This window comes from Lineus longissimus, chromosome 6 (genome assembly GCF_910592395.1).
Source record: "Lineus longissimus chromosome 6, tnLinLong1.2, whole genome shotgun sequence".
Taxonomy (NCBI): Eukaryota; Metazoa; Nemertea; class Pilidiophora; order Heteronemertea; family Lineidae; genus Lineus; species Lineus longissimus.
The window spans coordinates 14,720,337-14,792,186 of record NC_088313.1 but is presented as its reverse complement, the minus strand read 5'-3'; the positions used below and the strand labels follow the sequence as shown (position 1 = coordinate 14,792,186).

The 71,850-nt window shown below is 41.5% G+C and overlaps 5 protein-coding genes across 6 annotated transcripts in view; 2 read left to right on the top strand and 3 right to left on the bottom strand.

The window, feature by feature from the left end:
* LOC135489306 (T-cell leukemia homeobox protein 3-like) overlaps positions 1–10,685 on the bottom strand; it is an 11,308-nt gene extending 623 nt beyond the window's left edge. Inside the window, exons 1-3 of the mRNA XM_064774603.1 lie at positions 10,117–10,685; positions 2,050–2,266; positions 1–1,622 (exon numbers count right to left, since the gene is read on the bottom strand). The exon at positions 1–1,622 is cut by the window's left edge and continues 623 nt beyond it. Coding sequence (XP_064630673.1) covers positions 1,388–1,622; positions 2,050–2,266; positions 10,117–10,537 — 873 coding nt within the window. The 5' untranslated portion in view covers positions 10,538–10,685 and the 3' untranslated portion in view covers positions 1–1,387. The remainder of the gene's footprint in view (positions 1,623–2,049; positions 2,267–10,116) is intronic.
* A 10,754-nt stretch (positions 10,686–21,439) lies between these two features.
* LOC135489747 (uncharacterized protein F36G3.2-like) lies at positions 21,440–25,393 on the top strand. The gene is made up of 4 exons (XM_064775243.1): positions 21,440–21,593; positions 22,241–22,411; positions 22,815–22,901; positions 23,930–25,393. The coding sequence occupies exons 1-4, from the start codon at positions 21,578–21,580 to the stop codon at positions 24,550–24,552; spliced, it is 897 nt and encodes a 298-aa protein (XP_064631313.1). The 5' UTR covers positions 21,440–21,577; the 3' UTR covers positions 24,553–25,393.
* Positions 25,394–27,739: 2,346 nt separating this feature from the next.
* LOC135489173 (tetraspanin-33-like) lies at positions 27,740–38,298 on the top strand. 2 transcript variants are annotated; one of them, XM_064774391.1, is made up of 8 exons: positions 27,740–27,929; positions 28,263–28,472; positions 29,466–29,639; positions 30,419–30,556; positions 31,014–31,067; positions 32,864–32,980; positions 34,011–34,120; positions 35,388–38,298. In XM_064774391.1, exons 1-7 carry the CDS (start codon positions 27,825–27,827, stop codon positions 34,083–34,085), a joined length of 873 nt encoding a protein of 290 aa, XP_064630461.1. In that variant the 5' UTR covers positions 27,740–27,824; the 3' UTR covers positions 34,086–34,120; positions 35,388–38,298. The 2 variants fall into 2 exon arrangements, with proteins under 2 accessions (XP_064630461.1, XP_064630462.1); XM_064774392.1 differs by lacking the exon at positions 34,011–34,120.
* Positions 38,299–45,444: 7,146 nt separating this feature from the next.
* Positions 45,445–61,734, bottom strand: LOC135489349 (zwei Ig domain protein zig-4-like). The gene is made up of 9 exons (XM_064774662.1): positions 61,697–61,734; positions 52,716–52,803; positions 51,592–51,655; positions 50,669–50,823; positions 50,165–50,366; positions 48,805–48,858; positions 48,022–48,179; positions 47,623–47,742; positions 45,445–47,313 (listed from the first exon to the last, which is right to left on the bottom strand). Exons 2-9 carry the CDS (start codon positions 52,785–52,787, stop codon positions 47,299–47,301), a joined length of 840 nt encoding a protein of 279 aa, XP_064630732.1. The 5' UTR covers positions 52,788–52,803; positions 61,697–61,734; the 3' UTR covers positions 45,445–47,298.
* Positions 61,735–67,878: 6,144 nt separating this feature from the next.
* LOC135489770 (sodium-dependent glucose transporter 1-like) lies at positions 67,879–70,897 on the bottom strand. Its single transcript, XM_064775289.1, has 3 exons — positions 70,782–70,897; positions 69,396–69,684; positions 67,879–69,144 (listed from the first exon to the last, which is right to left on the bottom strand). The coding sequence occupies exons 1-3, from the start codon at positions 70,851–70,853 to the stop codon at positions 68,159–68,161; spliced, it is 1,347 nt and encodes a 448-aa protein (XP_064631359.1). The 5' UTR covers positions 70,854–70,897; the 3' UTR covers positions 67,879–68,158.
* Positions 70,898–71,850: the final 953 nt, after the last annotated feature.

The window sequence follows — 71,850 nt, the reverse complement described above, 5'->3', positions numbered from 1 at the left end:
TCAAAGTAGTACAAAAAGATACTATATTTGGCAGACAAACTACTGTAAAAAATGCAAATTTTTTATGATATTATTATTGTTCAAGATTTACAAGCAAATAACATTTTCATATTTCTATTGTTGGACAACGAAGTTCAAATTTCTTGTCTTTTCCGATGAAATAAATAAATTTTCACGATTTTAATTTATGTGAATTGATATTTCTCGCCAAAACCACAAAGACTAACCTCCCGCGAAAAATTTGCAGTTGCAGTATAATGATTCCTGCATAATGCGACCACATGCGAAAAGCCAGCGTTCATTTTAAGAGATGTTAATTGATGTTTATGGTTAGCAGTTTGTTAATGTTGCTTTCAACTACCCACCAGATGAAAGATGAAACTAGCAAAAAAACATAGGTGAAATGATACAAGGTTAAAACCATGTAAATGTTATACTTCACTTGAGTTGGTTTGTAGTTCGAGAAAATGAACGGACCGTTTAATCAAGTAGGCCCATCAATCTCCGAAAGATGCGGAAGCTGAAAAAAGCCATTTCTGCCTCTCGAGGTTTGTCTGTTTAACGGAAATACGTGTGTCTCTAAGGATTGGTTTACATAGAGCAACACGGTGTACGGATACACCGGAGAACAATGCTTCACTCAGGGTTCATGACCATGACACCTCTTGTTCGCCGGCGTGTTCGTCTACCGTGTAGCTTTATGTAAACCCGGCCGTACACGCCATGATACCCTAAGCGTTGAACCTCGTATGGGCTGCAAGAGATACATCACCCAATCGCCCCATCTTGAGATCCACTTCGCCGACCCGGACGCCGTTGTATGAGGGGTCGTAATGGACCGAGTAACTATGATGGTTCAGAATGAATTGACCAGAATATAGATAGCACACTGTGTAAAATATCAAATCATAACCATTGGCGTACTTCGTTTTACTACCTCTGGTTCAAATCTAGTAATGGCTCTATTGATAGGCGGTTCTGGGTCTGAGACGATAAAGAAAACAGAACCGGATATAGCAGAATACAAAATACGCCTTAATGCTCTGAACTTGGTCTTTATACATGTATAGCGCAGAATGCACAGGACTGCATACTATAATCCATACGTTGACTATTGGACAAACCACTGATGAGAACATATTTGAGGCTGTGGATAAGAATAGTTTTCAGAGTCCTCTCGGCGGAATCTCGGTCACCCAGGTTTGCCTCGAAGGCAACTGTAAACAACAGGATACTCTTCAGATCCGAACACCACCGCAAAAGCCAGACCCATTCATGCACTCGGCCCGCCCTCGAAGCGACTGCACCGAGACAGTCTTCCCGAGCAGGACCGTACCGTACCCCCGCCGCCCCCAAGTCCCCTAGCTAGACCATGGTCCCGGCCGAGCTAGACCATGGTGGGCGAATTAAGGTAAGCGTTCTTCTCGGCATTCTCCGCCGCCTGTCTTGCCTCCTCCTCCGAGGCCCAGGGCTGCAGGTTCTGCAGGGCGTGTAGGGAAGCATTGCTCATGACTAGGGGGTCCCTGGCGTCGTAGATAGACTTGCTCGCCTCCGCTTGTAAGCTCATCATGAAACGGTTCGCCGCCTGGCGCTCCGCCTCCCTCTCCTCTGCTGTTTGACGCCTGGAAATCAAATATTAAGGTGAGGTTAAGGCTGATGTTGGCGCAATTTTGATAAAAAGCACTATGCACTTAGTGGACCGTTTCATTCTACGAGGACAGTGGAGGCAGAAGTTATGACGTGAAAATAAGGCATTAAAAGTATATCATAGCAAAAAGTAAAATTCCTGACAAGAGGTCAACTTGAACGATTAATTAATGGTCCTGGAGGATGTATTTTTACCCCTTTAGACGACTGCAAAAATAAAACTAATTCAAAATATCATAACTGAGTCAAAATAACGTTAAAAAACACGAAACATATACATGTATCCAGACTAAATTCAAACTCTAACACTCACTGCAGCTAATTTGAAAACAAGGAACACCGATTATGACCTCGACCTTTACACTGGAATCGGAAGTAGCCTGAGTAGGGATATTTACCAACCTCCACTTTGTCCGTCTGTTCTGGAACCACGTCTTGACCTGTGCGTCCGTCATTTTCAGGGCCTTGGCGAGGGCAGACCTCTCGGCGGAGGCCAAGTACTTCTGGCGGTGGAAGCGCTTCTCCAGTTCAACGATCTGCAGCCGCGAGAAAGAGGTCCGCGGCTTTTTCCGTTTTGGGGGCGTCCGGTTTTGGTACGGGTGTCCAATGCGTCTTGTGACTGAAATAGACAAATGAGGTTTATTTTGAGTATGACATAAACTTTAGATAAGACAGTAGAAAATGGGAATTTAGGCCGAGTTACGAGCGGGCTTTGTTTAAAGACAATAGACCATGTATTGGGCTAGGCCGGAACTATTTTACCTGCGCGGTATTAGGGTAAAATAACGTAGTAGGTGTATTTGGCTCTCATTTTCAAAGTATTCTGAGCTGTAATAGTTACTCAGACACAAAAGGGGATATGAATCACACGTATATAGTGCGGATTGTACATAGAAAATTGTTTCCTTCGCAGTTACAACCAATAGCATTAAAACTGATTCATTCCCATCTTAATACCTCGTTATATGTCAATTGAACTGGCCAAATTAATTAAACTGATGAGACAAATCAAGTTAAGTGGTGTAAAAGGTTGATAGAAATTACTTCGTTATCATGAACGTGTTAATCGAGTGAGTTAAACTGGAAATACGATGTCAAAACTGTCGGGTTGTTGCAAATGATATGTGATCGTTTTTCAACATGAGTTTGGTTAAATTGTTTATCATTTTGTACAGCAATGCATTACTGTATTATGGTAAAATTGAGGTGAAATAATTAAAATTTCGTTCCACGTCAAGTTTGTTAGATTTCATCTGTATTTAACCGTACAAAAATGTGTATTTATTACCAAAATATACATTGAAGTCATTTTCGTATGGTTGCTAATGGTTGCAATCCTGAGAGAAAATGACTGTGAGGCCACTTAAAGTGAATAAAAAAGTCCAAGCCTTCTTCTCAAAATCAGGACGGACGGGCGGTTTTATCACATTTTATTGATGACTTCACACACAGTTCAATGACATGTATTGTTCTTCAACACCAACTTGAATGCATTGGATGAACCTGACTATACTTTAACTTAGCGTTAATTATAATTGGCCTAACTGAGTGAAATGACGCCAAGTTAAAGTCAAATTTAAGTAAGCGACACAACTTGCTTTGAGCAACTGGGCTCCTTGGAAAACTGCGAATGAATTAGCGAAACGAAATGATATAAAAAACATTTTCGAGCGACGACGATAAACAAGTTTTATTTGTACCTGGCCTTAATTAAAGAGTGTTGTTGCACTGAGAGGAAGTCTATTAAAGTAGCCGTCGATTCTGGCGTCAGGACCCCAATCAAGTTGTTACTGGACAATGATTTAATTAGCCTCGGATCACATTTCACATCAACTACGGCCGAGTTAACGAGGCCTTCACGGTAATCGATGCTTCCAAAAATGGCCACTGTAATTTCGGTGATGCTATAACTCTAATTTGAGTTGCGAGGCGGCGAAATAAGTTACTGTACCAACCCTTCAGCTATTGTTAACACATCTCATAGCTGTAATATATTCAGGGACTTCAGAAAGCAGAATTACAGCGGCGTTTACAACACAACCTAAAAACCACATTCCGATTCGATCGGATTGGATCCACGCTCATCATTCTGCTCTCTGTCCGGATGTGTGACACCCCAGGATTACCTCGGCGCGAGCGGTGAAAAAATGATCGTTGCTTTTATTATTCAGTCCTCAATCCCATGTCGGTTTAGGCCTTTCGTGGGGGTCGATGTTATCAAGATTAACCCTGATAATACCTTTGATGAGACAGAAGAACAACGGTAATTTAGGCCGACGTGCGAGCGGGCTTTGTCTAGGGACAATAGACCGTGTATTGGGCGAGGCCCGAATAATTTTAACCGCCAGGTAAGGCGGGGCAAAGTAACTAAATGAAGAGTCTGCTGTAGGTGGTCTGGGCAAATTATGCTACATATTATTTATGCAAGTATCCAATATGTCACTCAGAGCGATAGATGCAATTACCTAATCATAACCTTTCAATGATTGCATCAAATTATATGGTTGGTGAGGTTATTAGACTAGCATTTGGCACTGTGGCGAAACGATTTATGCCATTTGAAATGTGATCTACAAAATTATCGGAGAAAATTGAAAATACATTCGTAACCAATTGCAACGAGTGCTGTGCAACACCCAGGGTGTTAAAAAAACTACTCGACATATTTGACAAGTGTTGCATATGCGCAGCATTCTGCTGGTGAGATGATACTTACACGCCTGGAACACTGACACCCGAATATAGTTGCAACAAACTTTTAATAAATGGTGTTGCCGTGTTGATCCGAATGAAGATTGGTTGGAAAAGAAAAAGACACGACGGTAGTGTCGCAATCCCGACTCAATAAAATCAAAGTTGATCGACTCTTTCAAGCTAACAAACTTTTAACTGATTTAAAAGTGACTTTTACTTAATCTGATACAGCAGGCCAATCAAAACCCTTCAAATAAAAACAAACTGCTCGTCTCCAAGCAGAAAACATTACGAAATGTTCCCCCGGTCAAGTATTTGCAGATACATTATAATCATGTTGACGCTAATTGGTAACGAGGCTATCCAGCAATTCTGGTGTTTTTCCCGTTTGTCCCGAGAGACCCGGATGATGGTTGTACTACGTGACAGAAAGCATATCATATACATCTGATGTTGAAACACTACCATAGGAGCAATTGAAAGGTTGCACAATTTTGGCCACATAAAGCGGATGTCAATACGTTTGTCTCCACCCAAACAGTTTGACCTCATTAACTGCATTATTGCGCAATATGCAAATCAAAAGTACATAATATTTTTCGTGCCACCTAGTAGTTCCAGGATGTAACACCGCGAATGGTCAGAAAACAGACGTGATAACGAGATGATGAAATATCGTCCAAATGCCTGCTGTATAAATAAGTGGCAATTTAAACCACATCATTTATTTTCATGATTTTCTGTCATCAGAGTATCACACTCGGGACGAGAGATAATTGAACACAGTTGGGGGTCGTTCATTTAGCTTGTACACACAATGATGTTCCAGCATTCAGAATTACCTCCCTCTTGTTTGCGTGCGTACGCTATAGCCCGGACCACCAACTGCGTACGTACGCATAAATATCGTCAGTCGATGTTGGTGTATGCAATCAATGGCACAGTTGAGTTCATCATACTGCCTAACACTGAACGAAATAAAACTTGCTCTTTGATAACGTTCAGAATCAGTAACTGTTATAATTCTAACCAAAACGCGTAATCTTTTTTCGTACTATGTGACACATTACGTCGAATTAAAATGCTCAATTCATGCATTCAATATACATGTAGTTGATCAGGTGACTTCCCCTTCCGCTGTACGCATGCGTACGTATAATGGAGCTCAAATTTACAAATGTCCTTCCCCCTTCGTTGTGTACATACTAAATGAAAGGTGGGAGGAAAGCAAGAATTTAAAATTATTATTTTACTTCTCGCATTACGACATAAAGCATAAATAGTCGCAGTGGTCTACTGCAATGCTATTAAAACAGGCTACTGATATGGTCTGCGCCTGGACTCGATGACGCACTGCGAAGATACCCGAGAGCCATTCCGAAGCTACATTCCTCACATTTGGCCACAATTCCTTGTAACCACTAGACCATGTTTGAAGAGCTATTAATCTTTTTTGATACCATCTCGTAGAATGCGTCGCTTCCTTTATAATTATCATGCTCGATTGATATTCATTTTGACACAGTGTATATGTAGGAATGAATGCATGATGCGGGATGATTGGCAGTGAAAAGATTCAAAATATTTTCATACAATTCATGAAAAAGTCGACAAAGGAAAGTCAGCAGTTTGGGCCAAGGCGATGCGAATAATCGGTTTAAGGCATGGCATCGCATTTGCTTGTAGAGAATCTTCTATTATGAGAATTTGTCGGTCTATTTATCTATCTATAGTATGGCTTTCTTGCAATGTTGTGCACCCCGCGTAATTAACAATATGTAAAATCCCGATAACAATACGGACACATTCATCCGTAGTGCCTTCACCAGTAACAGAAATAGTTTTTAGGACAGCGTAGGCAGTATTGTCTAAGAAACGAATCATTTCTTCCCATTCTCCTACACGATTCGAGTCCACCAGGTGAAATGCCAAAGTCGTTAACGTAAAGACCGACAGGTATACAAAGATTTGACGAATATACTTTTTGATTCCACCATAACCCCAAAATCATTTATTCAACGGCTTTATTACGAGAAAAAGAGTTTTTGTTGTGGGTCGTTTTGAAACTCTCGGCAGCCACCTTCTCGTTTCAACGGGCAATGTCGCCTTCTTGATGTTAAATATGCTTTATAACCTTTACTGGTGCTTCATGCTTACTTATGACACACCATAATATTATCAAAAAAAGAGAAACTCATAATCACTTCACATGTATAGCTTAGAGCACATTTCCAAAGCCTCAGTTAGAAGAAATTCTGGCTGCTTTAGGATTTCAAGTTTTATCCAAAATGGTGGCACCTGTGGTCAACCCTTAACGATCGGGATAATCGGCTTGGGCACGGGCACATGAAGATCAGAACGCAATCCCTACTGCCAACACATCAATGATTTGATGAGTGATGTTTGATCTTCATGTGCCTGTGACAAGGGCACGTTATATGACTTAGACTGTAACAGATTATTCTGGTGGGCTGCAGTTCACGGAAACCAAAGTCAGACAGCGTTAATGGCAAAACTGACGCGATGAGAGCAACCTGAAACCTATATTGTGGATGCTGATGATAGCAGGAACATGCTGCTATCTACTCTTCATCTGCAGTTAAGATAAGTTAAAAGGGCAGGTATTAGCAAACAGTTTTACCAATAGCCAATAACTATAAAACTCAAGAAGCCATTTGAGATCATATCTTGGACCTCCCGTGGGGTGTGGTACATAGCGTATGCGTAAAGGGGCATTGTTTTTTACCTCAAAGTTGCCTCACGTTTGCGCCTCTTTTCTGTGAGGGGAAATCCCTAAACAGAAGGATCTCAAAAATACTTTGTCGGGACTTTCGGTAGGGCGGCGATAGAGCCAGCAGGTTAGCCGAAACGACTTCGGCAGCGGAACAACTTGGTTGTATACACACCTTTAGACATAACTTTTTTGAGCTTATGAAAATTTTTGATGGCTTTTAGGCCAACACAAATAAGCACCTTGTAGAGTTTTTACAGCTAAATGAAAAACCTTTTGATATTTTTTAGAATCACAGAAATGCTAAAATTATTTAACCGAACAACCTCTAGATGGTGCATATTTGTATAGACCGAAACAAGGATTTTCTAAAGCTAAAAAACCTTTGTTTCTAACAGTGTACCATTGATCTTTAAAACTAGGTTTTAGAGTATCATTCAGACGACAGTGTCCTTCAGTGCAAATGGAATAAGTTGATTGATTTTTAATCGGCCAACATTTGTTCGCCATATGCGCATGAGGACCCCTTAATGTTCATTTAATTAAGTACATTTTGATTTAATTAAAGGATTCGTGATGTAATTAGCATTGTTGAGTTGTAATGTTAGTGAGTGAAGACAGACGTGGGAGGAAGATGACTGCAAGCTGGTCACCGAATATTTTTAAATATTCAGTAAAATGTCATTGAAATAAAGCATATAACATTTCGTTTTTTTCCTTACCTCGCAGTGAAAGGAATTCAGGCCTAGGCCAATGCCCGCTCGCACCTAGGCCTAAATTCCAATTGTTCTGCTGTCTCATCAAAGGGTTTTCAGGGAAAATGTTCATAGCATCTACCCCCATGATAGAGCGTTCATTACGGTTGGTAGGCCTAAACAGTCAATGTCTTTGTCAGTGCATATCAATGTCATTGTTGCGGCCGTTTCTACTGCAAATGATCGTGCACAAAAACAGTTCGTTAGCCTGTATACATTTCGGAAATCTTCGGAATTTAGAGTGGGAGCGGCCAGGCTGCTCTTGACTATAGTTGATTTTCGAAACTTTTTGCCACGGTCTACTTCTTTTCAAATACATCACTTCCTAATACATTAATTAGGTTTTGATCAGAATCTGTCAGAATAGGATTCATATGAGTCAAACCATCACAATAATGTGTGGAAATCATACGTTTTTGAGTGTCTCTATAATGTTTGATAAGGTCATTCACTCCATATCCATTGTACATCATCAACACGATTTTTGAAAATTACTATGTCAAATTAGGGTTTTGTCAACACTTTCTCTTACCACCCATCCTACACAATATCACGAAAATGCCTAATTTTATTTCATAGTTTCCCTGCGCTTTTCCTCAAAATGTCAACTATATAACTAGTATTAATCTCCAGCGATAATTTCCAACATGGCACGTTCTTGATATCTTAATGAAAAGAATCTCCGCACTGCCTTTGAACATTTGTTGAAAACGTACACAAAACTGACGAAATATTTCAGACGTAGCATGTGGGAATTTTACAAAAAAGGTAACACAATTTAATTTTTTTTGTATTGCAGTTTCGACAAAGGCGCGCGTCTTGTCTGTTTAATCAGACAGATGGTCGGACATGTTGAAGCAACCACCAATACCTTTTCACCTGTGTTAAGAAATGGGCGCGATGCGTAAAAAAGTTTTTGACGGATGATTTGACTTTGGAAAGTCAACATTACTACAAAAAAAGATGCTCGTAAAATTCATTTATGAGAGATGATTACAAGAATATAAAAGGCTAGCGAAAAAAAGTAACATCTTTGGCATCACAAAATCATCAGAATTGAATTAACTTCTAGGGCATTATTATCACCCCCTGCAATATTAAAGCCATCCGACTGAATCATTAGATTAAGCTCTCATATGAAAGTTTTAAACTTTAACTTCACTATGGGACGGACAATACTCTAAGTTAACCTAGAGCTGATTCTCAAATGAATATTTAAATAAGACTGTTTTACCCTCGAACGAGGCTAAAACTTGTCACTTTCTTGTTTTTGTCGTGTTTGTCGTTTCACTATATTTGTTTTTTTGATAATGTTATAAGTTAAAGTTGGCGTTTATTCTTTTAACTGTGTTAGATGTAATCATTCAAATATCACACTTTACACGTGTGACTGAAGAAAGTGCATGATTGCATGAGATTTCTCTTTAAATTCACCATTATTCACGGAAACTGTAGAAAATCTACAAAGGTTATAGCCGAGCTTAAATTTGTGAAATAAAATGTGCCGCAAAATATAGTAAAAATGATAATAGTAAACGTGTGCCGGTACCTGCCCCCTCCCCCTCCCAAAGGGCAGGGAATGTATAGTTTATAATGTGTACTGCCCAATTTTATCGTTTTCTAATCTGTTACACCAGTATGCCGGAGCATAAAAGGGGAGTATTAGCTACCATACCATCAACTACCGACTTTAATCAAAATATATGCAAAACAACCCTCTTTTTGTCCCCCCTTCGTACCAAAGGTTAAACATGAACCTTTAATACATTCACATTGATGAAACTGAATGCATACACGTGCGTAATTCCGACGAGCTGCATGCAGTGCACTGAAGTGATTCGAGTTATGGCATGATATCATAACTTTCCCAGGGGACCTAAAATAGCCTTTAATGTTCGGGTCAGTCTGTTGTCTCGAATAATAATTGCCTATTTGCTGTGGGCAGTCTGTGTAAGTTACTAAAACAGAATAATAACAGGAACGTCGGGAGGCAAAATCTTCGAAAAGGTCATGATGTGGATAGGGACCCCATCCGTCTTTTCTCAAACCCAAAGTTGTTATCATTTCATAGACCTTTAAAGTTCAAGAATAATTAATTGAATGTGAATTTTAAATTCCCAATTGTATAATTACATATTCTTTATTTATATGAAAATGAACCAGTGTCACTCGGCAAACTTCTGACTATGGTAGCAAAAATTCCCAAAAAAGGAAATATATTTTAGCATATTTTTTAACTTGCAGCGCTTGTTACCGGGCGCTTGCGGGTCTACATGCTGTGATCCTTACCTGTGAGCCTATCCCTCCTTGCTTCCATCCACGGGAACATTAACGTGTGTCCATAAGGAACCGACATGCCCAGGGGCGGAGGCCTGTGGGCTGGCACCCTTAGCACACCATTCACAGTCAAGCTGTACGGCAGGGCGCTGAGGGACATCGGAGGGAATTTGGAAGAGACGGATGTTAAAGTTGGTGACACCGAAGGCGAGGACCCACTGGCACTGTCTATATAGCATAAGTTATGGCTGCCTAAACTTTGACTGGAGCTGTATTTGGGTCCTACGGAGTCTGATAATATTGCGTTGATTCCAAAAGAGAGTTTATCACTTTTCCCTATAGATTCCCCACGGGAGTCTTGTCTTCTGGGTGACTGGGGGCTGGGGGACCGACTCCTGTCCCCCGCCCGGGTATCGAAGCGGCTCTGCTCCATGCTCTTGAATCCCGCACGTCCCCGCACTGCGCACTGTAAAGATCTCCCCAGTCCGTTCAAGTGAATAAAAGTTATCCAAACTTTGTTAAGAATCGAAGAAACTGGCCTTAAATGATCCTTAAATACTTCGCAGCCTCAACCACGGATGACATCTAACATCCTAGCGTCTCACTTGCGGGTTAAAAACAAAAGTAGATTGCCCGTCGTCTGCTACTGTTATTATCTTGAATCGCGGTACCTGATTGGTCCGAATTTAACTCGAGGCTGATGACTGGTTCACGGTAGCGCAAGAAGACGCCTCCCTGATTTACTTACTCGCAACAACAACTGACGGATGAGCGAGATCCTGAAGGGATGATTTTATATGCAATTACGAGATTCTGGACTTTTGTGAAACGCCTGCGGTCTCGTGACAGGTGAATGGTTGGTTGTATAATGAGGACTCAGCAACCGGGCCGACGACGCCTCGAGCAACTATAGACCAAATGGCTTGTCGTTTGATATTTTGACTCTAACCCACAATTACAATGATCGGAACACCATGGCTCAAAGAAAAAAAGTTCTTCAATAAATTACAATTTTATTTTGTCGACAGTTAATGATTTTGCCTGCGGTTTTGTGGGCAGGCATATAAAGGGGAACGGCCCTGGGTGAGCTCATACAGGACATGTCGATTACAGTTTGCGTATCAACTTGGTTGGCACGAATATATCGAACTGGCAGTTTTTTTCCTTTTCCCCGCCTGAGTATCGAAAAGTTTTCGAGCGGACACAATTGTTTTTTCACGCTGTCATTTTTCAATGATTTCTTTTTAAAAATGTAGATTATTCAGCATTTCTAAAATCTACTGCATCTGAATGACTGACAAGGCAACGGATTATAGGGTCAATTTTCCGAAATTTTATCGGATGAGTGGTAACGTTATATTTAGCGACCACGTCTCGTAACAAGGACTTTGTCTTCATTTTTTCTGCAAGATTGGGCATTATAAAAAGAACGGTATAACGGTTGATTATCATATTTTACCAAATAAACAAAACGAAGAACCAAGCTTCAGCATGCGTCAACGCGGGAACGTAGTTAATATAGAATAGGGCCGTTTACACGGGACCAACCCGATCTAGATTGATCCGTGTAAACGGCCTTATGTAAGCATAAATCCAGCTCGCGGACGTGACGTATAGCTTTGGTATCCTCTTTGGGCTATGACTGCAATACTGACCTGGCCTGACCCCTGGCCAATATCAGACAGTAAAGTCTGAATACTCTGTCTGTCACTTTGTAAACGATATATTCGATTTTGTTAAAACATCGTGTTTAAACTTAATCGTCTACGCTTAGGTTGCTTCTATCAAAGAACCTAATAAAAGGCATGAATGATTAATCTGCCTCCGTCAGTTATGACAGGTGATGTATAATGTCATAAAATGCTGTCTTTAACTTGGTGAATGCCTTGGAAAATATTATGACGGAGTCGAAATGATAATAAGTCTGGTCTCTGGGTTAAAATATGAGATGTTTTGATCCATTGTGGTCAAGTTAAACACTTTGGGTGTTATAAATGTCGCCGTTTAATCGCAGACAATGCGTTTTGACAGAATTGTAACCACTATATCAATCAAACGTCTTGATTTTTATGCTCTGTAATCTGTCCCAGTTTAAAAAGGAATTATTTTGGACGCTTTTGATTGTGTTATTTATCAAATTATTATTCCATATAATCATGATAACAGCGTTCCCGCATTGACGCATGCTGAAGAATGATATTTCGTTGTGTTTATTATTTATCTGAGAATTAATGGTTACACGGTTCAATTCACAGTGCCCAGTCTTGCAGAAAAATTGCAGATTTAAAATTGTTGAAAGAGCGTTTCTGGCACCCATTTTTTCTTGTAAATATCAAACATGCCGGATTTTTACTCTCGCAGGCATTGTTTAATGACAACTACTATGTTTACCCTCGCAGGCATTGTTTAATGACAACTAGACCATTATTGGACTTGACTTGATTTTTTTTAACTGCGAGGTAAAAGGAGCAGATCAACGTAATGTTATTACTTGTCTACATTTAATAGACAATACAAACCTCTAACTCCGGGCATTTTTCTCTTTTTCTTAGAAAAGCTCAATATCAACAGCAGCGCAACAGTGGCAGAGATTGAAACAACACTAATGCGGCTCATTCAGGGAGAGCGCCTTCCACAGATAAATTATTAACTTCCCTTCTTCTGACGAACAACACTCGTCAATTTTTCACAATAACTTTCTCCATAATTTCGTGGAATAGATTATAACTTCTACATCATATTTACGACGAATGGCGCACTTTCGCCCTAATATCGCAAAATAAATAATTCATCTTCAACGGGCAATCCGAATCGCGCCTATTACGATTAATGTATTTATGGTTAACCTCTCTAAACGGATCTCCTTCAAGTAATGGACGTAGGCCAAGGCAAATAAGTTCTTCGGTCGCTGCCCACCTTAGTTTTTTTACGTTCTAATGTTTTCCTCACTTAAATATAGGCATACATTAAAGGGACAACTTTGGCGTGTGATCAACTAGATATGTTGGTTTTTCATACCGGAATGGCTTCCAGCAGGACCGCGACTTCTCCAAAAACGTGTAGGAGGATTCCGGCTAGCCCGGAGGAAATCTACGGTGTCGAAGAGTGATGCCCTCTCTATCGCTTTGCTACTTGTGACGCCACGAAAGATGAAACAAAAAATGTTCCTTTCATGGCCTTAATTGGCCCAAAAGAGCCCAACTATCTCAGAGTGAGAGATTGTAATGATGATCTATTCGCATTGTTTGCTATTCTATGATATGCTTTATGATAATGCCGGCCATCTTTTGATGGCTCTGCCAAAATCTCGCGTGACCTGACTTGGTTATGAGATGCGCCGTGGGCTTAGTAATGAATATTGCCGTTTTGACAGCTTTTGCTCCGTTGATGGTGCGATTCTCAAATAAGACAAATGATGGAGAATCTTGCTTCATCACCACATAATTATGAACTATGCTATATGGCCGTATTATAATCAATATATTATGGTGAAACTATTAACCCCTTCACGAGAGCCACGTGTATAGCAAGAGGTCAGCCAAGTATCGTTGGCCAGATCTATCTGCAAAAACACTTTATAACACTTACTTTAAAATTCATGAACTTGAAATTACGAATGTACTTCACTTTCATCTTGAACTGAAGCGGACAAGTCAGGAATGCTAGCCATGTTGATTTTGATACAAGAGCCGCTCCATTGCGAGCAATAAACAGGCTGTTCATGGGACTCGGAACAAGACGTAGAGGTTATCTTCAGCCATCTCGTTGGTACTAACTGGCCGTGTACACGCCGAAGGAATGATGTTATGGGGCCAATTACTGGAACTGACCGTCAGTTGCTGGGTGGCGAAACAGATAGATATTTTATCGTTCAGGTTAAAGAACCTGCTTTTGTTTTGCTATCAGTGAGTCCGGTGCAATATCTAAGAGCGTTTCCGTTTCCGACTGTTCCATTTATTGTTTGAGAAATGCTGGAAAGCAAGAATGAAATGTAGCATTTTCTTTGTTCCCCTGTTGAAAAGTCACGGTCAATATGGTATATTGTATGGGGAAAAAACACTAATTGGTGGAAGCTACAAAACCGTAAACAAAACACGTAACACAGGTGTAGCGTTTTCAGTGTTCCCGTTTGTGAGTGTTTCCCTTATTGTTTGGGAACGCTGAAAGATAGATTGAGACTTCTGTGCTTCTCTTATTGAAATTATGGTCTCTCCAGTTGTCTATTGTATTGAAACACCGAGAAGGGGAACAACAAAAGCCAAGAAAACCGGCCCCGAGACCAACAGTCTATTGTATGGAAACACCGAGAAGGGGAACAACAAAAGCCAAGAAAACCGGCCCCGAGACCAACAGTCTATTGTATGGAAACACCGAGAAGGGGAACAACAACAGCCAAGAAAACCGGCCCCGAGACCAACTTAGAATGGATACAAAAGCGAGCGCACCAGATACGATAAAGAGAAACAATCCATTAACGGGCTGTCAGAGGTGTTACTGACGACTGTAACTGTACCGGTGTGACGAGGTTTACCTTTCTCAATCCTCCGACAGGTGCCGCGCCCTCATGATGAACAAATTAGAACCTCGTTAAGGTGACATGACAGGTAACTGACTCCACGTGGTCGTGGTCGTACAAGTGCTCTGTCTGAGAGAGGTAACGTAGCACAGAATTAGGAAGTTTTCGAAAAGCACCCGAAACGTCCACGTAAAGCCTATCCAATTTCATTTCGGTATCACAGATAATAAAGGCCCAGTTTTGGCCAGCGCGAACATCTTTCCTTCAAGAAATTATAAACAAGAGAGGAAGGTGTCTTCTTCAATGTTTGAACACATTTAAACCAAATGAACTGAGTTAATCTACACCGGCCAATTCATAGGGTTTTTTGTCTTTAATAAGCGAAGTTTAGGAGCCTGACGTCTGGAGATAGTGTTGCGCGGGAAAGCGTGGTTGAATTGAGTGGACGAGCGATCAAGGTACATGTATATGATATTTCTTTGACATTCATGAGACTAATTGACTTTCAACATCCCATGTCAAATCGTCACTAATTACAAATCTGACCAGAACGATGCGGCTGACCCCATGACGCCCAGGTCATGGTGACTTTCATCTGGCACTTTCCCACCATTAATCTCCCTCCCAAGTCTCATCACCTCGCGAGATCTCTGACCTGACAAACTTGAATATCCCATCCAGTCATTAACACCCCGCTGTTAACAATCAGCTACAAACCGCTGGTAATTACGTAGTTTATGACATTACAATCGCTTCGTGAAGCAGATAATTAGTCCAATATAAACCATAAAAACAAGAAATATCTCCTAGAGCACGAGATGGTTATAAAACAGACTCTAATTTCTCGCGCATTCTCTTTAATGAGTTAATCACACTCGTCTTTAACCATAATCGTCCGCCATTTTCGTTACGATAGCGAAATACGCGCGAACATTAAGACAATCACGCGATGTGACACTTTGGCGATTAATCTTCATTCGGTAGCAGCGAGTTGTCATCTGATTTTCCTTGTTTGACTTTTAGTCAACTGTTCGGGAGATTTTATGGGGCGTTTGATTGTGATGATGCCAGTGGTTCAGCGTTCACTGCACGCAAAACCTGAGACTAGCGTTAAACCGCGACATGGTGTCCAACGAACCATCACGGTCATGTCGGTCTATATGGCGATGGATTCATCATGTTTACACCGATATCAGAAATCTATAGCTTAATTTCTCTTGCCATCTGTTGGTGTAAGTGTCATTTATCTATCATTGTATTATTTTTCTTATTCTTTCTTAGGTATTCTCAATATCTGATTTTTGTTCTGTGGCGAATGCTGACGATGCAGCTATGCGACTGGCATGCCCAGGAGTCTAATGTTTTCGTTTATGATAACAATGTACGCTTTTAATCTTTGAGATAATTACAGTCATGGCCTCACCATAACTCGTCAGAATACATAGGGCCGGAATTTTTTTCCATTTGGACATTTTCTCCCACACCCGCAACAAATGATTCTATCAAGAGCTCATCTCACTGGCATTGAAAGAAACGGGTCTCTATAAAACTGTTCCTTAACCGGTCACCATACAATAGGGAAGGACACTTTCTCCAAATCAAATGGAACATTTAAAACTGCTACCATGAGTAACCCGGTCTAAACTTTCCATCGGATATTATCATGGCACGTAATATGTAATGACGGTATAATTCAAATCACTTTATCGAATCACAGATTTCTTCAAAAACCGCGAGAAAAATGAATGTGATTAGAAATACTAATCACTCTGATTTGTAATTAGTAATCAGTTATTAGTAATTTGTGACGCGATGAGATAGATATTTTGATGAGTTCGTGACAAAGCGCGGAAATGGTGGATGATGATTTGCAAAATCGGCATCTTTACAAAATGCCAATTGGACAATTATCTTCATTGTCGCAAAACATGAGTCGATTTTCATCATTTTCACTCGTGATTGGACTCGTTATTTATCGTGACGTATCATGTGATTAACAATTCCATAGCTTTCACTTTCCATCAGGAACCATCAGTCTGTCACTCTGCCTTAATTTTCAATGTATCGTCATGAGTTGGGCAATAGCACATCTTACATTTCTCATGAAAATAGACTCAATTGTATCATCCCCCTTTTAAGATCATTTGCCAATTCATTTTCTTGTTTTAACATCAGAGAAGCAATTGCTCCGGCAAGTAGGCACTGTCTCCCCTCAAACATTTCCAGCAGCGTGCGCAGTCGGCCGCTTTATGGATAAGGCACCCATCCGGAGCTGGGTCGCTATCCGTCGCATCTTGCTCCCGCAGAAGAACACGTCCGCCATCGCCCCTTACTGGTGCCCTTCTCGTAGTCTTTCCATGGATCATGTCTCATTTTCACAGGTTTTGCAAAAGGGAAGACCTCCAAGGGGTCCATATTTGGGCTGGCCGAAAAACCATTATTAAAGGTCTTTCAAACGCTCAAACACTTTTATTTCTAAAGGTGTTAGAGAAATTCCCCAACAATGACACTTTTGGGAAAAGGGACAGGGCGAAATTGCCTGGCACTGTATACTCTTAATTTCACATAGCCAATGATAAAATATAAAATTCTAAATTAGCTGTAAACCAAATATGAGCAAAATGTCATTAAACAAAAAGTAATGGATCGGAACTTTGCATAGATAAGATGGTATATTTTACAAACATAATGATCACATCATAATGCAATGTTTACAGCAGTGATGGTTTCGCGCTAATTTCGAGTTTTGCGCACGTGTCAGATAAGAAATTAACTTGAAAAATTACTCCAATTAAAGACAACAATAATATCAAAGTTATCACATAATGTTCGGAGTATTTCACCAGAACGCGAACTGAATTCTGTCCCGCTTGGATGTAAGCTGACAGTTTTATTGCAAACACCCTTTTAATGTGGACATTAATAATACAAAACAGACCGATTAAATGGTGTAGTAAGCATATACCAGATTAGAAATAATTTACGTTGATGATTCGCAGGAGGGATGTGAAATTTAGAAAGATGGTTTCATCTCATGGCAATTTTACTTTCTAATATTGTTATCTTGAATAAGTGATGGTTGAGTGAGAGTGCTGCGAGAGCGTAAATGGCCTGTGAGGAATGAGATTTGAGCTATCTGTTTTAATTGTACTGCTTGGCAATTAAATTTCAAAGTAATGACTTTTTTCATAACTTCGTTTTTCAAGTCTTTACAATTTATACTTTTACAGATCAATCGGTGATGAACAAGGTTTATTTTCAAAAGAGGAATTGACAGTATCTTAACTGGTAATAATGATTATTATCACCAGTGAGTTACCTCTTTGAAAAAAAAGTTTTTGAGGTTCTAAAAAAATCTTATCCATTGAAGGATTTTTGACCGACACAAAATGCACAACGTATTTAATTTTGGTAAATTGAAAAATTCAAATGTTTTTGAGATTATGAGAGGTTTTTCACTTCGCTAAAAAACCTATACGGGGTGCATAATTCCGTTGGCCGAAAAACGATTATAGGTATTTAAAAAGCAGAAATAACTTTATTTCGAAGAGTGTACCTGAATCGAAGAATACCGTTAAAGTGATCTCCTGCCGTAATTTTCAAACCCGACGACCACTTTCAGTTCGGCCACCCATGCGCTGGTGCCCAATCATTTCGGCAGCCGGGAGGGACGATGAGGTAGGAAAAACGGTTCTAGGATGAAAATATCCGGGGACAAATTAATTTCATTATGCATTTCATTTCTGAAGGATGGAACGTCTTGGGTCTCTATAGAACCATACCTAAAGCCTCACAACAATACCATCGTGACAACAGGGAAGAGCACTTTTTCCAGGGGATATCAAAAGTGTAATATCGTTTCGTGTCCGACTAGTTTGCGGGGTGCATGCACGGACAAATAACAGCTAATTTTTATTGGCTTACAAAATGTCACCCTTAGGACAAATAGACATCTCGCAAAACCGCCACTATTTTGGTAAAACCATTGTGGTGTGCCACTTCCGGTAGCGGCAGAAGTTTATCACCTACCGGCTTCATCGAAAATTCTATCCACTTCCGGTCTATCAGTTGACACGGAATTGCGTGCTGCGGGGTGCTGGAAAGTTAGTACTGAAATATTTTAAAGTTCACTTCGATATTATGCGCGAAATGCAGTCACGAAAGAGGGGTCCAGCCCTGGTTTGTTCAAATCTTTGTTAGCTTGAACAGAGATTCGTTTGGTTCTGACGTGAAGAATTCTAATAGGAATAACTGAAAAAGATAGCATACATGTATTTAGGGTTATTGAATACGGCGTTTTTCTAAGTTTACGTTCAGAAATTAACTAAAAGCTCTTTTACAACTGCTACAAGAAGTAAGCGCACGGCATTCTGTATTGTCGTGGTTCTCTACTAACATAACATAATTTTTTTTCTAAAGGATTCTGTAAAGGTTTTGCCTGTGTATATCAGAATCGCTGTAACAGTATATCGTCTTTGCCTATAATCAACTCTCGGCCGACCAGTTCCACCCCTCTCATAGAATGGCCACCAATCATGGTATCATTATGTCAACCTGGCGCCAGTAGCCTCATTATCCTCTCAGCCTAATGAATGCGGCAGCAGAGACTTTACCCAAAACACCTCCGCTAAACGCCGCGTTAATGAGATGGGAAATAGTGTGGTCATGAGACGTCGTTTACGCCATCATTTCGAAGCGGTTTTTATCACAAAGCCAAAGCGAAAGAATTATTAAAGTTAATGAGCATAATCGAAATATACGCTTCATGATATAGAATTGGGGACAAACGCGAGCGATTGTTGAATACTTTTATATCGTTTGGGGGCAGTGTCAGAATAGGGGAAAAATATTTGTTTGCGGGTTCGATTTCTTTCACTGCGAGGACGCCACACGAGGAAACGCCGTTTTTGCATAGCGATTCCGCACGAGATGTGCGATTCAGCCATAATCGCATTCAGTGCCTTGGAATTAGAGTGGTAATCGCAGCTTCCTGCAACAAGAATCGCAGCGTCTTGCAATAAACATGGACCACAGCAATTCCAGGTTTTACTCGCAGACGAGCGATCTAGCTATTTATTGCTCATAGATAAACATTGCTCGTTTGCGGGTGTTATGAAAAAAGTTCGTAATTCCAATCGATTTAAAATCAGGAATCGACGTCATGTGTTGGATGCACGCGTGACTCAGTGATGCTGTCCCAAATTCTTTGACGGTTTTTGTAGCGGACCTTGTAAATTCTTCGCCAATAATGATATAGTATACCTAACATGAGACACTCCCTCGCTAAGGGTGCGAACGAGTGAACTGTGTACTACTTGGCAGTGAGACTAGCCGGGGTATTGGTGTCCGCTAATTCGCCATAAACGTCTCGATAAATAATCACATCATATTAAAATAAGTGTTTGCTAATTTTAGAGCATGGCCTTTCACAACTCAAATGACACAGCCTTTTACCAGTCTCAGAGCTCTTTGAATTCTCTTGCCAGTGTCGACTATTTCACAGGGTCAATCAAAAAAGATCCTTTTCATCGAGTTACAGCCGGAAAGCGCTTACGATATGACACACCACAAATCGATCGTTTTCTCATCCGTCTTGACGACTTGGAACGGGGAGACTCCACTGAAACCGATGACGTCTCCTACAAGGGGAATCCTCTCGTTTATTTTGGAATCGGGGCTGATTTTAATCTCACTATTGAACAACGTGAACAAAACGGTCGGACTAACTCTCAAGGGACTAGATTTCCTTTCACACTCTTCAGGGGCGCTGTTTTATATCATGCCAGTAATTATAAATCAAGCAGAACGTTTAGATTAAGATAGAAACCATTTGGCAACTCCGTAAACACAATAATCCCTGTGTAAATATTTAAAATTTATCACTGCTCAAAAATGCCAAGATTTAACTAAAGCAAAACGACCATTCGGGGAATAAAACGGTATAAAATGATTTAGTAGTGCGAATGATTGTAATGCATTAGGGGTATTTACCCGTATGATTCAATTACGTGAATAATTATAACGGGAAATGCGTTACAATTAAAGTTTCAATGAAATTTTGATGATGCTGCTATCTTAGTACAAATTTATGATTTTTGACGGAGCACTCTCCTATCACAAAGGTTGGGATATGGGAAGTTTCGGTCGTTAATGGCACTGAACAAAATTTGATGAGTAGCAAGGTCTATCTTTAAGGGGTATGCTGTTTGTAAGTACTGGTGGTCCAATAAAATAGAAATGCAGTTATACACATTACCGTAGTGCAGTTATTATGCGTACGAACTAAATTTTGCATACCAGTTCTTCCTGTCTCCACAACGGCGTCGGTCTTTAAAGGGCACTTTTAACAATTAAAAATGCTCTCAAAAGACAATAAGGAATGATTATTTATTAACATTTCCTGAACTATACACCTTCTAATTATCCCTTTACATAAATATAGGTTGCGCGATCGGTCGCGTGCTTTTCTTTCCTCGTGACAATATACAGCAAAATAGTTACAACCCCATAATCGCGCTATAAGTCCATAATGAGATCATGGTGACCCGGTGTAGAAGTTTAAAATGTCCTAGGATAAAATGTCCGGGAACAAAGGATTCTATTATGCGCTGAGCTAGTGACGGTCATTGCCTCTATAGAACCATATGCCATAATCTGTCAGAATACAATAGGCCCGGACACTTTTTACTTTTACACCGGCATAAATGTTTCGCCAGCTTTGCTATTTTGCCGCTACGCGGCGCGTTGGGTCTTTGCGTCAATTACGGATCTGACCAGTAAGTTGAGTAACCTATATTTACAGCATATATGAATAGCGATGATATGAATAGCGATGAACATCAATACACAAAAGCAAAATCCGTTGAATCGGCTGTCGAGGCACGTCTCTTGTATGGCATATAGATTTTGTATATGACTATTCAGTGTAGGTAACACAAGGCTTGAAAATACTGGAGAATGGCGGGCAAAGAAGGTAAGTCGAGTCCTTCATATCTGATTATCTCGGCTTTTTCTTCGTCCGAGCTTGGAGGAGTGAATTCCTCCAAGCCCAAGGTCCGAGCGAAGCTGTAGCTGTGATCTTGATTGAACCAACCCGGGCAAGGGACCATTCGCAAAAGTCTCTCTGGGTGGACGGGAAAAATGACACTTTTTCGGCCAAAATCATGGTCAAAAACACATTTTTTGGCTACGTTTAAGTGGCATTTTCCCGCTTCCCTGACCCCCACTAGCCACGCCCCTGGTAAAGCATAGGCATAATTTCCTCAGCAGCTCAGTGGTAGCTCATGTCTTAATTAAAGTGGCTCTACACATTCCCCAGTTCTGTCCGGTACTAAGTGACGAGGTGACCCGCCAAGATAAGACCTTGGTATACAGACGCGCAATCACTTGATTTCAGATTTGGGCAGTACGGTGGCCAAACTGTTTGGGTCACCTCCCCCCCTCACACACATCACACACGCACACTCCATCTGTAGCGATATCTGATAACTTATGGCGGGTCAAGATGTTCCCCTGTATAATACCATTCGAGGTATATACTTGTTATCAAAGAGGTGAAGTCCCTAACCCGACCGGCAGAGACCTTGATAAAACTCAATATGCGCCATCACTTGATTTCAGATTTGGGCAGTAAGGTGACGATCCGTCAGTGCACCCATGAAGATTTTGTAGCGATGGTCAAAGTCTCGAATGAGGTGGAGCATTGGAATGAGTCTCTGGTGGACCTTGAACTCTTAGGGAGATGCTTCCCTGGGGGGTCATTCGCGGCTCTCTTAGAGGGAAAGCCAGTTGGTGAGTGTTTCTCCATCAGTGCCATCACCACGTCTGTTGACAACGAGGCCAGAAAACCAGCTAGAAAAAAGAAAACATTTGGAAGGAAAAGATGGTTTATAATAAGCTTATACCATAACGAAGCCTCTTGATTACGCAGCTGTCGGGAGACATTATACATACATCAATTGTATACAAATTGCATGCATGTACCATGCATTGTGACCGACTAATAGAGTTGCGTGTGGCTTTAGAAATAGAAATTAGACTTAGTCGGACCAACAATTATGTGAACGAAAGGCGCAGCCTACCTGTCCCAGATGGCGCCAAAATTGTAAACAACTCTGATTCCTGATTCCTCATGTACATGTAATGTACATGCACATGATTGTATTTCAAAATGTTCTTATTCGATTTTCACTAGGTTTTACGATGGGCTTCAATTGGTCCGAGCGTGAAGCCTTCGGAGGGATGTCGGTTGTCTTGCCGGAGTACAGAGGAAGAGGAATCGGTAGGTTGTTCATGCCTCAGGAAACATTAGGCAGTTTCGCAACCCCCATACGACATCCTACAGAAATCTGTCGTGTCATTAAAAAGATCCAGTCGTGTCTCAAAAGCTTTATCTAGACTAGCTGATTGTAATTTGTGATTACCTCATATGCAGTACATTGACTGGAGTCAGTAATGCTATGCAATGTTATGCAATGTTACCCAGATGCCCAGCTCACATTATCAACTCCCTGAGAGGAACTCGAAACTGCTAAGATTTATCAATGGAAGCTTATTCCCGCCTTAGGTTTTAACCGGGCCGTTCAAAACACCCCAGTTTGTTGCGTTTCGTGATAGGTTTCCTTTAAGTCGTGTGCTAATTGATGTTAAGCGAGCATCTTCTATACTTTAGTTGTACGAAGAATAGGGGGTCATCGATAAAGAATATTTACCTACTTCGTACTTCGTAGTTTGTAGTTCTTCGTATGGTTGCGAAACTTGTTCGTTGGAATTGATGACACAGATACGAATGCAAAACAACTTGACTAAAACTGTGTAAACAAATGTTTTAGCAGTACTTGCATAGAAGTCTACGGTAGTGAACGGACTGATAGACCAACCTTCAAAAATCAGTCATATTTCATGGCATAGCCGAATATGGGAGTTTCGAGAGGGTTAGTGTGGGTTTAAATAAACAAATGCAACGACTCCAGTCTATTCATAAATTCAGTTTCGAGAGGGTTAATCACTCGAATTGGCGACAACTCGCAAAATGGGGATCCCTGACAGACTGAAAACACGCCAAGCGTTACACTGGTGATCTTCTGATTTGATTTGGAAACTTTAGTGCATTGATGTCCTCTGTAACCTACCATGCCGACTTGCCGGCAGTGAACGTCAATCCTAAAGTCTCCTCCTTTGGATATAGGCCTACGCACACCGACGGTGGATCAGCATGTAACCTACCGGCCATGGAGTCCTTCTTTGAGAGGCCAACGCAAATAAAATATTCAACTGACACTAATCTTGTACGTTGTCGTTACGTTTCAGGCACGGCGCTCTGGGCTGAACGACGCAAGTACGTTGGTGACAGAAATTTCGGCATTATGAGTGTACCAGAACGTATTGAACCAAATGGTCGCATCGGTTTCAACGTAAAATCTGCGGAAACTGGCATTTATGAGGGTAAACTCGACCTCAGTAAGCTGGAGGCTCCAAGCAAACAATACGGCATACAAGTTCATGATGTGGGGGACTTATTCAACGAAGTCGTCGCTTATGATGCTGACATTTACCCAATCTGTTCAAGAGCGAGCTATCTCAAGGAGTGGTTTCAGAAGGAGAAAACGAAGACTTTGGTAGCGGTTAACGATGGCAACGTTGTTGGCTATGGGTGTGTTCAGCCTGCTGGTGAAGGCTACTATGTGACGCCACTGTATGCTGATACAAAAAACATAGCCGAGTTGCTACTTCATGGTATGTTGTCATCACTATCAGCAAACGTCAGGATAGCGATGCATCTCCCGTTTGACAACAAGGCAGCAGTGGCAATGGCGGAGCGATTTGGCCTCTGTATGGTCATTGGTTTAGTCACGATGCATACCAGATATGCTCATAAGGAGGGCTGGCAGAAGGTGTTTGGTTGTAGTAAGCCGGAGATGTGTCATGTGTAGGTGCTGCCTTCGAGAGAGAGAGATGACACTCTGCACGATACATGTATTTCTATTTGTTAGCACTGTTTTAGTGACATGTCGTATATTTTTGGGATCGATGACACTTTGAAACTAACTTTAAAAAGGAGTTGTGTTGGCAACATTTGTTGTTTTAGGGCAGAGACATGTATTCATCTACAGGCGGAAGTGTGGCACTGACACATAGTCCGTACTGAACTGTGAAGCTGTGGTAAATACATGACTGTGATGGGTGAAGGTGGATTTATTCTTCAATCTTTGGTGGATTCTTAATCTACAGAGCCAGGCCATAACAGGGATATACTTTTTGATAAATAATTTAAGGAAATATTGTGTCAGTGGCCAGTGTAGAACTTGTATTCTAATAGGCCCATAACAGTCCGCGAGTGACCATTTGATGACAGTCATGTACACAAATCAATTTTTCTCAGGCAATCGGTATTGGAATGTTTTGAATTTTTACTGTTATTTTGATAATAGCTTCTTCATAGCACATATAAAATTTGGTGGGAATTAAAGCACCCTTGGTGTACTTTTTTCACCAACCTTTGTTCATTAAAATGTACACATAATGTACACGCTGGATAATAGAGGTCTCTGGCCTTTAGTCAAATTTGCAATGTATACGTTTACAGCATAGGCACGTTCGCATTTTTTTTCTGAACCTCTCTAATCCAACATAAAATTCATTGAGAGGTGCTTCATAACTCACACAACGTAGTGAGTGTAATGGTTACGTATACACTGTATGTAAAGTGTAAACAAAATGCATATATCCATCATGTCCATCGAATCTGAAAAAATTTGTGCAGACCCATGACAATTCTGGTTCCGGTACAGTTTGTCGCATTCCATATGGGCCGCGCGTTGGCCGATCCTGCATTCATGACGCGCCGCACCCACAGTTACGACGTCGGACGTGAATCCAATTGTTTCCTTCCTCGTGACGCAATTATTTCATGACGTCATGAGCCATTGACCATTCACACAAGTAGATTTATTCACACCGGCGCCACTGAAGTGCGTGTGTGGGACATCATGTATGGTGCTGCTCCCCAATTTCGAGTCATCCCCAATTTCGCGAAAACCCGTTTTTTCCCGTTTTCTCGCGCGTCACTTCGTTTCCAGAGAAGACATTTTCTGATTTTTGATTTTCATTTCGTTCCGCAAAGAAAGCGCCCAAAATGCGTCCTAAACAGGCAAGCAATTCTCTAATTACGTTCAAAACACTGGGTCAATACCTGGGATCATGCACTACACAGAAACACAACAATCAGTCGCGCATGCGCAATACCCGCGAAAATGGGGAGCCGCTTCGGATTTGTTTTGGTCTGCATCGATCTTTCAGTGAGCGATTTCAAGATTAATTCACGCTTAAAACATCCACGCAGCACCCCAGATATTTCGTTATTGATATCAAATTTCGTAATAAATAAGCTTTTGCGTGTATGGAATCGCTGGAAGCTAGTAAATCTGCACTTAGTGATAAGACCCGCGAAAACTGGCTCCTACATGATACATGTATTTAAAAATCATCTGCCAGTACATACAGTTGTGTGAGTTCACTAGAGCTTGCTCTTTACATATTACTTGTGGGCCTATAAGTTATCAAGTCTTACATAATGACCAAAGCCCGGAGTACCTCAAGGAGTTCCTCAGTCTTCGTGCCCCGGACCGCAGGCTTCGGTCTTCCGAGGACCAATGGTTCCTTTCCATACCACGGACAAGGGGCGTCTTCGGAGACCGTTGCCTGGGGAACTTGGCACCCAGGCTGTGGAACTCACTTCCGGCCTGGATGCGTGATCCCATTGGCACCAGCGCCTTCAAAAAACATATTAAAACTCACCTTTTTATTAAACACTTCGACACCAGCACCTAAATGTTTTAATCTCTATGAATGTTTTAATCTCTATGTACAATTTTCTCTTTTACTATTTGTTGTTTTTTAAATTGTACAGTGCTTTGCAAATGATTTTCATTCAAAAGCACTTATAATATAATAAATTATTATTATTATTATTATTATGTTTCTTGCCAAAGGTCGTGCCTCTCATGAGCAGCATTTGTGACTGAAGAGCAATGCACCATCGCCATCACTGGCATCAGGTTAATAAATTTGTTGTAAAAATGTATTTTTCATGTTGCTATTCATGATTATTGTCAAGTTTATTGTACACTCTTTACAATAAAGCATTTATGAAAAACTTTGTGGTGTTGGCCAAGTTTAGACTCCCCGGGAGGCGAGGGTTTTTTTACAGGTAGGTTCGTACCATTGTGTACATTGACAGCCAGAAATTTATTATTAAAATAATCAAGTAAATGAAAAAAAAAGCAATAAAAACAAAAAGTGCATAATTTTTTGGGTCCTTCCGAGATTCGAACTCGCACCATTTGTCAATGTACATCGCTGATCTTGTTTACTGATTAACAACACGTGCGTTTCTTACTTGAAGATGTCAGGCCAAGTTACTGAGCTCTGATTGGCTGTCAATGTACACAATGGTACGAACCTACCTGTAAAAAAAACCTCGCACCCGGGCAATCGATTTGGTCACGGGCTTCCTGGCTGAGATAATGCTAAGTTAATGTCACCGCCAAAGTGACTAAAAAAAATTTGGTTTGAACACAGGTCACTGAATCAAGGGTGCAGTAACAGGTTAAAATGTCCATGACCTCTTTGGATTTCTTGCACCCCCCCCCCTTTTACAATGTATTGACCTCTAACTGACACTTGATTCAGTGGCCTGTAACCCGACCTCCTTTGACACTGTTTTGTTGGAGGGGGGGGGGGGGCACATGTAGCCTTAGCACACTCGGCTCGAAGGTCCCCCAAACTTACCCCTACCCGGCCGATGCCCCAGCTGATGAGCCGTTCCGGCCTAAATATCAATAAACGAATGCATCTGACGGATCAGCGTGTTTCAACACAAATTACCTCCCTGATCTGATCCGTCAACGAGAAGCAACCTTCATACACTACACTGGGGGGGGGGGGAGTCAAACCTCAGTAACTCCTGTCTCAGGCCCTGGTCTCTTTTATCTAGTGATCACCTCGTATCAAGATATAGAGACACCGCCGAATCCCGGCAGACAAGGAACTCGCAGGGCTGAAATAGCATGAGGTTCTCGACAACAACAACTATACAAAATGTGATGACGTAGTTCTCAATAGTGAAGTAAACAACACCCAAAGTTATCTCAGTATCTCCCTTTTTCTCTTTTTTTGCCGTCAAAACGGCATTAAAGTTGTCGAAATGCCACAAGGTCGCGTAGATCCGAGACTCAAGTATAATAAGGATGACACGTACGTCAATCTGTGCGTGAAATACTCCGTGTTTGTCTTTAATCTGTTGTTTTGGGTGAGTACATTTTCGATTCGTTCGTTCTTCTTCATGTCTTGAATTCTTCAATCTTCAACTTCCACCTTGGACTAAGTCTTGTCTTCAAGTCCCAGTTCAAGAAGCAGACCCTGCCATGCCTACGGTTACCAACTGGGTTAAAATTTACAATCCTTAATCGAAAAATGACGTAGTTTGATCGCATTCAATTATCCATTGAACAGTCACACTCGTCACAGTGCCAGCCCAGTGGTATGGCGCTTATTTAGTCAACCGTTGACCTTTTTTGGGCAGTGAATGGGGATTTTAAACTCGTTCCATTGCGAGATCGATTTATTTTTGGTCTTTGTACAGATTGTTGGTGCTGCAATGATAGGCATTGGTGCATGGGCCTACATGGAGAAGAACAAATTCTTTGTGGACAATCAACCAGATATCAACAGCATCTACGATATCATATTTGATGTGTCCATCATCATCATTGTCGTTGGAGCCATCCTCTTTATCTGGTCATTCGCTGGCTGCATCGGAGCATTGAGGGAGAATAATTGTTTGTTGAAATTTGTAAGTATAAAATTCAAGGTGTTTTTTAGTCAGATAGTCAGAGGGTCCAAAAAAGCAATATAAGTGATGGATGGAATTCACTTTTTGAAAGTCACCCTAAAGTGTTTTTCAGCTAGATCTGGCTAAAGGTATTTGGTTGACCTCTTGACACTAAAACTCTGATAGTGTAATCACGAATAGTAATGTTACACAGCCCTGAGCAACCGGTGTCATAGTTGACCAGCTTCTAAGTCAAGTGAAAGAACATTGGTTATATAGGCGTACCCTGAGGATAAATTGTTGTTCAACACAAATCTCATGGTTAGTGGTGATGTGGTCACATTCAAGAGTTTATTTGAGAACATAGTGAAAAGCTGCTGCTGTGTCCAGTGGTAAGACCGTTGTGACTGACTTGGGCGTCAGATCGGAGAAAATATCGTTTGATTGTCCTTACGTCTTGACGTCTCCACCCTGTTGGTGAGTCGTCGTTGGATGGTTGGCCCTGTGGCGTCACTCTTGGTGGTTGTGACGTCCCGGTCTTGGCGGGTGTGGTTGTCAAGGGTCTTTCCAGGAGAAAGGGTGTGCACATGAATGACGTCATGTCGTCATTCTCGGGCGGGAGATGAGCAGCAGGGTTTAAGTGTGCTCTGAAAATGGTTTCGGTACAGTGGTGACCTCATCAGTTATGCTAGTGGACTAGAACGGAGTGTGGCAGGTAGTGTAGCCTGCTTGACCCTTTTGCCGTCCGGTTTGTGAGTCGGACCAGTTCCCTTATTGTATTATAGGGGAGCCGTACTCTATCATTGTGATATGAGGAGGGTCGGGGCTGGTGTGCTTACGACTGAAATGGTATGGTGTTGTATCTATTTCAGATTTAAAATGGCGTGAGAGTGTTTTGGGGACGAGGATTCTGGGTGATACATTCAAGAGTTTAACTGGGTACCTTTGGCCAGATGGATATGAAAAAGATTTCAATTGTCCGTCATTTGACTCCCTCCTTCCTTACTCTTTCAGTTCTACATATCGCTGGCCCTCCTCTTCTTACTCGAGGTTGTCGGTGGAATTCTTGCCTTTGTATTCTCGAACCAGGTGAAAGAACGCGTTACCAAGGTGCTGCAAGAGGAGGCTATTGTCCGTTATCGTGATGATCTCAATCTAATGAATATTATGGATTGGTTCCAGGAGAATGTGAGTCTGATAGCCTTTTGTTTAATAAGAAAAAAAATAAACAAACAAACTTTTTCCTCAGGACCCATGGTGGCCGAGTTGAAAGGCCAAGTAGACTGTTAGATGTCCTGCTTTTTCGCCTGAAAATTGCTTCCGACGGAACCGTTACTTCCTCAAATAATATCATCTAAAAAACAGCACTTAGAGCCAGAATATATATGCACAAAAGTTGTTGGTTTTTGAGTAAGAATGGCTCCCAACAGAATTGCAAGTGCCCAAGGATTTGACTGAACGAAATGGCCTTCAAAATATATTAACAAGATACATACTGTGACTGACAATCAGTCAGACTGTGTATGTTATATGACTAGAGTATCTGATCGGATCCGTGAAACGTATCATACAACCACTTGAAACTTCTTTTCAACAAGTACTCCGATTCTGCATTCCTGCACATAGCACTACGCACACAGCCCTTATTACAACTCGATACAGTCATGCTCATTCATCACACTTCGCAATGTACATGAGCATGTACGGTAGTCAACAGGTCCTTTGACTTTGTAGGGTTTGCTGAGATTCGGTTTCTCAGTATCTATCACTAGACGCTATTGAAGTCGCACACAAATAGCAGTCATGCAATGCTAAGACATACATTAAGCTGCCCGATAGCATTATGTATTGGGTCATGTGGGTTAGCACGTTTAATCCTGTTTACTCAGTTTTGCTCTAGACAGCCAGAGTCACCCGTACAAGAATTCTGCGGCATGATCAGTGATATTCTGATGTTATATTTTCAGTTCGGCTGCTGCGGTGTTGGTAATGATGGTTATAAAGACTGGGAGATGAACGTTTATTTCAACAGCTCTTCCGACAATCCAAGTGGTGAGCGGGGAGCGGTTCCATTCTCGTGCTGTAGGACACCAAACAATCTGGAAGTGAGTCGGCTGTGTTGTACTTTTTTAGCAGCTAAAATAACCCGTGTGGATTGGCATTTAATCTGCAACTCTTTCGCTGCTTTAGAGTTTTTGAAGTGCACCGTGCCCCTGGCCCACACGCTGTGTTAAAGACCGGGTGGCCTGGATCCCAACTTGGCTTTGGAAAAGTTACATTGTCAAATAGCTACTACTCAATCTGAGGGACGAGGTGTGCATTGCTTTGAGTGCCTTGCTGCAATCTCGTTTTTGATGTGAATAAATGATTAAAAGTGTTTTGAGAAGGCAAATTCTGAGCTTTTTTTTCAATTTGCGGATATTCGGGTGCCCTACACAATGTCACAATGCCACAATTCCACCAGTTCGCATAAGAACAGGGTATGGATGGATATGTAGCCCTCTTCACAATACTGAACTTATCTTTTTTTCAACAAATGAATTCTTCATTATTTCTCTTCAGGATGATGCAGTTCACATTAACAAGATGTGTGGGTATGAGATGCTGTCAAAAAACGTAAGTGCAATGTCAGAGCTTAAAGGGGTATGCCATTCGTAATAACTGGTGGTCCAGGAAAATAGAAATGCAGTTTTACACAATGCCATAGTGCAGTTACTATGGATACGAATCTGCCTGAATTCGGTATTTCAAGTGACCGACAATTTCGGCAAATTCCAACACATTTTGCCCTTTTGACCTGAAACACTCGTAGTTTTTTTTGTGAATCCAGCCTTCCTAAAAAACACCATCCCTTCGAACACCTGTAACAATGTCTTACCAGTCTACGATCCAGACCAGGAATATGTAATTGATATCAGTTCCCGCGTTATCTGATGGTCTCGGTTTGGTTTACGCTGAGTGGCATATCTGCTGCTAGCAGGCCAGACTCTAATTAGGACACGCTCAATATAGCCATTCCGTGATGGAGAGGCATCCATGATTGACTCGATTGCAATCCAAAAGAAACAACCCCAAGCATGTTGTCTGTTGGACAACTAACTAGCTACTAGCTCATGCTGACCACATGGGCTCCATCCACCCATGGGTGAAAGATAAAAAATTTCATAAATATTATAAACCAATGGGGCTATGCTAACTAATCTAAGTGGACATTTGGGATATATTATCAATAAGGTATATTTAGTATCTACCGGTACTTCAAACTCTACAATGAACTAACTTAACTAATGGTGAAAATGCCCTAGCCATAGCAACCACTACACCAACTCCTAACTGACACATGCATACTAGTGTAGGGTATACAGAATGTGCATCAAGGAAGTAGGGCCATGTCCTGGATTTTTAACTCTGATTTGCAAAATGAGCACTTTCAAAGTTTTAAGATGACTATATGTTGATACGTTAGGACATTATATACCCATGGATATCATACATCAACTGTCTTGAACGCTAAGCCTCACAGAACATGGCACCCAACATGTGTCTCTCAGCATGTTTGACCCCATCTATCAAGCCACTGTTCATTTGAAGATTTCTCAGAACTATTTTAATTTCAAGTCATCAGACCGCTTGCATCTGAAAGAAGGCATCATTATGTGCCAAAATGTGCATAGAGACTGTGCTGATTGGCTGAGACCACGCTAAGACGACAGCTTTTTTCTGTTGATTGGCATTTTAGAACCCTGCCCCTCATGACTATAACCAATAATATAGCAGAGACCAATTGAGATATGAAATCAACATTTTGCATTCCATTAGTCAAGATATCAAGAGAGAGGCCTGGTGGATATTTCACCCTCAATGCCCTTTAAGCCTCCCAGAACATGCCCAAAAAGGGCAGCCACACCCTTCAGGATTATTTAGGATTATTAATCTGTCTTCTGGAGCTAAGTAGGATAATATGTTTGAGGATAAATATTATAAACAGTCAGTGAGTAACCTATTCTTCAATATCAGCAAGATTGAAACAGATGTGGGTAACTGTATGGTCACAGGGGACACTTTTAATGGCACATAATCATTTGGTTACTCTCTATCAGACAGGTAGTACATTGCAGTACCAATGCACTATCATGCATTGGTACCAAAACGAGGCTGAATTTTAGCAACGAGGCTGAGTTTTAGCAGATAAGGATATAATATGGCCTAGATTGCAGACTGATGGTCACAGGGGACACTTTTACTGGCACATAATCATTTGGCTACTCTCTATCAGACAGGTAGTACATTGCAGTACCAATGCACTATCATGCATTGGTACCAAAATGAGGCTGAGTTTTAGCAACGAGGCTGAGTTTTAGCAGATAAGGGTATAATATGGCCTAGATTGCAGACTGTACTTTACCTTACAGCCGATTGAAGCCGCAAAAACTATTTACACCGGTGGTTGTGTGTCGGGTGTCATCAAAGTGGCTGAAGACAACATGCTCTTGGTTGGTGGAGTCTCAATAGGAGTCGCTGTTTTTCAGGTGAGAGACCGATAATATTAAAGGAAAAAAGATGACCTTGGCGATATTGGTGTTGTTACTCTTGGTGTGCATCTCTGTATTTTATCCCCAACACCATGTTTTCCAATGTCCATTTTGATTTTAATCAATTCTTATGCATGTCCTGTGCTGGGCAGGGCTTACATTTGGGCTCACAAGGTAGCACCACCACCAATGTATCTAGTCTTGATAGTTTTCCTTCTTTCAATGTTGTCTTTTCTGGAGAAATATGTAATTTTCAGTTTTCGTCGTGAGTTCTCTCTTTCTACAAGCTACTCAACACAGAGAAAGATTTGCATGACAGAACTTGCCTGACACTTAGATCACCCTGATGAATTGGCAGCAACTTTTCCCGAGGGATGTCCACCTCTCAGAGAGGTGGTTAGCCTTGACTCGGAGAGGTGGTTAGCCTTGACTCGGAGAGGTGGGAAGCCCTTTGAGAGGTTGATGCTGATTTCCAGGAGTGTACATTGTGAAGATTGCTCGCCACTTGTGTAGGATATTTTTGTCTTGTCTTTATCTTTGCTTCCAACAAAAAAATCGCGCGGAGCTTGATAAAAAATTTTCACCCCAATTTTCGCACAAGAACAGTGGGTTCTCCTTCATGCCCTGAATTAATGATGATTTTAATGCATGCCACTCTACGTAGTATCAGCTTAACCCTTTCTGTGCAGCTTAAACATGTAGAAATAATTTTTCGGCTGTCGTGTCAAACTGAAAAAACCCATAATCATTCCGTGTGGCTGGCCAGAAGTTCTCAACTAAATTGATGCTATTGTGTCTTACCTACGTGCGGCTGGAGAGAAAATCTCAAAAACGCTATAGATAAGCTATAAATGCAGTGCTGCCATTTGTTGATGAACATATCTGTTAGGCGAGATTTTTCTCCCCTACAGATGGCGCAGATAGCGTCTGGCGAGAATTTCTGGCCAGGCGAATGGGAAGGGTTAAAGGTACCTGAGCACTGTCGGTATATTAATAACACTTACGTATCTACTTTTGCAACTTTCAGGCCGTTGCAATAATACTTACGCGAGAGCTAGACAGAAGCATCGCAATGCAAAAAGAATTGTGGATAAAACAATGAATAATGTTCTTTGTGTTATACAATATCCATTCAGTGTGAGTCGGTAGTTTGTTGATTGAAAATCGTGTTGCACTTTAGAAGCATGTGACCAATTCGAATTTCTACTTCAGTCTGAAATTAAGAATGTTGAAATTCAAAACGCTTCCAGGAAAGGGCAGAATTTTTATCAGATTGACAAATGTTGCGCTAACAAGTCGGCTTTGATGTTGCTTAACTAACCTTCATGTAGCCGCTAACATGGCTAATGGGTGCTAGTATCGACGATGTGCAACCCTTTTTGATCTGCATGTTTTTGATTGTGCTAGTTATTGCGATTTCTGTTTTTTCTGTGTGAAAATATTATTGGAAGGCTTCAGGGTTCAGCAGTATTTGTATAGAACTAGAGGGCTTCTGAACATGCAGCAAAACAGGCAACATATCCATTGGCTGTTCCGTTGTGAACTCGTGGCCATGTTCCCATTACTCTCTAGCATATTTGCTGATACAATCAATGGGAATGAATGTCCAATAAGCCAAACAAAGGTTCATTTTGTGTGGGGCGCATCCCAAGGTCATGCGCAAACACGTAACAAGGAAACACGCCACAAGCGACAGTCAATGGATATGCAGCGTGTTGGCTACTGCAACTGCAAAGCACATATTATGCATGTGCATGACATTGTATTGTGGTCTTGTCTGCCTGTGCAATTGTTAGTTCACAGTTTTGAACTTACAGTAGAAACACCTATGGGTTTAAAAAGATAATGCAACCGATATGCTCGCTTTGAGTTTTGAAAATTGCTGCTCAACACTTTCAGTGCGAGGGATTTGTATAGTGATGTCCCGTTGACGCAAATCTATGTTAGATGATGCTGGCCTGTTATTGAGCTTCGACAGCATGTACCTCGTTCAATGCATTTATCCTCTCCTCTTCCTTCTCCCCTCTCAGCTTACCCTTCTTACTTTACTCATAGAGTGCCAATGTGATCTGTGTAAACTGCCATGTGTATATAGTCCCCGTTTGTGTTGAAAAAACACCAGATCCCCCACCCATGCACCTCCTCCTTGGTCATTTCCTGGTGTTCCTTAGATTGACAGACCAGAGTCACTATAGTTTAAACCTCAAGCCAATTTGGACCTTGCCGAGAGTTGAACCCATCGCCTCCTGACTATGAGCCGAGTGCTTATTATCCACTGACCTCCCTTATATGGTGTAAAAAATGGCTCCCTTAGTTATTGATAATAAATGAAATAAAGCGACGGTATGGAGATAAGATAAATTTCATGATTTGGTATCAGCTGACCTATATTTCGTCTTTTCAGATTATCGCAATTAGCCTGGCCAGAGTTCTTGACACCCAGATAGCTAGCCAGAAAGATCGATGGGTGTAGAGATAGACAACAGCTGCAAAGATAACTCTGATTGCGATCATTGGATCACAGACATGTACATGTACTCATGGCATGTATGCATATTCACATGTATTTGTGGCATGTACATAAACTTAAGCGGAATTATGGCATGTACATAAACTTAAGCGGAATTATGGCATGTACATGATTGTACTTTTGGCATCTACACATTCTAATATGACATGCACTTGTAGTCACATGTACTAATGGCATATTTACCCGTACATACATGTACTTGTACATGTACATAACAAGTGCAAGCATTAGCATGTTCCTCTGTCAGTTACATGTATACACATGTACTTATTACGTGTACATGTATTTGTGTATGTACTCGCATGTAATTATGACATGTGCTTACGGCATGTACACACATTCAAATGCACTTTATGGCATGTACACAAGTTTGGAAGCAGTGTGCCCTGGATTAATGATGATGATGATTCTCACAACGATGGTCCATTGTGAACTTCATCATCAGCATTAGTGTCAGGTCCAAATATATTTGTCTGTGATTTTTAACAGCATTAGCGTGCAGGGCCCGGTTGTTTTCAACTGCTTAGAAACTTGGCAAGGGTTCTGCTAAAGCTTCGCGACACCCATGGCGAACACTTTTGAGGTTCTGCTAACTTAGCGGTGGCATAGCAGCAGCTAAGACTAATGGAGCAAACTTAGTAGTACGCTAAGATAACAGTGGCTTTTGCGTCCACCAACCAGATAGCTGAGCTTTGAACAACCAGGTCCTGAAGTTAATGTAAAGTTCTATAGTTAAATGCTTTTCAATGGAAGAAATGGAAATGTACATGTTCTACTCGCTGATAATTCAAATTAAGGTATTGAGAGAATGATTTGTCCTGAATTGAATATCTCATTTGTTTTCAAACAGACGTGTCACACATTATTTCGAAGGCACTTTTGTGCAAAATCAGATCATGGAAATGCATGTACCGGTAGCTGAAAATCTGTCTAAAAAATGAGGCGCTTCCTTTCTATGGCAGTGCAGGTCTGTGTTATTTCCACTGGAAAGGCGGTCCCATTTTGATGGCAGATTCAGGGCGGGGTGCAAGAGGGGTGTGCCATCCACTTTCTTCGGAGACATTTCCCTGGTCACTTCTTCACAAGAAGCATTTTGAAAACCAAGGAAACTTATACTCCCAGTGGCAGATTCAGGGGGTGGTGCAGGAGGGGTGTGCCATCCACTATCATCGGAGACATTTCCCAGGTCACTTCTCCACAAGGAGCATTTGGTTCTAAATTTAGCCCTCTAGTGCCTGGAGAACTCATTTCTAACACTTTAGTCTTCTATATTTGTTTCTGAGGGAGGGCCAAGACCCTTCTCGTATCCAAGAGCACACCTTTGGTGCTCTCATTATGTGCTGCACTCCTTTCCAAATTTTGGGATCTGTCACTGTAGGCCTTCCCATGGGGAGTCCGTTTTCAAGTCTTCCAACAGTATTGCGGGCAGTATTGTTCCTTTTATCAACTGCTAGTCATTTATAAAGATTCTATACCACATTCTAATCAAGATGCTGATTACAAACTACCGCAGTACCATTCTATACATCAATAAAACCAAGAATAAGTTGTCCAATTCTTGATATAGTGGGACCTCCCTTAGCGGACACCTCCCTCTATTAAGGACACTAGTTTTGGTACCAAATTGGTAGTTTTCATTCAATTTGACCTCTCTAATCAGGACACCTCTCTGATAAGGACAGTACCTGACAGTCCCGATGGTGTCCTCAATAGAGTGGTTCTACTGTAAAACTACTCGAAATGTATTCTTGCCAATATTCTAGAATGCATGCCAAAGTAAAATCACTTGAGAGACACGTGGAAAACTAGTTTGATAAAAATACTATAGATGGCGACACTAAATAACATTTCTTTTGGGTCCGATAGGTGTCGCCAGTGCTAACCACTGGCTATTGACCTCCCGTCAGTGTACCGTAGGTCGCGCGCAATATACAGGCAACCTTTGCGGAACATAGAGCGAGAAGCGGTTACTGGCAAGGCGTGCCCGAGACTACCAACTGGTGCTTACGTTGCTAGTAACTGACTTGTTTGGCGACCGGGAATTGCTAAAATTGAGATTGACACGTTTTCACTGTTTTCCGGATTGAAAAATCATTGTCTTTCCAGCAATTTATTGTATGGAAACACTGTAATATGGGGAACAACCAAAATATAACACCCCTTGCAACACGGGATTCAGATCAATATTACCTTACATCAACGTGATAAGAGGGTACACTGGTCAGCTCATAGCTCCTGTTCTAGCCACTACTTCCAGCACTTCTTGCAATGACAGGGGAAAGTGGGCTGGCACTGATGTACGGATTAATTAAAGGGACAACTTGGGTATGAGATACATTGGTTTTTTCATACCAAGTTGCTTCCAGCAGAACCGTTGCGGCGCCTGGTAGCAGACAGACGTATATATCCTCCGGGCAAGGTATTAAAATCAAACGCCCAAGTTGTCCCTTTAGGAAACTGTTCATCGCCAAATGTCCGTTCCTCTTTATTTTCAGTATCGCTAAACATCTCAGATTTATTTTAGTGGATTATGAAAATTCTTTGGGATTTTTGAGTGAAAGGGTATATTTTTTCAAATGGAGCATAGTTGCAAAACCGCCGAAAAAACCGCGGGAAAAACCCGCGAATTTACATCGTGATAAACTCCTGTAAATATATGCGTATATTGTTAACCGAACACAATTTTTTTTTTATTATTGATTTGTGTGTAACATACATTCAATCGAGAGGTGTTTTCCACGGTTTATATAACTTTTATGAAATAAACTTTAATAATATTCTTAAATGCTGTCTTTGTGTCAATGAATCCTATTCATATTAAGGGTGGGTGCAGGGGTATATGAAGCGGGGGGGGGGGGGGGGGGGTTGCAGGACAGGATAGGAGGTATTTCCGGTGGTTCGGAAGGGGTGTTTGCAATCCCCTGCCTTATGGTCAGCGGGTTTTAGCTACCGATCGAGTGGCCAGTGTGTAGCCACAATTGGCTTATCAGTTTATTCCGATTCATATTTAAAATCGTTTGAAATTGAACACACCGACTGAGGCCAGTCGGCGCCACTAACCCGTGGGGCGTGATGGTATTTGGCCAGACGGTGTGAGATGTTCAACACTCGCTGACAGCTGATTGATAACTCCGACAGCGCGGGTGACAGCGCCGTGACTTCACAGCATTCGATTAGGTCATGATCGGATTAACTATTTGGTCATCAGACGATGATTAAATTGAAAGGCTAAACATCTGTGTTGGAATCGAATAAGACGTTATCAGGTTAGTACATTCTGGGTGCAAGTGTCGAATATCGTCTCCCCGCGGCTAACAACTCATGGAAAAAATGCCTGGTAGAAAATCAGGCGGCACCACCAGTACTAGGAGTCTGGGCTTTCGACCCAGCATGGAGTCATAACTGAACTCCCGAGGCCGACTGTACGAGACTGAATACACTGAACCAAACAGGCGCGCATTTATACGCCCGCGTTTCCGACCCTTTGATAGACTGTTGATAGTGACAGCCAAATTTTGTTGTGGTCGTCGGTGCAAACTTCCAGAAAGTTCACTACTAGTAATGGTTAGGGGAAGTGACGTTACGCGGCAGATCCGCTGCATCCGGAGTGTACTCGCCTTAACCGCAGTTCGACCAAGCTAATATGTAAAGTGAAGGACTTAGTGAGTCCCCCTTTAGGTCGGGGGAGCTCCCCCGAACCCCCCTACGAGCATATGTTAAGTGCAAGCTCTAACAACTACAGCTGTTACAATGGGGGACACCCCCCAAACCCCCCTCCGTCGACATAGGAAGCTCCCCCCAAACCCCCCCGGTGGACAGTCAACTAGCCCTTCTGTGTCATACTGCTGGAGGGGGGGGGGGGGTGCGATGGGACCATCCATAGTTCCTTCCGACACATTTTTGTTTTGGTAATGTAATACATTGTGATTGTCCTTATTCACGGGAATCGGGCGTTTCCAGTGATATACGACACTTAAATGGATTGTCCTCATGCATTCACTTTGGAAACGCATTTTAAAATAGATGTCACGTCCTGTTAATGGGGCACGTCATCATAGCGTACATTTGGGAAAAACTCCCTAACGAGACCGGAGCAGACGGCTGAAAGTAGTTTAATTATTGGCCGCTAGGGTTCAGAATGTCGCTCACCCGAATTTTTCACGCAACTTTTGCTAAATAGAGCTAGTTCTAGTTTGTGATTCATTTTGATACTTCAGATTTGGGCAGAAGACCAATATAACTTAGTCGTCAGTGTGGTTTTAAGCTGGAAAAACGTATTTGTTTTTCTTAAAGTGCCTTTTTTGGACGGGTGTGTGCGATTGGTTTGTTTTTATGTCACGTGACCTCGATCATGTCGACACAAAATTGAAATAAACCACCCTTTTCTGTCATTATTTAGGACGGATATTTCTCTAATAAAAATATTAATATAATTGGCCAATTTCTTAGGCATATGATGTAGCGAATTCCCATGAAGATTTAAATTAATTTAAATTAATTTCAATCAATGGGATAGCAACCACCACCGGAAGATCGCGGAGAAATCGGTAAACTCAACGGAGTTAATTCAGAAAAATACCAAAAAAAATTGTTTGTAGGATATACAATATTTACTCTCTTTATTTCTCATCAAATCAGTATATACTCCCACACACACGTGTATCTTAAGAGCCCCTCCTAAAGGGGGGCTTATTATGAACAAGGGTCATTTCAGTCCGTGGAGTCTACTTTTAGACGATATCTACAGTTACACTGACGCAGCTTGTTAGTCATTCATGTCATGCCTGACCACCGGATAACTCCCTCGAAGGTGCCGTCCTCATTACCGAAGAGCATCTAAAAAATAACATGTTTCGCTGCAAGAAGGCGGAGTAATTATAGACCATCGTCACCGTATTCTTTTCTTCCTCAGGTGATGCGTTTTTATACGATATTTACTGATAAAACCCGCAATGAAATCATCTATCACTATAGGCAGGAATCGGCCATCTTCGGGTGACTATAAAAATGCACAGTAAGGGCTTTGGGTCATGTTTTATTCACCACTAAATGTAATCCTTGTATACGCGTGAATAGTTTCGAATGCGTACTGCGAGATGGGAGAGACTCCTATTGGCGACTTTGTGTAACTTTATCTTGCCTACCAAGCTGCTGCGTAGCTGAGTCCCTTTAACATGCCAGTAACAGCCATGTACTCACTTCACCTTTAATTTAAATCATGGCTAGTTCTCTCATCGGAGGAGCGCCTGGTAATGCACCAGACCTTGGAGTCTAAGACCAGACTGAATCATCCGTTACAATTACTACTGAATACGATCTGCATATGTCATCAGTCATTGTAAGTCAGACAGACACTTTACTATCCTCGATCGACCGTTCTTACCCCGATCAGCCGATCAGCCTGTGTGCGCCTGTCTCTTGGTCATGTCGGGCGCCGCCTGATCAACCGTATCTCCTTGATCGACCGTGCGGAGGTCTTTATAAAATAGCTTTGCTCGAAAAGCGTGCATGAGGTGATTTCAATAAACAATCCCCAACTTGGTTTATCAACTGGTGTAAAACCGCGTAAATATCGGTGAGAGAGCATTTTAAAATACACTAAAGCCTAAAGCGACGACATCCTATCGTCTTGTGAAGTGGCTCGTCAGTTTTATCTTCCAAAATGTGTAATTTTCGAATATGAATTGCTTCGTTATAAATTATACTTGCATCAATGGTAACAGTATATTGTGTCTGCAGTTTGTGCTCCATACAAAGTCATGATGGCTTGATCGGCCTCCGTTCGTCGATCGAGGATCCTTGTCTGACTGGTTGTAGTCGCCATACAATCAGAAATGACCGCATTGGGTCGAATACAGAATATCTCTTTCTAATTTCCTTGTTAATGTGAAATGTGCATGTCTCGGTTTATCTACTGGTGTTTTAGTCTGGCTTTGATTCATCCCTACTGATTGTGATTGTTGCCTGTATGCATTTGAATTTAAAGTCCTGTTATAGAATAGTTGTGTGGCGTACTTACTTCTGACGAAGACACTTTTTATTTCATGAAACATTTCTAAGCAGTTTGCACTACCAGCTTCTCTCATGAGAAGTTAGAAGTCCCCAGAATGTTTTTTTCTTTCTTGAAAAGCAATCCGAACATGAGATTTATACGTCATCAGTTCTTGTGCAGTATAAGCGCTGTCTGCTACTGGAATCGGCCTCGACCAAATCAGGCAATATCATCAATATCACGATGGAAAAGAAAGAAGTCTGATCTTCATTATATGAACATAATTTATAATTCAGGGGCCCTATCTTGCCTATAGATGCCATTTAAAACCACTAGAAGCTCCGTTTCGGCAAATTTTAACTCCGTTCCGGCCCGATCCGGCCCGTTTTGGTTCGTTTCGGTCCGTTCCTGCTTTCTTATGAACCGTCCCATTGTTAGTATTACTAGTCAAAACATTGATATTTCATCAATGGATCAACGATTTACCGTGAGAACTAAAGCTTTAAAATGGAAAGTTAGATTGTTACATGTATGTATTGACGACCCCTAATTGACACAGGGGAAGTGGGCATGATGAGTGGGTAGATTTCTTACGAATCAACATGTTATCATTTTCTTCATGATTGGGTCATTTTAAGTTCACTTGCGACAGGCTCCCTGCCATGTTGATTTTCTGCTGACGTCATCAGTCGTTTTATCTAAATTAACACTGTCATATACTGTATTATCGTACATCGTAATAGAGTGGTTCCGTAATCCTAACGAAGACCCACAAACGAGAAAGTACGAAGAATGAAAACTACATGCACTTTATTGACGAAAACTATTTTTTAAGCGCCCCGACTTTTCTTGCAACTGAGTATAAGACGGACTCGACAGACCTTCGTAGACCGTAGATACCTAGGTTAGGCATCGTTATCTCCCCGCTTTCCGAAAAAGTGGCTTTTGCGACTATTACACTCTGGTGAGGCTATGACGTCTATGACGTGAGGCTATGACGTCTTGCGGAAATAGGCGCCGTAATGGTCGAACATCGGAAATCTCTTTCGTGTATTCCGTGATAATTGTTCGTCGGTCCTCATTTCCTTCTCCCACTGTCCATGTTTATGAGTAGGATGAGCATGCTAGCAGATGACATATAGATAAGCAAGGAGAGCTAAAGGATCGATTAGCCTAAACGCTGGAAGTATTGACATGGTCATGTTGAGGAAAACCCGTTCACTTTAAAGAGGTACGGCGTTCATAATTACTGGTTGTCTAGGAAATTAGAAATGCAGTGACATGTACATGTATACACAATGCCGTGGTGCAGTTATCATGCATACCAATTTGCTGAAACTTGGCATGCGTAGTATCTATATCTGTCTACACAATGCTGAAAATCATATTAAGGCCTGGTCGTTTTACACAGCATGAGTGATGATAGCGGGACTGTCGGAAATCTATAATGCCGGCCCACCCGCGCATTAGATCAATGGTTCCGGTCATATTACCATTATGTTAAATAACTAGCAGATCTTGGCCTGAGATTAGGTTCGTTGCGGTATATACAGATTAGGATTGTCTCGTTTTATTACAGAAATTGCGCATCAATTATCAGCTGACTCCCACGTGGACATCATCTTTGAGAGTGAATTACTACGGTCGTCTAAGGACAGCTCTGATCCAAATGATCCAAACTGACGATCGTTTTCACAATAGGGAGCTTTCGCAAAACCTCCGGAACGCCAATGCGAACGCCTGTCCCACTGTTCGAGCTCCTGAGCATGGTGTCGAGCAATGGGATAGGCTTTTGCATTGGAGTTTCGGAGAGTTGCGAAAACAGACTATTTATAGGGAGACCTCGCAAACCCCCGAAACGGCCACGTGAACGTCTATAGTGTTCGACAGTTCAAACAATGAGACACGTGTAGGCGTTCACGTTGCCGTTTCGGGGATTTGCGAATACTCCCTAAATAAACTACGTGTGCCTGAATACTTTAAATCACAGATCAGACCAGTGCATGAGGCGAAAATAACGAAATCGTATTTTAAGTCGTGGTGATGGTTCACGACTTGGAGAACGACTTGTTCATTATTTCTTTCTTAGGCACAGGAGTAATTTTGAAATTGAAATATCATTGTTAAGATGCAGGTTGAATATCACTATGAAAATGTTCGTTGATTCAATTTTTTATCAAATCTTTATGTTATTTTGCCCTTACCTCTCAGTTAAAAGGATCCGGGCCTGGTCTAATACGCGGTCTTTTGCCAGTGTTTTTAAACAAAGTCCGCTCGCATCTCGGCGTATAAAATTCCCAGTGTTCTACTGTTAATCAAAGGGGTTATCAGGGCAAATCTTTATGACATCGACCCCCATGAAACAGATGTTCACGGGTCGATAGGCCTTAACTAGCAAGGGTAAGTAAACATAATGATGGAGTACCAGTAGGATACTGGAGAGCTGTAACTCAACCCCGTAGATGATGAAGTCGGATTGGGAGTCGGAAGGGTACACAACCTCTATCGCCCAACACTCCCACGCCCGATGGGACGATCTGTTTTTTACCGGAACTAATTTCTGGAGAGTCAATACAGGCAAACTGTTTGAGTGGGTTACGTGGCTCGTTATCAAGCACGTATAATCAACCCTGTCGCTGATCTAATGGAGGAGCACGGCTGATATCAGTGACGTCCATTTTAAAGGCAAACGCCATTCATAAAAAGTTGAAATTTAATTGAATTAGAAATTTTCCAATTTCTTAAGTACGTACTAATACGTATACATGTACTAAATATAAATATCACCATTTCCGTTGTACAGACAGATATATTAATACCATTACTATCAAGTTTTAGCAAATTCGCATGCATAATAACTGCACTACGGAACTGGGCATGACATTGATTGCATTTCTATTTTTCTGGACCACCTGTATATACCAACGGCATACTCATTTTAGATCACACAGTGAAGGTTTCTTGATATTTGACCAAGAAGCGGAGGAACAGGGCGAGGCCATCAACAGTCATACGATGGTCGGAACCCGGCCATCCCTGAAGGCTACACTCTAACAATGTTTTTAAGCTTCTGAAAAACCTTCGATGGTTTTTCGACCAACGCAAATATGCACCTTGTGAAGATTTTTCAGCGAATTGAACAGCTCTTAGAGATTTTTCACGATCTCAAACCATTGGACATGTTTGGGGTTTGTCGATATGTGACCAAAAAATCTTCAAGGGGTGCATACTTGTCGACCTTGGATATTTGTAGGTTTTTCAGCAGCTCAGAAACTTTTACTTCTAAGAGTGTAGGGCGATGGCCGTTTCAGTCCGGCCCGCTAGGTCAATCTGATGGGGTCCTCGATCGCGCGGTCGCTTGGATAAGCTTGTTGTCGCCGCGCCAGTCGCTCGAGACGTCGGGCGCTTCTCTTCGAATGGGTAGTCGTTTTGGCAACATATCGTGGCCTATATGAGGCGCAATGACATACTCCTCAATGTTGCAAAGGCGCTCAGCAAACTAGCGATTTGAGTAGGTGTTACCTGCGATCTACCATCACAACACAACGATTGCGATAGGAGAGTGACGGTTGATTGGTTGTATTGAAATCAGTCTTTATGTTGTCATGGTTACGTTGCCAGTCTCCGCTACTGAAATCGCTCTTTTGCGGGCAAATAAGTCAAACACTGTGACAAAAGCGACGCTGATGTTAAAGCACCCACAAACGAGCGATTTTTATCGCTGCTACCTGCGCAGTCAGACTCTGCTCACAGGTTCCTGCGAGGATTCCCGCAAACGAGATGATATTTTTTTCACATGTGATCGTGATCGCTGGTCGCAGCGACTATAATCGCTCGTTTGCGGTGCGCTTAACACAATATTACCAGCAATCTAAAATCAAGAGGTACAACTTCCTAACAAACGCAAAACAACACCAACAAAATTTTGTATGACGAAAATATTTATTTGCTGTTCAGATATACTGTCCAATAAATTAACCTAATAAATAAATAAATAATAGATTAACGTGACGAGTATATATGATTTGATCAGACGCAATTCTTTCCGCTACCAGCGACTTTTCTCATCGTGGAGGGAGAGTTATCCCAACTGCCGAGGCAACTCGGCAAGTGAGGTGCCAAATTCAAGAAGAAAAAACTAATAACAGTCGTTTTATAGATTTTGTTAAAATGAAATCTGTTCCGTCTGGTGGTCACTTTCATCCTGTACACATTCAGTGACATTCTGAAATGAGGGATCTCTTTTTTTTCAGGAGCCCAAAATAGAATGTGAATACCACGTCGTCAAGGTGTAGTTCGTCTGTAGTCATGACGACAAGTTGAAGGTCACTTTGCCGCTCTGGAATTGAACTCAGTGCACAAGTGAACAATTACCAGATGGAACTACGGGTGTACTTTTCTTTCAACTAAATTCATCAAATGACTGTTAGTTTGGCACCGCATATGCCGAGTTTCCCCGACTCGATTATCGCCCCTTCCTCCCGGCTAATTATGTTCAAGATCAAATTATTGATTTGGGTTATTATCTGAGTGTGTTCATCAAATGACTTTGCTCATCAATTGTCTTTGAAGAGTTTAAAAACCTCATACATGTTTGTCTAATTATAGCAGCTAGTAGAATTACCCATTAGTTTGAATTCACACCTAGCCCAATGAACGGTCTGTTGTCCTTAAACAAAGCGCACGCGCCGAGGCCTATATTCCCATTGTTTCACTGTCTTATCAAAGGGTTATCAGGCCAAATCATAATAATGTCGACCCCAAGAAACAGCTATCGTGGGGGTCGACAGGCCTAAATATACGTAATGGGTAAGTAAATGATGTTACATTTGGTGATAAATTCTCGTCTCATGATATGATATAACTATCCCATCCTTTAGGATGTCGTTACCAGATGTAGTAAACCGAACGCCCCCCTCCCCTCATCCCCTCCACCCCAGCCGGTCTGATATGCGAACTCTGTTGATACAAGGTAAGCTAGCCCACAGCTGGCTTATGAATGTACACAAGGCTATAACTGTACCAGGGCTAGTGTACCACTTAACCTTACAGATCTAGAGCCACAAAAATATTTCTTGTATCAGTCATTGTAGGTCCAAATAGTCCAGTCATTTAGATCAGAATAGTCCAGTCAGAATAGGTATCTATTTACCTTGTGCGTTATCTTATGACTATGGAATTACGAAGTTAAAGAGCCACTTTTAACTCAGACAATCAGCTCTTTTGTAGGAGAAAACCGGAGCCCCAGAGGTGCGTGTTTTGAGGTAGTCTTAAAAGCCATTACAATAATCACATCAACATGTTAGACTTGGCAGTAACCATTACACATGAATAACATATGTTGAGCATTGGCTCAGATCTTAGTCTCTTTTAAACAAGTGTAATACAACAGAATATTCTATCTAAAGTCCTTTATATGAATCTAAACTAGCCTTTCACAATGCACATCACTGGGTTCAGAGTCACTACAAGTGCGCAGAAAGACATGTAATTCTCCAGTGTCACTCGTTCCCATCCATCGTGAATGTCCTTGAACATTCACCCGTGTCCTTGACCTTGGCGAGATGGGCATGCGCATACTTGCCACTACTCTCCCTATTGCCGGAATACATTTTTGGCGCCTGGCAGTGTTAAGTCATACACTTCAATACTGTTTACCCAGTATGCGTACTAAGTAAGTATCCATGGTACACGTACACACACATTGGTCGTATCTGTACATGAGATCCTGGAATGCGACTTATTGGCAGTGAATCGTATCCGACTTCTAATTAAACCTAAGCCATCGAGAAGTTAAAAACCACCGGCCTGAAAAGAGAAAACAATATTCTTTTTTAAAGACTAAGACGATCAGAAGCGTAGTGGTTAGAGCACCTTGCCAATAATCCGGAGGATGTGGGTTCGATTGAACCCTCCTGCCAAGTCCTGGCACAGCCTCGTCACAGTGAGGAAACTGTCTGTTAGATGTACGGTCCATACGAGGGCCTTGTTTACTGATGGTCTTTAGTTTGAGGCTGGATTTGCTCGGACTGTGAGGTGGTAAACCATGACTGGAAGAGGTGAGCGATTGCAGCTGATTCCACAGGGTTGTAACCACAAATTCATTATTGAACTTACTGGATAAAGGAATGTTTCTTGTTTGTCTTGGCCGAACTCATTTCTTGCTACACATTTGTATACCCCCATTTTTGCGTCGAACGTGATGGCCTTTACCAAAAGATCACCATTTGGAAGAAGCTGAAGGTTAAAAAGAGATTAGTTTATCATCATAAAACGCGCACACTGTAAATCATAAAAAAGACCCGGGACTATTTATGTTCACGTATTTCATATTGAACGCAATTCTCTGATTTTTGTGATCAAATTTTTCGCGTTTTAAAAAATATTTTTAAAATGACGGTCAACATTATGTAAAAGCAATTTTTGTCACTGGCACGAACATGCTCCACAGGGCGTATCAAAAAAATAATCAAAAATGTTGAGAGTGCATGATCGGAGTATTTGCCATGGACTTACCCTGTAGTCATTGCTGTTACGGGTAATTAAGTTGTCATCTCTGTCTAACCAGGTGATCTCCGGCCTAGGCAAACCAAATGCCCGGCAGAACAACTGTACATAAGCACCCTCTACTTCCAAGCGGTTTACGGTCCACATGTACACTCGGGCTGGAATACCTGAAACGGGGATGGACAGAATATGAAAAAGGGCCAACCAGGCTATAGCAACGATAAAGGGAAATAAACTAGATTGAAATCTAAATGCACATTTCCAAATGACACAGAAATTGTCAGAAAGCCTGCGCGTACCCGTTAGACCTGTTAAAATGGCGAAATATGAGTACATTGTAGATCCATCAAAGAACGTGATAAAATGGCTATTTTGATTGAAATTATGGAATCTCAACTACCGTACACCCCGCTTTATTCATGTGGGACATTTCAGCGGTAAATGACATTTGAATACATAAATAATTAATCAAAACACATTTAATTGAATAGATACAATATAAAGTCTTTTGACAATTCGAGACAGCGTGAAACAGGGAGTAGGCCTTCTTAGCCACTATCAGCAGCCAGTCGAAACAATGAAAACAGTGAAAAGACACCAGTCACTGCTAGATCTCGGTCGGGAATGCGAAAGCCATTTCTATATACCCGATAACGGGCCGGGAAAGGGAACGATAACCATTCTCGGAGCGGAACAGCGAAACCTCACTATTGTCAAACTGAATAGCTCTTCAATTCTCCCAATCATCCATTTTCGCAGCTCGAATCATAAAACCTGGTGGTGATAGCTTACCCTCATGGTCCTTTTTCGCCAGGCACCCGTCTTCAACACCTACAACATTTCTATCTGCAAAGAGGAAAGATCACAACAATGATTTGGGGTCATAAGCCATATTCTTGAGGATTTGAAATCATTTCGGGCGGTGGCTTTAAGTGGGAAGACATGTTTTTGGTTGTATTTCACCTCACTGACCCTCAAATGGGTAAAAAAACGCAATTTTCCATTTTTTGAAAAATAGTGTAATTAATCGAGGCGGGCGGGGACAAATAACAAGTTTTGTTTTTACCTTGCACTACATCTACGTATCAGCGCTAATGAACTCTCCACGCATTCGGTCAGCTCTGAATCAACGCCGCCAAAAGACATTGGCGATAATTGAAAATGATTTCGTTGATAAAACTTCTGAGGTAACTGGTTAATTGTAACAGTCATAACCTTGTGTTGAACTGCAGGTTCAATTAGAGTCGGTTGGTCATGTCGCTGCATGGAGCATTGTTTTCCCTTCCTTATTAGCGTGTTCATATTAATTCTAAACAATTTGCGTCAATGATTTGCAACCTCACTCCTTCATTTGCACCGGAAGAAGGCTAACCACTGAAAGGTGCGGGAAGGTCATTGTATTGCTCCTTCAAAATTCGCTTCATATCTTCTCAGGTGGGCTTACTGGACTTTGCGCAATATTTCGCCAAAAAATTATCTACGCAACGGTCCCTAGGTGACTTTTCCTATTCATAATACACAGCCTGTCCATCCTAGATCGTGGTTACATGGGGAGTAATCGTTGTAAAATCAGGCCAAATGCAAATACAGTTAACCCGGGTACCACTATGTTTACGATGCGAACAAGCCGTGTAAGTCATTATCAGCATTTTGTTCATTGAACATTTGCGGGTACAGCGTCACAGGGGGCAGCATTGAACGGTAAACAGGTTCACATCATATTCAGACAACGGCTTGTAACGGCCATACAGGAAATGATTCGTATCAAAAACCGACGATCAAAACTATTCGCTTGCTGAGAGTATACATTACGCGCATATATTACATTCACACATTTGAGCCTCCAAGCTTTGAGAAATAACATGTCATGTGCGAATTTGGCATGTAATTTTGGTGATTTACGTGAGTACATTTTCAACCCCGAAAAGTGTGAAGTGAAGTTATGCTTTTTTTTATTAAAAATCGGTAGGCATGTCCAACAAGACATGTGTCTCAGCTGCCTGGGTGGATGTGGGTCATCACTCACTGGTGACTGACACCATGTATCGAACTTGACGTACCGGGGTAAAACATAATAGTCGCTCCCCCATTTCGCTCGTTTCGTTTCGTTGCGCAAAGTCCAGTAAGCCTCTCAGGTGTGCCTACTACTTACGGATTTTTAATTTGGTGTTGGTGACTACTCTTTGCGTGGGGTTATCCGCGACGCACGTGTAGTGCCCCTCATCGGCCTTCGTGACGCAGTCGACGTATAACCGCGAGATTGTGGAGCTGAGTTTGAGCATGCTGATGTGCTTGTTGGCGGTGACTGTTGACTCGTAGGATGCCTCCTCATCTATTATGGAGTTATCTACCCCCTGTAAGTTGATAAAAATACACCTTTTTGCAAATATTCTTCCAAGCAACAAACAAGGTCATGTGGAAAAGAGCAAACGAGGACCCTGTTGAGATCAACATATATTCTCTTAAGACGCTGGAGCTTGATCGGGTACACACTGATCGGAGGAGACCGCCGTCCAGCATCGCCCGTAAAGCTAGGAGAAGGCAGGAAACTCCCACAGCCAATGGTCAGATCCCCATAAAGAATCAAAAACCAAAATTGCAGCACAGAGTGTAAGTAGGCTGGACTCCTCAGAGACTAGTGTGTCAAGATGCTTACCTGAATAATACGTGATCCGTTAAATAACCAGTGTATCGTTGGGGGAGGTGAGCCCGCAGCCTCGCACTCTAATACCACGGTCTTGTGAAGGTTGGCCCGGACCAATGGCTTGGGAACCCGCGATTTAAAATGTAACTTATTGGCGCGATCTGTCCCTGAAAATGAATACGAATCTATGTACATTTGTGAAAAAATGATTTGAGCTTCTGAAAAGGCTTTTAGGGCCTTGCAGCCAACACAAATAAGCAGACCCCGTAGAGCTGTTTCAGGCGAATGAAATACACTTTGAGGTTTTTCACGAACTAAAAACCCTTTCGAGGTTTGTCACTTCTCTACAAAACCTTTAGGTGTGCATATGGATTGAGAACAACAATTAAATGTTTCATTTTCGAGATTTTATCGTCCGACTATTCATAGGAAACATAAATAGGAAACAGTGATTTCCCTTGTTTTAGGTCAACTAGCTGCTCGTTGAAAACAGATATATAAAAGAAAAAATGGTTCGGAATATTGTGGAGCCGTTTCAAAAATGATACGCGCCAATTGCCTTTACACCCGCCGAATTGATTTATACGGGCAACACGTTGATCAACGTGTATCGTACGCGCAAAAATAACTACAAAACAATCAACATTTCGCCAGTTACTCGCCGGCTGTACAACATATAATAATATCATATCAATAGTTCTCCGAGTCCGAGCTGTACGTGTATGGTAGGGGGTAAACACATCGTCAATTCTTCAACTGTAAGGCTGCTTAAACATCTTTCTGTGTTTCAAAAAAACCATCCTGAGGAAATCGGGGTTTCGCTTTTCCGGCACTGCACACAGCGCCAAAGAAGCAAACAAACAGTGGCCCCTGATTTCCCCAGGATGGCGAAAACCATCAGCGAGATCGATAAGAACAAAACGTGTGTCACTTACCGCCTGAATTACTTTCATGATTTCGAGATCTTTGTTTTCGGATTTGCGCCTTTGGTTGGAAAGCCTGAAAAATAATGAACACAATTTTGAGTCGAGTTGGTTACATCTTGTTAATTTTTCAAAAGCTTTTGGTGATCTTGATGATTAATCATACATTACTGGAATTATTGAGAAAGTCTTGGTCTCGGCAACAAATGGCAGAAATGTTTTGATAAATATTAAATTAATGTGTTTGGAGGCATTCGAATACAAAAGTAGGTAATCGTTTCTGTGTCACCTCATTGAAAGATTTGTATCAATATTTGCTTATTTTCTATTTATTACCAAAAGTCAATACACTTTATATCTTGAGGGTTAATCGAACAGAAGTGTGAGTATTTCATGTCAAGAGCCAATAGACATTTCAACATCACGACATGTCAACGAGAAATCCATAAAGCTGCCGCCAACTTAGCTACCTGGATCAAACCGCCGTAACCTTGCCATGATGGCAAATTCGAAGTACATCGATGTGAAAGGAATTGTAGTCCAATGACTAGATTGGTCAGGAAAGAGAGGTTCTTAAAGAACAAAACGTGTTTGCATGACAATCGAAAGTTATTGTCTTTTGCCACGGTTTGTCTTCTCCCAACTACGGTCGATGTAAAAATAGTCCAAGAAAAAAAAAAGTTCATCACATATATGATGTCGATAATGTTATAGTTTGTTTCCGCCCAGTTTCCGTAGTTTCCACAGATTCCGCTGAATTACCCATGCAAAAAACCTACTTATACTACAAGCAAAATGGGACGCGGCGAGCCTATGAATTTCTGCCTTGTCCCCCTATAGGCAATGTTTTTTCAGATTAATAAGATACTTTTTGGATACCACAAATCAACTCCGATAACTTGGAAGTTCTACAGTGCACTCTTTGCAATAAAGGCTTTTGAGCTTCTAAATAGCTGACTTTAAAGGTCTTTCGGCCAAAACAAATATGCACCCCGAAGTGGTTTTTTGGTAAAATGAAGAGCTCTAGATGCATGGTTTTGGTGATTGTTAAAAACATCCCGGGTTTTTTAATTGGCTGAAGTATCAGCCGGTTTTTGAAGATATCAAAATCCTTTATTCACCGGCCCGTGACTTACCGAGAATGCACCAACTGCCACAAGCATGGCGGCTAATAAAACTGGAAAGAATAGTGATTGTGTTGAAACCATGGCTGTATTGAATACCCTGCAAGTACAGAAGGAGAAAAGGATATGAGTAATCGTATCAAATACCCACGCTGCGGGCATGTTGAGATCGTGGACAAAATTTGAGAAATAAATTAACCAATGCATGTTCGGTATCAGCTGGACTCCAAGACGAAGTTTCGTCGATTGCAGGAGAGATAAGCAAACATTTTTGGCTACGTTGTACCTTACGTCCATAAAATCAATGTAAGTCTCCACCCTCGGTTATAAAGGAGCTACGGCCAACGTCGTATTATGAGAGGAGAAATGAAATTACAATGCAGTACAGAAAAATCAAGTTGCCATAACTGAGATTCGAAACAAAGATCTTTGGATTGCTGGTTCACTGCTCGTTTACTGGGTGACACCACTTTAAGAGCCAACTGAGAATTTACCGTCGTTAAAACCAACATTGTTGGCCAAATACCATTTTTCATATATTCGTATTTTAGACGTCATTTTCGGAGAAAATCATGAAATAAAACCCGTCCATGCCCAATGAAACCTTTTAGGGAAAAAGATGATCGCAAGTTTTTATATTGCGTTGACGCCGTTTTAGCGCCTCAGTTGCACAGAAGATTGGCCTTTTGTGCATGTGCCCCTCGACCGGTTCAACTGACGACACAATGGGTGATATGAATAAAGACTAGCAAATGCTTTTATCTAAATCTCCATGTACATTTACACTAGGCCTTCCTGTACAAAACCGGAGTAAAAGCATTTGCTAGTCTTTATTCATATCACCCAGTATGTGGAATAAGGACATCAGCTAAACGGGCGTGTGACAGAGGTCTGACAAAGTTTCACGTCTTATCCTTTTAAACGATTTCGAAATAAGGGTTTTAGGGTTTATCCGAGCTTTAACCGAAATCATTTGATCATCAATGGGTACGCTTTTCGTAAATGCTAGCGGTTCGGGAAAATAGAAGTGCAGTTATATAATGCTGTAGTGAAGTTATCATGCATCCAAAATTACTGAAACCTGGTGACTGTAACTACACAACGGCAATGTTGAAGTTTATATTCAATGCGTATTTACGTAACAGGAAATTTTCAAATTCAGTTTCAACTACTGTTTCTTAACGAACGGCGCAGGCCTTTAAGAATGATTGAGGAGCGGTTTGGCCCCACAGTTAAACCCATTTATATGTCTCACCACGTTGACGTGCGTTGACGACAACGACGCGATTCTAAATATTGCGTAAGTCGATTAATGATTTGTCTAGATTAATAAGGTGAAAAGTTGAAAAGGCAACGTCAAAAAAAGCCCCGGTTAAAAAACAACAGGTAAAAAGCAACAGGTAAAATGGCCAGGTAAAATGGCTAATGGTTAAAGTGGCTCCAGGTAAAAAAGCAACACAGGTAAAAAAGCGACATACCAAAGAGGCTCCAGGTAAAAAAGCAACGGGTAAGACTGATGGTTACAAGTACCACTTTAAAATGAATCAAAAAAACGCACGAATAAAATGAAATTAGAACAAAATGGGCCTTGGTATGTGGAATGTGGATGTGAAATGTGGCCCAATTGTACAATATTTCTAGTAAGAGAAGCAGAATCATACAAGAATATTTACAAGTACACGGAAAAACATGAACACATCTTAGAAAAATCTCAGCAGGATTTTCGACTCGAAAAAACCTCACCCGAGAAAAAAACAATTACTTGCCTTCTAACTATGTTTCTCAATACATATATAGCATCCGAAGTGATAGAAAGGAAATAGACCTTTGATATAAAGCTGTACTATCTGCAAATAATCGATATAATATTCACTGGATAAATCTCAGAACCCACGATTTTTCAAGTTCAAATTCCTAATGACCGTGTACTGGTGTCGCGCGTTTCTTTTATTGCCAGTTGTGCTGGAACACAGCCAAAAGCGCAAGTTATCCTGAATGTCTTTATATCACTTCCGGTGGTTGTTAACCTTGCCTTTTGTATATTATGATACCACAACATAATATTTCGTAACTAAGATAAAAACCTGTGAATGTTTTCCATAATATTTCGTAACTAAGATAAAAACCTGTGAATGTTTTCCTCTAATATTCAGTCGACCAATATTGCATGATCATACCGCGCATAATTCGATTTAGAGTTTTATCGACCAAGGCCGGTGGAATGAATAATCGTTTTCGTCTCGCGCGGAGCGGACAACACACGGAGCGACCCACAAAAACGGACGACCATACTCTTGCCATCCAGAGACCAAAAACACTATTTCCAGTGGATACACTGACAGAGAATCTGCTGAGAAAGAACAAGTGACCGAAAATCTCGTTTTGGTAAAGTCGTTTTAGCTCCGGAGCAAATTTTGTGAAGCAGAGTCGGTGTTTTGCAGTTGTTCCAATTCAGTTCTTCTTACGGCTGTAAAGTCCTCCTGACGTCGCTTCACAATTTGGTATCCGGAACTGAAACACTGCACCGAATCAAGAAATGTTTCTCTGAGAAAGAATCTCCACCCAGTGGGACTATTGCTTTGAGTCTGAGATTTAGGAAACTATGCTTCTTCGTTGCATCTAAAGCTTATATTTCTATGAAAACATTTCTTTAGCAAATGTTAAAGTAGAAATAGATCACTGATGGCAAAATTACATTATTTTTTTGGCGGACTATAGATCATTCTCTAAATGCGAGGATGGATTTTGTATCCTTTCTCAGGACACACAATGTTGCTAATAAGTGCACGCATAAGAAATGACTGAGGGAGACCAACCGTTTTTAAAAGCATATGCCGTTCGTTGAAAATTTGAAATTTGTAACTGAATTTGAAATTTTCCAATTCCGTAAGTACGTAGTACATGTACATGTATGAAAATATGAATTTCAACATTGCTGGATGTGTAGACATATACAAATACTATGTATACAAAGTTGTTGCCATAACAGCGCTGGAAACGAGTTCAAACTATGCCGTGTGACGCCGAGAAACCGAAAAAGGCAGAATCTGAAATGAGATAAAATTGCAATTTTTGGCGGAACCCTAAATCCAAGTGGGCAGAATAAGAAACAGATATTTTTATCTGGTCTTATCTGATCAAGGATTAGCGACCAATGAGAGGTGGGGCTATTGCCAAAGGTAGATAAATCCGCACTTAATGCACAAAAGCAAATCAGACAATTAAACCGGTTTGTTCCTGGTAAATTGGCCTTTGGGTTTGCTGTATTGAATCGGAAGTTGGCCTGACTAAATAAGGAATTTCGGCCCGACCCTATAAAATACCGTCCCGGAAGGTGACCTTTGCGCGTGTGGGGGCGGAGGACCGGCGGCACAAGTCAATGGTCAATGCCCCGCGAGGAGAATTCAATAATCTGTTTAAAGGTCTACACCGTTCGTTAAAAATTTGAAATTCGTAATTGAATTTGAAACTTTTGAATTGCGTAAATACGTGCTGAGTACGATTTTTTAAATGCCGTTATACAAATAAATGTAAGCATGATAAATGCACTATGGCATTGTGTATGACTGCATTTCTATTTTCCTGGACCACCAGTTATAACGAACAGCGTACCCGTTCGAGTCATAGGTGTACACTGTGCAGATGCTATTCAGCGGGTTTGGGTGCGTCTGTTTCCCATTATGCATTTTGCATGTGATATGGTGCTTTCGTATAGGCGCCTTTCAACCGGCTTGATAGCGTCGACACAGTACATGTACATGTTCATGTACATCATGAATAGAAATAAAGATTGCCGTAGTGCAGACAATAAGAACCTCGATTCGCTGAACGTTGAGATAGTTGTATATCTCTACACAAGAGCATTGTTGAAATTGATATTCAGTTCAGATGTACTCTTACATGTACCTGTTTCAAAATTGAAAATTCGCGAATTCAGGTTCAATTTATGAAATCTTTGAACGAACGGAGGGAGACAATGAAAATTCGCTCTATTATATGTTTGTCTGCACTACTACGAAAATGACCAATGAAGCTTGAGGTAAAACTTCCTTGATATGAGATATAGAACCCGATTTTGCCATCATTTCACAGGAAAGTCCCGGCGGGCTAGGAAATGCCAATTGTCTTGACTCAAACAACGGATGCAATCATACAATAGATAGAAAGAGGGATGAGCTGATTATCTGAATTTGTAACAGGTTATTTATATATACAGAATGTCAAATAAGTTCTTTTGTTGTTACATCGCTGAATAACATGACAAAATGAGGCCAAGTAACTTCTTTTTAATATGTTCGCTGTGGCCTTTCTTGCAAGAAGTCTCAGAAATACAGCCTTTGATTGGTTGTATCTTTTTGGGTCACCCTGTATTTAGCCAGCTTCGAGGGATGCACGTTTTAGGGCATCACGCTTCAGATTTGGGTAAAACACGGTCAAATTTAAGTCAAACAAATTGCGATTCCTGAAAAATCCGAGAGCTAGAGGGTTAATACGGCGGGGCCGTGGCAGTGCAAGCCGGAAGATATCATTTAAATGTAGCATTTCGTTTCTGTTTAGTATATATCTAGAAAATCTTATCAGTCAAATTAAGTACCGTTCAAAATATAAATGTGACTTTGAATTGTAGCTAACTTCGACCTGAGCGTTTTATATATACGTTACCGACACCAAAACATGAAGATGGGCCGATGAGAATCATATCATTAACTTCATCGGGCCTTACACCGGTCAGGGTTTTGCGCTCCGGGAGAGGTAAAAAGCCGAAAGCCTCTTATCTTAAACGTCATGTTTGATCTGTGGAATTACCAAATTTAAAGGCAGGCATAATGCGTTCGTTCAAAAATTTTGAAAGTTAAACTATGAGGTGAACATTTTCAATTAACTACCACACGCGCACTAAATATGTACATGTATGTCAACAATGAAGTTTTGTAGACTGATATACAAATGCCAGGTTTGCTCGCATTTGCGTGCATAATAACTGCATTATACGTTAATGCTTATTTCTATTTACGTGAGCGACAAGAAAAAACAATGGAAAAAATCCGGCGTAGGCTCTTTAAGGCATTTTTGTACAAGAATAAGTAAGGTGTAAATCAATATCTACTGTTTGAGTGCAAGGCAGTTAATGGGTCAATGACATACTGGCACAGTGACCATTATTCTGGAAAAATTCGGTCACTGGGTCAAATCAAACATATTTGTTTTTTATGCGGGTAAATAAAGACGCCCTATGCTTTGAATCTTATCGCTTTGTTAAGTGAGAAATATCAAATGCAACCTCTCCTCCTCCCCCAACACCAACACCCAGCCACGGTAAGATTTTGATATTTCATAATCTGTGAGAAAAAATATCAAGAGCAGTGTTGGCCGGAAAATGCTTTAAAAAGCTTTCAAAATCTCAAAAACCTTTATTTTTAGGAGAGCAGAGGAGGTCACGATAACTGCTTTACGGTTAACCTGGCGAAAAATCTTTAATCCCGGGCTTCATGCAGTATAGAAACTTTTTTGTCCACTGGCCAGAAAATTGTAGTCTGTCCTAAAATAGACAAAAAGGTCTGAAGAAATTTGCCCAGTAAGTTCAGTATAACGGCTAGGCGGGCATACTTCCGAAGACGACTATCGGTTTGGTACACGTCCACGAAAAACAGACGCATTGTGGTTATTTCTATTAACCTCTGTCCCTTCCTGATTATTTATGACCCAAAAAGAAATCCGATTTTGCCTCGTCTTGCAGTCTAGACCATGCAGTTTAACTAGGAGAAATTAGACATAATTCGGGTGGTCCTACAACGGTATTACACTATCAAGAAGAACTGAATACTTTTTAAATATAGCGGAAAACTTTCGCCATTTATATTTCGTCAATTCAAACGAAGCCGATGATCTTTTTATGGGTAATGGCAGCGGATTGTCAAGTTGCTCCCGATTCGGATTAGCTTTGAGGTCACGACCTTTGCCATTTGTGGAAATGTCCTCAGGGCGTTGACCTCAGCGTGACCTGGACCGTCCCCCAAACCAGTTCGGTCCCCGTCAACTGCATGAACAGAGACTACCAGACATTGTCTCATTCAACACGTTCAACAATTACCCATCCCAGACCTTTATAACTAAACTGTCCACCGCACAAGTCTATTCATAGTGATGATAAGGTCACAGTTGGTCATCTTGAAAAATATTACCAACTATGGTCGAAAAGTCGTAATTGGTATAGGGTTGTATATGATTGAGTAAACCGGTAGCCATTTTTTGTCATATTTGGGTATGGTTAAGAAATAACTAGGCTTCTGAACGTCTATTAGAATCAAAATAATTCTATTAAACGTTAATATGTTATGCCAAAGGGTATGAAAGCTTGCCAGAGAAGCTGGGGTAATTCATGAAGTCTATGTACAGTATGTATACACGATTTCTGCAGGACCCAGGAGGTCCATCGGAGTGGAATCTTCCGCCGTGGCCCAATGAGGTCACCCCGACTGAGATTCAATGTCATACTACAGCCGGGTAAAGAATTGCGGCAAAGAATAACTCGTCTGGCGGCCATTCACGGCAGGCACAATCCTGATAATCGCGCCACAATGCCTCCCCCCAAAATGACCTCAAACAACCCAGATCTTTGTCGAGGGTTTCTATAGTTCTTTCGATTCCGGGAAATGTGGTACAATGAATGGAAGCTGGAGCACCGTCTGACCCAGAAACAATGAAACTTTCGCCTAACCTTAATGTAACCACAGAAATATTTCAATTATTAGGGAAGAGGCTTTGGAAGAATGGAATGCAAGGTCATTTTGTGGTCTACAGGGTGGCCTAGAAAACGTTTGCCTCACACAATGGATACACAAAAGAATTCTATTGCGCAAAGGAATGGTTTTCTGGGCCACCCTGTATACATGTAATAGCACTGGTTAGTACGGGGATACTCGCGACAGCGAGCGCAGAAAAGTTAGTCATAAAAAAGTCGGGGTCATTTCCTTACAACCTACACTCGTCTTTCCCATATCTTTATAAAATTTATAGATCTAAAATAATGTCAAGCTTCAGGCGTGAACCCAAGGGCGGTGGACAACCTGGGCTGCGCCCCGCTTATAACTTCAGAAAAATCTTCGAAACCGATTATGAAATTTAAAATTTTGGATTCTTCGGTCAGGTCATGAAGAAGTGACTTGACTGTTCCTGTATTTAATCAATATGAGAAAATCGAAAAAAGGCCCCTCTTGTTAAGAGACCTGGTGGGGCACCCCACGGCCAACACATTCCACTGGGCAAGTGGTAAGTTCCTATGCGACATCCGGCTTTCCCTGAAGTTGCAAGAACCAATCCGGAGTCTCCCCACGAGATTTCAGATAGAAAATGGGTCATCGACCGGTAACACCTCTTCAAATTTCGCAAGAGTCTGTAGAATTGCATCAGCAACTTTCGCTTTCCCAGCCGGACCTTACACCCTTAAAAAACCTTTTCGGCCAACACGAATATGCACCCCGTAGAGGTTATTTGGTCAAATGAAAAACACCAAATGGCTTTTGAGATTGTGAAAAAACCTACATGTCTAAAGGATTGTCACTTTGTTGAGAAACCTATCGGTGCATATTTCTGTTGGCTGAAAAACCATCAAAGATTTTTCAAAAGCCAAAAGACTTTTTTAGAGTGCAGAGAGGTTGATTTCTCTGAAGTATGACGGTTTTTCAGCTTTTCGACCGTCATGACTTCAAAAGTTTTTCAGCTTTTGAAAAAGCTTTAAACACGTTTTAAAAGCTGAAGTAAGACGGTTGGCAGCAGCGTATCACCGTTGGCAGTCAGGGAAAAGATCCCCAATTGACCGGTTGACGCCAAATCGTGCTACATGTGACATCCACAGCAGTAATAGCCCGATTTGACTCGCAAGTTGAGAATCTTTGCCAGTGTGGTTAGTCGGCTGAACTTTCAAACGTGATCGATTGGATAACCCTGCTAAGGATTACCGAAGCCGTAAAGCATGCCAACTTTGCACCTTGGGAGAAACTTAGCCCGCCTTCTCAGTAAAATATCGCAAAAATACAGATTAATTATAAGAATTTCTGAACACAAAATCATCACCACGCAATTTTTTCATACTATTCTTTAACCGCATTTAGATGATGTTTTAGGGGTGGCAAAATTGGCATATTTGGCATGTTTTATGCGGTGCTTAAGTTCTGGTGACTGACCTATGTTCTTCGGACCGATTTTGTGATAATAGATATTTTTTTATATTGAAGAGTGGTATCAATGGGGTTTAAAGAATTGATGCTGAACTTGAGGTATTTGCTCTCTCACGAATACCGCTAGCGCATACGGGATCGCAATCGATAGCTTTCATCTTACAAAGGTTGCCTGTGAAAGGGCATAAAAAATGTCCGAAAAGTATTTTCGCAAACCGTCAATAATTGGCTCTTCTTGTTTCCGTTGAAGGGGATTTGGTGGTAAGGTTCCGTATCCCTTGGAGCTGGCTCAGTGGCTGGGATATTGTCTTATGCAGGCTGTTGGTTCGAAACACTTTGGAAACTGAATTTCACTATTGGCTACTCAATTGGACCTAAGTTATATGTGTTGAGAAAAGTGTCTTTTACTCCGTGTGGTTTTTAAGGGTCGACCATAAGCACGACCATTTTGGCTATAGAACTTGAAATCCTAAAGCAATTAGAACGAAGTGAATGACAATTTCAAGGGTGGGAGTCGCTGTTATTTGTTTTCCAGGGAACAGCATCCCGTGTTTTAAAAGGGCATTCACATCATTTTGAAGAAGTTCTAATTGCTTTAGGATTTCACGTTCTCGACAAAATGTTAGTACCTGTGGTCAACTTTTAATCAGCCAGAAAGGGAAGGTATATAATACACGCATCAGTAGCAGCAAAAGGTTAAGAAAGTAATCAGACTCGCATTGCCTGCATTATCCGCACCTGACAGTCACATAAACTCCCGAATGCCTCAACCATACAGGACTATAAAATATCTAATGAAACTTTAAGTCATCCTACCTGTATGCCGTGTTTTGTTTCCTAGTCCGAGACGTCCTTTCTGCTTCGTCTGTCTGAATGGCACAATCCGTCCCATCGCTCCTTTATATCACCCGGCTCATGCTCGTGACGTCATTATAATACACCCCTGCTGTATGTTGCTAAGCAGTGGGAGCTGCTTTGACTAACATGCGCTAATTCGCAAAGTGAATAAAACTACAGTTTCCTCTTTCCCATTTAAGAAATAATTTGATGAAAATCAACCCTATCAAATATAACATTGCCACGGGAAAGAGAAAATTTATTATAATTTGTATTGTTTATAACACGTAAAGCGCCCGCAAAAGAGCGATTTTAATCGCTGCGACCTGAGACAGTTTTATCGTTGCTTTGTGGGACAAAGATCTCTCTCCTGCGAATAAACCTCTTATGGCTGGCTTTCTGCGGGACCTTGCGCGTGGTAGCCAGCCCTGTTACCATTATGCGGTTCCTCATTTGTTTTACAGGCGATTATCATAATCGCATGTCTCAGCGACAAAAGTTGCTCGTTTGTGGGGTTATTAACGAACCTGTAAGATATTGTCTTCCTCATTCAAAGTACCCAACAAATTGTCATTTGGTTCCATTACTTATGTGCAGAATGTCAAACGCAGCGCCTTCCTGAGGAAACACTCTCTATTTGTGGTCAAAGGGGCCGGCTTCCGCGGGACGGCGACCATCCTAATAGTTCATAAGTTATAAGAAATGGGGTTTGGGAATACATCCGCTGGTGTGCCCAGGGGACATCTTGATGATTTGGTAGTCGCAAGTTGTTTCCGTGAAATAATGCAACATACTCTCAAGGGCCTTGGAGTTTACGTGAACTCATCCCTGCATTCCGGTTGTGACTGTGTCTTCAAATGTCTCCAGTTTGTGATGAAAAAGATGAAGAAACGAAGCTGGAATGAAATGGGATGGACTTATGTGGCTGATTCTAGCCTGCAGATATTCATTACGGTTACCTGCCCTTATGCCGTTTTTGGTGTATCGACCTCCATTAAAAATTTGTTTCGTGGGGCTCCGCCCGAGTGGTTTTGGTGAGACAAACAATACCGACAGTGAGGTATCAATTTCTGTTTTAAACCATCTCAAAATAAACCGTCATCGTGATTTTAAGTGCTTTTTGACTTCTTCAATATCTTGCACAGACCCTAATAGTTTTGGTTGCTAGCCATAACCGCCGCTAAATTCATAACGAGGCCTCACAGGGCAGTACTGACCTGTTACAGCGTTTCATTTGAAACCAGGTGAACTACTTATTAACAGGATCACACATACTGGAAGGAAAATCCACCTTGCTTTTTGAATTGGAAAAAGGTAAACACGTGCCCCCCCCCCCCCAGCATCAACGAATCAAATGCGTTTCTCTAGTGTTTAGCCTATCACAAGGATACTAACCTGAGTAAAACAAATTCAGCAAAATTCGCTCAACGTGCTATCAGCTAGAGGTGTTATATCTCACAAAATTTCACCAACGTAAAGGGATAAATGGTTTGGTAACTGGAATCATCCAATTAGTAGTCCCATCCTAATATCATGGTGGTTTTTTACAGTGTTTTGCCTAATACCAATGATACTAATGTTGTTGTCGATTTTATGACAGATCCCTGGCTGTGTCAGGTCTAAAATGAGACTCGGCCTGCGGTAAATGCTCATGACCTGCTCTGACCTAAAAGGTGTTATAACGGGCAAAATATGAATCATAACAGCAGTTTTTAAAGGCCTGCACTATTCAAGCTGAACCCTTAACCCCACGAGGGGGTAAAGGTTTTCGCACTTCAGTTTTTTCAGCCCCAAAAATTGCGCAAACCTTCTTTGATTTCGAGCGGCGGCCACTAAATGCAAGTTGTATCACAAATCTCATTAAAACACCCAACAATAACTTCTAAAGTTTATTCAACTCTAAAACTAGCGAGATTGTCTTCCACACCGAAACTGTCCCGGTTGCAAACGGATTTCTTTACGGTATCCACTGCATGAGTTAGGCAAGGACTCCCAAAACACTGGCGAGTTGTCGCGAGTTGTCGCCGATTTGGGCGACAACCCCTCTCGAAACTCCCGGTTTCGACTGCGCCTTGAAATAATACTACAATGTCGAAATGTTGTCATGAATTAAAAAATTAAGACCATTTTTGGACTTGGCCCTGGGCCTAAATATTTCCTTATAGTAAAGTAGGCCTAATGTCTGTGGGGAAGCTCTGGTGTAATTTATAAAAAGCAAAGGCGGTCCTTTGCAAGATTGCGCTCAATCACCACCCATGGTGGGTTTCTGAGAGCTGCGGTCACTTTGGTGCTAACTTGGATAACCAAAGTCCGGGTATATCTAAAATCTGATACCCGGTACATTTGTCTTTGCGGGATAAGGATGTCGCAGATAGACCAACTGAGTGGTCTTATCAAACAATATGTAGTACAAAGCGTTTATTGACGGATCTAGGGTTACGCTTTTTCCCATTGTTCAAAAACTTACCGGGACATTCCGGAAATAAAGTTAAAATATCATTTTTTGCAGTAAAACGTTTTTGTACAACTGCCAAGGTTTGGACTAACAAATGCTCTCGTTAACAGAGAGGTGTCGTCATGACTACAGAAGTCAAATTATATAGAAACGACCTATTTGAGATCGAAATCGCTGTCTTCCTTACAGAGGGTGTCCAGCTAACAGAGGTGTCCGTTAAGGGAAGTTCCACCGTAATGAATCATTTTCCAGCGTGTAACGTCTTCTCTCCGTGTTAGAGAACATTGGAGTGGATCAAAATTCGACAAAAAAAACAGAAAGGAATCATTTAATGTCCCCGTTCTGTATGTTTTAAATCTAATATCATCCTCCTTGCGCGGGACCAGAACTCCTATGTTCCTAAGGGAGCGGAGGAAACCCTGGATTTGGAAAAACTTACCATCGCTCTTGCAGCGTAAATGATGTCATATCAAAAAGTCCCCTGTAGATCAGTGCTTGAATTGGCTGCCATTAATTCCGAATGGTCTCGATTGTGTGTGCTATTTCTATGTTGCCGAACTTTTATGCTCTGTGAACACTGCCGTTTCTTTCGGCAACATGGCACCATGGTTAATATGCTACCGAGATTATCACCGAAAGTGTTGACAAAATCTGGACAGTGTACACGGAGTGTTATTTTTGCGATTCAAGAAAATATCGATAAAGAAAACTCCGACGATTTGGTGGATTACGAAATATCTTTCGGTTTTTCCCGTCAAGCAATAATTTTACACGACTCTTTATTGGATTTCGCAGAATTCGCGAAGACAAAACACCCGCAAAGATTTGGCGTCGGTCTGAGTTGCTCTGTGATGATTTCATCATCATTGCGGAATGTGTCACGTGCACAATCATCAACCTAATTTGGCGATTTCTTACATCAGCTGGTCATAATACGCGACAGAAGTTAAGGGTAAGGCCGTTCGTACTCATTGGCGGCCCAGGTTAATAGAAATGCAGTTATACACAATGCCGCAGTGCATTAATATGGCGCATGCGAGTTTGCTGAAACTTGGCATAGTATCTGTATATCTGCCAACACAACGGCACTGTTGAAATTTGTTTTCATTTCGTGTTTACACTTTGAATTTCCAATTACAAATTTCAATTTTTTAACGAACGGCGACGGCCTTTAAGGCAACAAGGAAGGGCGTAGAATTTGGAATAGGTCACACGAGATTTCTTCCTAGAATTGGTCCAAATGAATCTAAAAGTACACTGTATGAATGACACCCGAGTAGCACTTATCTCTAACAGCAAATAAAGATAATTGATAATTTGACCAATTTCCTTGGTGATTTGAAGGTTCTGACCCTACCTGTGTCGGATGTGGCACTTAAAGGGGTACGCTGTTCGTAATATATGATGGTCCAGGAAAATAGAAATGCGAGCGTTTCGCTATAGGGTTCCTGTAGAGCTCCGCGAAAACGACGGAAACAATGAGGCGTCTATTTGTCCGTCGTGTGCGTGTGACGCAAACCAAAAATATTCTACGCATGAGCTAGGTGGGTTACATTATATTACACGAAGTCGCCGATAGAGGTTTCTTTTCTTTCAGAGTGAGTCGATACTATTCACGCTTAATGAGGAATATATTTCACTGAATCGCATACAACCAGTCCCAAAACTGTGCATACTATTGTCACGTTAAGACCTCCAAATCTTGTTTACTTAATTCTCTGCCATTTAAACCATCCCGCGTTTCCTGCTTCAAGTAAAAGTGCATAGTCTGCATTGCATATGAATCAAAGAAAAAAGCCATACTTATTTTCTCTCGGATGTGGTTAGCGCTGAGAGTGAACTAATATCGTTGCTGGGCTTTATTTAGGCTGAAAACATTTCCGAGAATTGTCGCCAATCATAATAATTAGACCATGAGCCACACCGAAAGTGAACAAACTAATTGCTCAAATTGAGTTTCGGTTCCGTGTTCTTCGTATACGTACATGTATATATATACTCATGAAATAATAGCAACGACGAAATTTGGCTTCCGTTACAGGAAATCTACCCAATCAACCTAGTAACAAGAAACGCTGATTAAAAATGGGAAGCTTGGAACTGCTCGGTAAAAACTTCTGAAGGGAAAGAATGCACTGTCTTTGAGAACGATTCTTCATGATCTAGTGCTTCGGGTTTGCGGCGGGACGTATAGTCGTCCGCTTTTATGGCCACCTACATGTATCAGAGTCTTTCAAATAAATATCCGTGAATAAGAGATACATCCAGGATGATTTTAATCAATTTGTTTCAGCATCACGTCCAGAGGCTGAGCAATCAAGAGAATCAAAGTCAGCTTAAAAGTCTTAAAGTGTTTCGTTGTGTTTATATCAAAGCTAAGGTTGCTTCATTGGCAAGCTGAATGATTCTCTCGGCTGCATATAAGAAAAAGTTGCATGACGGTGTGTGAAGCGGCCCTCTAACCATTTCCGGAGAGAGAAAAAACGAAGTTGCGTTGTAGAAATTCCTTGCCTATTCTGGAAAACCTCACTTATTGACCTGTTCAAGTGCCTCCCGCAAGCGATCCGGTTCTCATGTTAAGACTGGTTGACACAATTGCATCCCGGGTGGCCCGAAAAACGGACGATCATACTTTCATCACCCCGTGGCAGACCCAAGGCACAATAGTTCCCGTGTACGTGTACGGAGAATCTTTATAAAGAAAATGAGCTCACGATATCTCCATTTGGAAATGATGAGGTGTCGCTAAAAATCGTTCACTTACACTAAGGATTACAGTAGGCCTACCTCGGCCGTTTCTTGATCATGAACAACCTAGCCAATTAGGAGCGGTACCCAATACATAAAAACGGAGTTACCCTGTTCAATCTCCATAATATTATTGTCAAGATTAATGCTAGATGCCGTGGTATTGCTCCGACATTCTTAGTCTTTCTCAATTCTTCGTAAAAGCTATAGATATCGTCTCAGTAATGAGGTAAGGGTCTCACATCAGACCACACTATTATAGAAGAAGTGTCACAATTCCATCACTGGCCCAGGGGCAACAAAAATCTGACGACCTCTAACCTTAGGTGAAGTAAGCATGGAGTGGCTTTTGTACGGTGCCTGAAATAAACCTCGATTTTGTGAAATTCCGGTGGCCGGTTTCGTCATATCGAAATGCGGATGATGCAAATACTTGGAAATACCCCGGGCAATTTAGATCGCAGACAACCAGACAGATTAAACTTGCGGTCAAACGGGTTCACTGTTTCGAAAATGGCAACGCAGGTATTATATACTTTTGGCATTATTCGACCAGGCAAAAGTCAGCCACTCTGCGTGTTCATTTTTCAGTCACCGAGCAACGTTACCATTTGACACATTCTCCATTAAGGCATATCATCTCCCAGTGTTGGCGTCCATTGCACGTGTATTACATGCATGATCTACACAAATGTACGCAGCAGGAATGGTAGAACAGATGCGAGAATGCTTCAATTTACTAAAAATCTTAGAGTCTATGAATATTCATTCATATGCTTCAAATAATCGTCTGCACGAAAAAACCCTCATCAAGCATCTATTTTTCATGTGCGCTATGAAAATAGTGCACACAAAACACCCAAAAATCACTTCATTTTAGGGGAAAATAATTCAGACAAAGACATGATATGTAATTTAATTGACAACCCACATTTTTTAGATAAATATGGCACAAGAATTCCAATCGTTTCGTGGATGAGGTATTTCAGCACATTTAGATTCAATGGCGGCCAGTTCAAGCAGTGATTCGGTTACTGGCGCAGAAAAATGCAGGACTTTGACACTGGTAAAAATTTCGAACATGGATTCTCGATCGACGTGAAGCCAAATCAGATATTTTAGAATTGTGAATATTCGCCCATTGTGACTGAGTCCTGACAAATTTCATATGCGCTAAGATTTCTGATCAATGGGGATGTCGCAGGAGTTTCACCAAATCAATTGACTTTCACCTGGAGCTAATGTTTTATGGAGTTTGTAAAGTTGTTAAAACAAGCGATACCCACGGCATTGACTAACATTGTTCCCGTTAACACAAAGACACTACAACCATAATACCACGGTGAAGCAACTGAGAGAATATACGTCGCAATTGCGCCAAGGCCTGCATGACTGATGGTAGCCAGGATGAAGATCAGACTCAGGCCCCCCTGACCGATCCCGAGGTTCTCTTTAGCCCAGGTGACGCTGGCGGGGAAAGTGGGGCCAATGCCCCAGGCAAGGATGATCACACTCACCCAAAGAAGGGCAATGTTTCCGAAAGAAACCATGAACATCAAAGCTCCTACTGTTGCAAATATCAAACTTAAAAACATGACGTTGCGAGTTCCTATCTTTAACGTGATGTATACGCAAGCAAATCGTGATGCTAGAAACCCACACCAGAGGACAGTAGTAAAGTGCGGGTTTTGCGCCCTATACGTTAGGAAGACATACATCGGGAGGAGGTTTCCCAACACATTCTGCTCACCAGTGGCCAGACAAACCAGTAGTGCGTTCAGAGCACAGATAAAATACCAACTCGAGCGTCTTTTTTCTTTTTGTGAAGCATTCAAATCCTCCGCGTTTAGATTTTCATAGGACACCGTCTTGAAACTGGGGCGCCATCTAACGACATGTTGTCCCAAAAACCACAACGAAGTTGTGAGAAGCATGGCGCTGGTAATGACGTACGCGAATCGTACTTGATTGGATGAGGCGTCACGTGTCGAAAGAAACCCGCTTGAGAAGTTCTGTGCAACACTGGACATTACTGTATTTTCTGAAGCACTGGATAGGTTCGAGTGAACTTCGGGTTTTTCAGGTGTTGTAGCCGAGTGATATGACGAGAATTTGGTAGCGAGGTAGGTGGCAAGTAGCGACCCGAGCCCCATACCCGCCACTGTGGCCTGGAACATTGCGGGGGCTTTGCTGGCCCAGGTCTCTTCGCACACGAAGAATCCAACTGAAACCGAGAAGAAACAACGAATCAATTAGTTTTGACCGCAAGGCCTGTGATCGCTGCTAAACCGCGACGGGAAACTGCTTAAGTGGAATCAGACCTTACATAAGTTCTTGCAGTAAAGTAAGTTGACGAAAATGTCAGAATTGATCTGAAGAGGAAATATGCTCGATTCGCAAAACGTAAACAGAACATACATTCATGCCTGTTTGATTTGCACACGTCAATCTAAACAAGAAGAAATACTTTTATACCTGTTTCAACCACACCAATAGCAATCCCTTGAACAAAGAAACCGGCGTTTGTGAGGAAGAAATTCCTGCTCCAGCCTGCCACGAAAGTTCCTACGGATGCCAACAGGCAACTCAGTCCAATCGTGAACTGACCATCAAGGCGTGTAAAAACATGAAGACAGTTCAGGAGCAAACCGCATATGATACCAATACCCTGAGAAATGTATATCCACGCTGTCGTTTTGTAATCGACGCCATTTTGGTCGCGGATGTCCAGTTGGGTGGGTCCGATTAAAAAGAAGCAGATACCCTGAAGCGAGAAGAAGATTATGCTGGAATCGACGAGACAGAGCTCAAGATTATCAGTCGAATAGTTATCAGTGTCCCCTATCTCACACTGGTCCTGAACTACACTTGGTGGACAACTTGATCGACTCGTCAGGGCCTTTGTCCAGTGTAGAAGTTTTAAATATCTGAGGATAAAATGTCTGGGAAACAACGGAATCTATTACGCTATTCGATCGTTGTTTGCTTCACTGGCCTGGCATACCAATATATACAAACGAGCTTGCCCAGGCTCCAGCCCATGTGAAAGATCCGGTCGTCTACCATAAAATGGTACATAGGACCAGTGTGGTGCCATGAAGCCGAATGCTAGGAGGTTACAAGCAGCAGTATCATACACAGGCAAAAGTGTTCATCCATGATAGATGATGGAGAATCCATGGATGAACCTATGGTCGTATCTACATGTACCATGGGCCCATCATCTACCATAGGCCAATCATTGATCCATGGATGGAATCCGTTATAAAATTTTTACTGGCCTTCAAATAATTCATATTACAATTTGTGAACTTTTCTTATTTTCACAAATACTGAAGACTGTTACATCAAAATTGGTTTGTACTTTGCTGCACAGGTTCATTTTCACGGGACCCACCGTCATTGGCTCTATGATAGAGCTCTCATCAATGGATCGTCCTTGGGCCTTCAGCGGATCTATCATGGAATCTATGATGGGATCCATGCGTAAAATGTGGTTTGTGATAATCATCAGAGAACCATCCATGGGCCCATCAAAGATCCATGCATGGACACTTTTGGCCGTGTACACATTCAAACTCAAAGCTATTCACCAACATTACAATAACATGTGTTATCTAAATGTCCGAAATTTTCATGCTTACCAGTTCCATGTAAGGACAAGAGAGCCATTGTTATCACTGCTTTCCTCATCAACTCGGACCCCAACAACAGGAAACCAGTATTTTTCCATGTCAACTCCTAGCCAGCCATCGGAATGAGGCTATGCTTACCAATTCCATGTAAGAACAGAAGAGCCAGAACTTTGTCACTATTTTCCATATCAACTAATTGCCCGCCATCGTTATGGGTTATGCTTACCAATTCCATGTAAGAACAGCAGAGCCAAAACGTTGTCACTATTTTCCAAATCAACTCAGAGCCCGCCATCATAACGACACGGGCAGCGCTGGTGATTGCGATGCGTCTATACCCAAACAGGCGTCTACCCCCAAGAGCTGTGTATTATTGCAACTCATGTGACCTTGAAGCTGGCATTGCCTCCGTTGCCTCCGCACACAATTTCAAGAAGAGTAGAGAGACCATCTGTTCAACTCAATTCCGCCAATGATATTAGACGTGCGTTGTAGCACTGTCAGAGACGTGAAGTGAGCAAACATCTGTTCTATTTCATATTTGTTTTCAAGTGAATTTCATGCACTTTCAAATGCCTTTCTACGTCTCTATAAAGCCCATTTCAACCCTTTTCCAATAACTCCCATTGTTCGAGAGAGTTACATTGAACCACCATACGGTATTCATAGCATACATATAGATTTTAAACGTACATTTTTGGGTTAGTATATCCATAAGGAATAACCTAAATTGAGTGTAAATTGTAGCATGATGGTCGATATCATGAGGGTGCAATGTAACGTGTACGATGAGGGACATTTTATGAAGCAGGTGACTTTTTGGAAGTGGGGTCGCCACCTCCTTGGAGTCTGCTGGACCAATGAATTGTCGTTTGACCAATGACAATCGAGGTGGCTGATCACATGTCATCCAATTAGTCTGCCCTTTTAACAGCGTGCCCTCCTGCCGACACCAAGAGGAGATCCGAACAAAGTAACATCTGTACTGGAACATCTATATTATAATTATAATAAGTGCAACAAATTTTGGAAGACACAACAGACTTTGAGTATTCCTGGCCCATATTCACTTGATCCATTCAACGGTGCTCTCTCGCTAGTTCTCCAGATTCAGGAATTCGTCCAGCATCCATCAATGTAAACCTTGCCCGACGATCAGGGACATCACAACATTTGCTTTCTATCGTCGAGGATATTGTCGAACTGTTAAGACTGATAGCGGCATACATACTGTAACCACACTGGTGTATGTAGAAGGGGGCTTTCTGGCCAGATCTCTGTTAAACAATGTGCGT

Excerpts from the sequence above, each read along its gene's own strand:
- LOC135489173 (XM_064774391.1), top strand. The coding sequence starts at position 27,825 with ATGCCACAAGGTCGCGTAGATCCGAGACTCAAGTATAATAAGGATGAC. Across the intron at positions 27,930-28,262 it reads TCTTTAATCTGTTGTTTTGG|ATTGTTGGTGCTGCAATGAT; the intron begins GTGAGTACATTT and ends GTCTTTGTACAG. Across the intron at positions 31,068-32,863 it reads ATGAGATGCTGTCAAAAAAC|CCGATTGAAGCCGCAAAAAC; the intron begins GTAAGTGCAATG and ends TTTACCTTACAG.
- LOC135489349 (XM_064774662.1), bottom strand. The coding sequence starts at position 52,787 with ATGGTTTCAACACAATCACTATTCTTTCCAGTTTTATTAGCCGCCATG. Across the intron at positions 48,180-48,804 it reads GGCGAAAAAGGACCATGAGG|GTATTCCAGCCCGAGTGTAC; the intron begins GTAAGCTATCAC and ends TCCCCGTTTCAG. Across the intron at positions 47,743-48,021 it reads GTAACAGCAATGACTACAGG|CTTCTTCCAAATGGTGATCT; the intron begins GTAAGTCCATGG and ends TTTAACCTTCAG.
- LOC135489747 (XM_064775243.1), top strand. Across the intron at positions 22,412-22,814 it reads CTTAGAGGGAAAGCCAGTTG|GTTTTACGATGGGCTTCAAT; the intron begins GTGAGTGTTTCT and ends GATTTTCACTAG. Across the intron at positions 22,902-23,929 it reads GTACAGAGGAAGAGGAATCG|GCACGGCGCTCTGGGCTGAA; the intron begins GTAGGTTGTTCA and ends GTTACGTTTCAG.
- LOC135489770 (XM_064775289.1), bottom strand. The coding sequence starts at position 70,853 with ATGATGGCGGGCTCTGAGTTGATTTGGAAAATAGTGACAACGTTTTGG. Across the intron at positions 69,685-70,781 it reads GCTGTTCTTACATGGAATTG|GGTATCTGCTTCTTTTTAAT; the intron begins GTAAGCATAACC and ends TTCTCGCTTCAG. Across the intron at positions 69,145-69,395 it reads TATTGGTGTGGTTGAAACAG|TTGGATTCTTCGTGTGCGAA; the intron begins GTATAAAAGTAT and ends TCTCGGTTTCAG.